The sequence below is a fragment of the Myotis myotis genome, unplaced genomic scaffold (genome assembly GCF_014108235.1).
Source record: "Myotis myotis isolate mMyoMyo1 unplaced genomic scaffold, mMyoMyo1.p scaffold_m19_p_12, whole genome shotgun sequence".
In the NCBI taxonomy this organism is placed as follows: domain Eukaryota; kingdom Metazoa; phylum Chordata; class Mammalia; order Chiroptera; family Vespertilionidae; genus Myotis; species Myotis myotis.
The window spans coordinates 49,330,028-49,390,975 of record NW_023416316.1 but is presented as its reverse complement, the minus strand read 5'-3'; the positions used below and the strand labels follow the sequence as shown (position 1 = coordinate 49,390,975).

Here is a 60,948-nt window from a genome sequence, read left to right as displayed (position 1 = left end):
GCGTGTCATAGGTTCGCCATCACTGTCCTAGACTGACTGGGCACATCACTTTGTAAGTTATATAAATGTCTAACCACTATGCTGTACACCTGAAACTATCTATATATATAAAAGGTTAATATGCTAAGTGTCCGACCATCTGACCGGTCATTATGACACACACTGACCACCAGGAGGCAGACGTTCAACACAGGAGCTGCCGTGACCTGCACTGGCCATTTACAGAGAAATGGCACCATGGACCTGGTGCCCACAAAGCAACACTCAGCTTCCCCCAAGTGGGACACAGGACCTGCCATCACCCCAGAGTGACAGCCCACCAAATCGCAGCCGACGCTGCCAAGACCCCATGGTGCAAAATGCAGCCCACAGCCCAACCCAGCCGAGAAACAGTGGCTGTGGGCTCCAGGTAATGATGTCACGTAGCAATGCCCAGCTTCCTCTCCCTAGAGCAGGGGTGGGCAAACTTTTTGACTCGAGGGCCACAATGGGTTCTTAAACTGGACCGGAGGGCCGGAACAAAAGCATGGATGGAGTGTTTGTGTGAACTAATATAAATTCAAAGTAAACATCATTACATAAAAGGGGTACGGTCTTTTTTTTTTTTTTAGTTTTATTCATTTCAAACGGGCTGAATCCGGCCCATGGGCCGTAGTTTGCCCACGGCTGCCCTAGAGACTACTAGACTCCTTGCAGTTTCTTCAGCCCAGGAATACGACTTGCTTTATAGCCAAGTACAAACATTTCACACTTTAACCAAATGTCCATGTCTCATCTCATTTGATCCTCACAGAAGTCCTGGAGTAGGTAGATAGGAGACTTGGTGGAATCCTATTTTCTTTTCATTAACCAGAAAACAGAGACTTAGAACGCTTAGAAACTTGACCTGACTGAATAGAAGAAATGGTGGACCTTGAAAATGACTTCAGGTTTTCTCACTGCGCAGAATATAGTCAAACACTACATCTACACGATGGAATACTATGCTGCTGTAAAAAAGAAGGAACTCTTACCATTTGCAATGGCATGGATGGAACTGGAGAGCATTATGCTAAGTGAAATAAGCCAGTCAATGAAGGAAAAATACCACATGATCTCACTCATTCGTGGATAATAAAGACCATTATAAACTTTTGAACAACAATAGATACAGAGGCAGAGCTCCCTCAAACAGATTGTCAAACTGCAGCGGGAAGGCCGGGGAGGGTTGGGGGGCAGGAGGGAGGGAGGTAAGAGATCAACCGAAGGACTTGTATGCATGCATATAAGCATAACCAATGGACATAAGACACTGGGGGGTAGCGGAGGCCAGGGGATTGTCATGGGCGGGGGAAAAAAAAAGACACATATGTAATACCCTTTGTAATACTTTAAGCAATAAAACAATTTAAAAGAACACACTGCTGCAGTTAAATATTTTACTCTTTGTTCTCCCTGCATGGTCTACAATAATAATCTGCTTTGTGTTGATATTTACTGCTGTGTTCCTGATAAATTACCTGAAAGAGAAGTTGAGGTGCTTCGCTGGGCTGGAAAAAGTTTAGCTAAATCAGAAAGTAGGTCTAATTAAGCAGTTTATTCTATATATGTATATAAAAGGCTAAGTTGACTTGCATGCATGCTACATATAAAGCTCTTGCTGGTGCCAATCGCACCTGTATGTTTCTATCTGTCATTGTCAATTGTGAATTTGGTTGACATTTCTATTATGGAGAAAGGACGAATAGCGATATTAAAATATTTCTTCTAATTAATTTCCTTTCAATATGCACGAATTCGTGCACCAAGCCTGTAGTTATAAAATAATACTGAATGTCAACTGTAATTGAAATATCTGAGAAATGCAAATCAGAACAATGAGGTACAATCTCACACCTGTCAGAATGGCTATCATCAACAAATCAATAAATGACAAGTGCTGGCAAGGATGCAGAGAAAAAGGAACCCTAGTGCACTGCTAGTGGGAATGCAGACTTTTGTAGTCACTGTGGAGAACAGTATGGTGTTTCCTCAAAATTAAAAACGGAACTTCCATTTGACCCGGTAATCCCACTTCTAGGAATATATCCTGAGAAAACAGAAACACCAATCAGAAAGGATATATGCACCTCTATGTTCCTAGCAGCATGATTTACAATAGCTAAGATTTAGAAACAGCAGATGAGTGGATTAGAAGATTGTGGTACATTTACACAATGGAGTACTACGCTGCTGTAAAAAAGAAGGAATTTGCAACAGCATGAATGGAACTGGAGAGCATTATGCTAAGCGAAATAAGCCCGTCAGAAAAAGATAAATATCATATGATCTCACTCATTTGTGGAATATAATGAACAACATAAACTGATGAACAAAAATAGAACCAGAGTCATAGAAGCATCAAGCAGACTATCCAACCTATGAGGGAAGGTGGGGGATGAGGGGTAAGAGATCAATCAAAGGACTTCTATACATGCATATGAGCATAACCAATGGACACAGATGAGCGTGGGGGGTGAGGGCATGTGCTGGGGGGTCGGGACAGCCAGGGAGAGGTCAAGCGGGGGGAAAGGAGACTTATGTAATACTTTAAACAATAAAGAATTTAAATTAAAAAAAGAAATATTTAAAAAACACCTAAATTTTAGAACCACTGGTGTAGTTGAACTTAACTGATGTGTGTACATTAAAGCAGATCTCAGCTTTAATGTAGTGGAAAGAACATCTGACTGAAGCCATAAGACCCAGGTTCTAATCTCAGTTCTGCTTCTGCTACCCGTTCCTAATGTGCTCTTGAACAAGTCAACCTTCAGAACATTACCCTCTGTAAGCCAGAAGACCAGACTAGGTAATTTCTAAACGCCTTTTCAGCACTAAGATTCCCTCTTTGTATAAAGGATATGTACCCTGATGCCAAAGGACAGAGATAGTAGTGGGGAATTGAGAAACAACTGAAAATGCCCCCTCTGCGGTGACCGTGTGAAGCTACCACAGATCAGACATTGCTCTTGCAGGTTCACTCCCTGGCATCTTGAAGCTGCAAATATTGGATGCTTCACAGGAATTGACCAACCCCTCACCCCAATTAATACACCTGTCCAACCAACCAATTCTACAGGAGGGAAGGGGTCCTTCCTGACCCTCTCATGATCCAGTTACTCCCTGAAACATGAAATGTGGCTATCCTCTCCTAGCTTTTATAACTGCCCAGGCATTCAAAAGAAATAGGCAAAGTCCAGGAAAGATTGGGATTGGTAGTAATGGCGGTAATGGTGGTACTGTGTGTGTGTGTGTGTGTGTGTGTGTGTGTGTGTGTGTGTGTGTATTGTCCCTTTCTGTTCCCCAAGAACCCAAATAGGAAAATCCCTTCTTCAGTTTTATCCTGCATAATACTGGTTTAGTGACAGGAATTAAACATGTTGTTATGTGGGCTGTGTCTAAAATAACAACAAACCTAGGCAAAGAAAAAGATGCCATCAGTGAATGGATAAAGCAGACTAATTAAAAATGCACATGCTGTCCTTTATCTGGAGGTATCAGAATACACGCATGCGCATACACACACACACACACACACACACACACACACACACACACACACTGGGGCAAAAGGAGGTTTATAGTTGTTCATGTGGAAAGTAATAAAATAATAAATAATATACAAGAACTCTGCTTCACATACAACTATAAACCTACTTTTGCCCCACCGTGTGTGTGTGTGTGTGTGTGTGTGTGTGTGTGTGTGTGTGTCTACTATGATATCCATCTATATATGAAGCTGAGTGGACACAATAAAGCCCCAAAGGTGACTCCATCACTGTAATTGCCAAATACAGAAATACCCATGAAGCCTGGACCAGAACCCAGGACGGGTGAAAGCCCTCGATTCTGGTCTTGTAATCACCAAAAGGTTTCAATAACTAGAAGAAATCAGGCCTCATTTCCTTCAGGGGAATTGCCATTTCCAGGTACCTCTGATGCATGGTAGTAAGATTCAGTTTCATATGCATTTATCAGCCTTTGTTCTGTGCCAGGCACTCTGCTAGGTGTGCTAGGAATATTTCAGGGTCCCTGTTCCAAGAAGTTGAGAGTCTAGTGGGAGAGACAGACACTTTAACAAATGATTGTGACATAAGGAAGAATTACCTACCAAATACTTAGGAACAAGGAAAAGAGATATTTTAGATCATGTTAAATAGGCAGACAAATCAAGCCTGATATCTTACTCAGAGCAAAATCCAATCACCAGTGGGGCAGACTAAGGACCTGTGTGCCTCCCACTAGGAGGATGAATAAAACAAACACGTGCCAATCGGTAGGGCTACCAACACTAACACACAGGCTTGTCATCTAACAGAAACTCTACGGGGAATTCTCCAAGTTCCTAGACTTGGGGTGGCTGTAAGCAGCATGCTGTGCAGCCAAGCTAGTGTGACAGAGACCTGCAAAATGCCTGTCAGAAGCCTTGACAAGTGAGAAACAGGAAACTGGGGGAGGAGGGACGCTTGTTCTCCATCCTCAACCGCCCGTGAACACCTGCTACTAACAGAGCAAGCTGAGAGACACACTGGGCACGTGTTGGCTGCACCAGCGAATCAGCCCCTCCTCATGACTCAGTGAAAACATGGTCCTTTCTCTGTGCCTTCTGCTGCACAAACCCATTTCCTTTGCTTTATAGTGATTAGACTGGACAGGAAGAGGTAAACTCGAGTAGAATTGACCATTTTGGCAAATGGTAAATTTTTTTAGATGAGAAAATTCACACTAACCCCATCTCTAGGGAGTTTTTCAATTGACAAGAAATACTTTTATTCATTTATATATTTGACTCTAGAGCAACCCAGGAAAATGGGCAGGGCATCCCCCACAGTTCCCAGTTTACAGAGGGAGAAACGGAGGTGGTTTCAGGTGGGTGAGAGACTGTGCAGTCACCAGTAAGAAGCAGATTTGATCCTGTGAGCTCAGGTCTTTGGCACCTTTGCAGAATGCTCCTTTCACACTGCTTCTCAAAGAATTCAAGATTTGTCTGTTCTAATCCAGTCTCTGGCTAGGAAGCATTTTAGGCTGAGCCTTTCCTAAAGCAACAGAATTTTAATTTGCCTCCCTCTGAGGGAAGTGCATGGACTGTTTTTTGGGAGCCTGAGGTTCAGAGGGACTAGGACAATGCAGGCAAAAGGTGTGCTGTTAGCATCAGCCAGCAGGAAGCTGTCTGTCTCTAGCTACCTTCTCTGAGCCTCAGCTTCGTAGTCTAAAATGTGAATAGTCATAGCCACCAGGTTTTGTGGGGACACAGCATGTATTTAATGACTGTGATGTACTAAACAGCCATGAATGATCATCACTATGACAGCCCTGAATTGTACAATCATTGCATCACTACTGCAAGCTGATGGAGGACTCGGGGTCCGCATGTGCAGAAGGGACTCCTGTACCAGTGTCTGTGGAATTGGGTGTTTTGGGGCACATCGTGCTTCACAGGCAGCTGCCAGGAAGGCAAAATAGTTACAAAATTAAAAATCTGCACATTGCTCAAGGTATGTTTTTGTCTGTGGTTTGGCATAGTTCAGTGATGGCGAACCTATGACACGCGTGTCAGAGGTGACACGCGAACTCATCTTTTGGTTGATTTTTCTTTGTTAAATGGCTTTTAAATATATAAAATAAATATCAAAAATACACATCTTTGTTTTACTATGGTTGCAAATATCAAAAAATTTCTATATGTGACATAGCACCAGAGTTAAGTTAGGGTTTTTCAAAATGCTGACATGCCGAGCTCAAAAGGTTCGCCATCACTGGCATAGTTTATCCCAATTTTTTTTCACTGTAAAATATTTCACTTAGAAATATAACTTTAAACAGCAAATGAAAAATTTTAAAAAGAGTAACTCTATCTAGAAAGAAGTTTTCTTCTGAGAGGACTCCAGAGTTGGCTTTCCAAAAGTGCCAGCTGCTGGTTTCTTTTATTATGACTCGGTTTAAATATATCCATGGCTGAGGGGGAGGAGCAACTGACAGCAGCTCTGGCTTCCTGCGATGCCTGATGCTTATTTCACTAAGTCAGTGGTGGCACTGATATGCTTTTCCTTGACAAGAGCTCTAACTGAACCCCCCAGCGTTGATCTGTTCTCCACCAGTTACAGATGGTCTCGCTTCCTCATCTGGAAAGCAGGGCTGATCTTACCTGTCTTGTCCATCTCACAGCTTTGTCATATAGATCAAATAAGTGGATATGTAAGTCTTTAAAACTGTACATAATACTGTATCAGTGTTACCCATGTCTCCCACCCAGTACTTTCTTAAAAATATTCAGTGCAGCCCTGACCAGTTTGGCTCAGTGGATAGAGCGTCGACCTGCGGACCGAAGGGTCCCGGGTTCGATTCCGGTCAAGGGCATGTGCCTTGGTTGCGGGCATATCCCCAGTGGGGGCCGTGCAGGAGGCAGCTGATTGATGTTCCTCTCTCATCGATGTTTCTGACTCTCTATCCCTCTCCCTTCCTCGCTATAAAAAATCAATAAAATATATTTAAAAAAAAATATTCAGTGCAACTCAGGAAATGGAATCACCCATTTTGGAGGTGCTGCTAGGCATTCTGAATCTAAGCTCTTCTGATATCCCATTTCTGTGCAATATTAGACATTCTTCTTTGCAACCAGTGTAGCTCTTCAAAACAAACACCATGATACTGATCCTTGAATAAATATTGTGATTTCCTGGACCTTGCTTTCGAATAAATAATCTTGTTAAATGACACTTTCAGCTTGAATCCTTTGAATTAGAGGATAAACCATCAGGTCTGCTCCTTTCTGCCCATAGTTCACAGACTGTTCTTATTCCTTTTCCCTTTCCTCTGACCTGTGACTTGAAATATGGCAGCTTTCCCCACAAGGATTCCATTCAAAGCCCCAGGAGCATAGCCACCACTTCTCTTAACAAATGGAGTCAAATGGAACATCTCACCTGGGCTCTGCAGGCCACTGTGTCGCCCAGGTGCACTTTGCTGACATTTTACTTACTCGATAAAGCCTTATGTGATCTTAAGATCAGTCAATGTTGTTATCATTTCTCAAACTCATATCTTATATAAACTATTATATATATTTTAGGATATCTATTTTTAAAATGAAAATAATGCCAAGTCTGTTTGTTTTAATAAATCATCTAGATACAGCCACTGAACAAAGAAGGAGGTAGAAGTTTAGGCTTCAAGTCTGAGGTCAGCCACGATGATTAGATAAGTCAATAATAATGATTCTCAAATTTACATCTCTAAACACCAAATATTCCTGACCTTGTATATTCAATTGCCTTTGGACATCTCTGGAAATCACCAATAAGCATCTTGAATTTAACCTGTCCAAAATAAAAATCAAGAAACTTGATTTCTCCTTTCATTTCCCAAATCCGCTTTATCTCTTTGTCCCCATTTTAAGAAGTAGCATCTGCATTTCCCCAGGAGGTCAGATCAAAAGCCTTAGAAGCATCTTTGACTTTTTTCTTATACTCCACATGTATAACTCAAACAAGAAGGCTATGAAGTTATGTTATCAGGCAGCCTCCTCATCAGTTCTTGTCAAACTCATAAGATTTCAAACAAGTGACAGACATATAGCAAGCAAGTTTATTAAGGAAACAAAGCAAGCAAATTTATTTAAAATACACTTGGCATAAAGCCTAACTGGACACTCAGTTGGTCTGAGCATGTGCCTAGTGGGGCTCAAAGGGTTTCATGTCCTTCTATCTACAGGTTTCAAGGCTTCTCTGCTGGATATTTTGGGTAGCAGATTAGGTTTCAAAGTCCCCCTTTACTTTATTGTGGCTTTTCTTGGGATATTTGTACACATATCTTTGTCTTGTTTGGCAAGTCCTAAGATGGTTGACTAGTGGTTGAGATGAAACTCCCTTTTTTTCTTCCCACTTCTCTCGTCCTGCCTTAACAGTTTCCGGGTGATTTGAGCTATGTAATTCTCTGGTTAGAGAGGACAGGTATTAACCATTTTCTCTCAAGTGTCATAAGTTGGGAAAAATAAGTTCTTGCCGTTCACAAGTTGGCTGCAAGCTGCCCAAACTGTTTGGCCTTATTGAATTTTCGTGCACTGGGCCTCTAGTAGATAAATAATATATTATCTGAGCTTCATCTTTTGAATTCATAGATTGAGATAATGAAATAGCTTCATGCAGACATTGATCTGTGTGTTTAAAGTGGAGAAACAGACAAACCTCTCTCATAATGTTTATGGTGGCAAGCCCTTTTTGGCTTCCATTCAACATGAAGAAGATTGGAGTCAATTTAGAATAACCCCAGAACTATTCTTTACTAATAGATGAGGGATTGTACTGCTCATGTTTTTTAAACACCCTAACTTTTAGTGAAGTACTCACAGATAATACAGAGAATATATAAATTGTTCTTTACTTTGAGACACAACTTCTAGCGCCCATAATCATCTATAGGGGTGAGAGTTTTGGAGTGGCTTCTCACCTCGAAGAATTGCCTCCCACTTTCGCCCTTGGAGTTACTAGGAAATTACACCACTCTTTCTAAGGCCAAGGTCGATTTGACCTCTCTGCATTTCCCTCCCTGGGGCCTTCCTCTTCTTCTCAAGTCTCTGGCACAAGTTAACAATTATTTGTCATTTATGGAGGTGGAGGAGTACTTAGGATGCTGCAATTGGAGGATGGGTAAAACCATGGAATAGTTTTACGCTGCCAAAATAAATTATTTTTTGAATAGCTAGACTTTCTGTTTCTTTACTCATTTGATCTTCACTACCAAATTCCCTTTATTCTGTTTTTTATGTCTAATCTCCATGAAGAAAAAAAGAATAAGAAAGATAAATAAGTTTATGTCATCATAATTAGCAAACTACGATGGAGGAGGGTTTAGGGGAGTCTTGCTCATGAGATGGATTTTAGGGGAAACCAAAAAAAAAAAATGGTATTAAGCAACAGTGACAAAAAAAAAAAGTTGGAGAAGCTAAAGAGAAAAAGCTTTAGAACCCAGCCTTCCCTTCTTTATACTAGTAACTATAGTAGTACATGGATAGATCCAATACTTTAGCTCAGAATCCCACCTAAGAATGTCCCAGGGGTCCGATTCTAGTTTGGCAAGTTATAGTGAGAAAGATGAAGAGCAAATGAAAGAGTTAGATGTGCTTTTTATTGGCAGCTCTGTTGCCAAAATTACAACCAAGTTTAAACCTCAGGTTCATGAGGCATACTGTTGCAAAATAAAAAGAAAAATCCATCAATACATCTGAGTACCTGAGACGAGGATGTGGAAACCACTGTGCTCAGCATTCCAAGTGTAGTCCTGAAATATAATGTTAGGCAGAGTGGGAAGCCATAAGTGTGAAGTTAAAAGGCTGACTGGATTTTTCAATGGAAGGTTCATTACAAACTCTGATGTGAGATGTGCTCCTTGGCATTTACCCAGACAAGCAGAGGCTATGACATTAACATGTGGTTCTTTATGTGAATTTGAATCTGAGTCTTGCTGCTTCCCCAGAAAGAAATTTGAGGTGTAGGGGGTGGGGAGGTGGGGCAGGGAGGAACTAAAATATTTAAATTTCTTCTGCCCCAAAATAGTTTTAGATTTACATGAAGGATATCATCAAAAATAAAAGTGTAAGGCTTTTTAAAATTTCATTCATATATTTGTATTGATTAATAATGTCATATCAGATACTTTTAAATAAGTCTGCACATGCATCTTTAAAAAAAACTTAAATTACTGGAAAAAGGTGAACCATTCCCTAATATCACTGATGGTTATTAAATTTGAAGAGAAAGGGAAAATGGCCTTTCTGCTTTTTACAACAAAGCAATTCAAAGGTCTTTTCCAACTGAGAAAAGCAACTTTGAAACGTGTATCTGTGTCCAAGGTTGGGACTGCTTTTTGACAACACATGACATAAATCCTGGTTAGAAAATAATTGTCTGGGACGGTACTGAGTTACTAGGTCATTTAAATCGATGCTGTGTGCTATTGCACACTTAAAATTATATACGCTTCTCTTATCCTAGCTACAATCTGTTTCCTTTCGCTAATGCAGTGAAGAACAATTTAATCCAGAATACCAACGTCCTTCTGATTTCATTTTTGCTCCCACATCTGCTGCTGTGGGTGCCAGTCCTAGAAAATAAAACCAAATAAAGAAACACATGGAAGCTTTGGGGAAACAGGTTTTAGAGTAAACATCAACAAAATTTTTAGTTCTGTTTCTGACACTTTGTTCTAATTAACTTTAATGGTTGGTTGCAGTTGTTTTTTTTTGAGAGGTTTGGAGGAGTTCTTTTCTTCCTTCTTCCTGCCCCCCTTCCTTTTTGAGGACATATCTTCCCTTCAGGATTGAGGCAGAGGGTGCACCATTTACAGTTTCACACAGAGCTTATGGTCTATGGTTCATGCTACTTGCACCATTGAAGTCAGTGGCTGTTTGTGAAAAGTAAAGGAGTTCTGATGTTGAGAAGTGAAATGGTTGACAAACCCTAGAAGATACTAATAACCAATGTTTTGTTTAAATCACAGTTGTTGATTTTTCACATAAAAGTTCATAGCTTACTAATCGTTTTGTGAAAAAGATATGCACAATCCCCACAGATAAAGTCACTGAAGAATCTTGCCTTTCCTTTGGCAGCACCAACACTGATTTGGCGGTTCCCTGCTGCTCTTCATCCCATTCGCATATTCATTTTGCTGTTCGGTTGAGATCTTTTTCTTCTCAAATACGCCATGTCTTGCAAGTCTATGTTTGGGTTCATTTTTCTTTGTGGGATCCAAGGAATCATAAATCATGCCAAAGCCAGCTGTCTTGCCACTGCCGGAATGGGTTCTGAATCCAAACACAAGATAATATCTGGTGTCTTCTGACATTCTGACTAGGTTTTCCTGAATTTCTGTCCTAGGGGCTGTTGCCTTCCCAGGGTGAAGGACATCAATGAGATTTGTTCCCATTGAAGTAGTCAGTTTGTTGGTCATGAACTTCCTAGTCTGGGTAGTTACTGTTTGTTCATGACAGTGACCAATCTTCAAGCAGCCAGGGAGAAAAAAACTTCAGTTGTTTTTTTAAAAAACTGTTATGTTACTTATACCCACCTGAGAAGCTGTTGAACATTTTTAGTTGTATGCATGTATGTATGTATGTATGTATTTGTTACCAAAAAAAGCAGAAGGTAGTTAGAAATGAATTGAGCCTGGGCCATTGTTGCTCTGGGATGAGAACATCGGCCCATGCACTAAAGGGTTGCGGGTTTGATTCCCAGTCAAGGACATGTACCTGGTTTGCAGGTTTGATCTCCGACCCTGGTTGGGGCACATGCAGTAGGCAACTAATTAATGTGTCTCTTTCATAGCGATTTCCCCCCCCCTCCCCCTCCCCCTCCCCCTCCTTCTTCTTCTTCTTCTTCCTCTCTCTCCTTCCCTCCCTCCCCCCTCCCTCCCTCCTACTCTCTGTAAAATGCAATGGAAAAAATATCCTCACGTGAGGATTAACAAAAATAAAAAATAAATGAATTGAGAAAGCAGACACTGTGGACTGTGGGTAACTAATAAAAAAATCAAATAATTCCTTATCATTGTAAGCCAAGATCTGAGATGTACTTCTGGCTACTATGGGGTTTCAGAGTCAGAATCTAGGGGTTGCAAGGATATCAGGATATGAACCACTCCATCGGTCTTCCAGAGCTTTTTATCATGAAGGACTAGGAGGCTTTCAGTAGAGACTCTTCTGGTCTATCCCAAACCCACCTCTTCTCTTCTAACATCTCAACTTTATTCATGTGTCTAGCACTCAGGAAGGAAATACTGAATATTCCAAGCAAAACAAACAAAAAACTTCAAACAAAATTAACTTTTTGTTAATCCTCACCCAAGGATATTTTTCCATTGATTTTTAGGGAGAATGGAAGAGAGAGGGAAAGACAGAGAGAAGCATCAATGTGGGATAGAAACACATCGATTGGTTGTCTCCTGCATGGCTTGGGCCAGGGAGGACCCTGCAACCAAGGGACGTGTCCTAGACCAGAATCAAACCCGGGATCCTTTAGTCCACAGGTCAACGCTCTATCCACTGAGCCAAACCAGGTAGGGCTAACTCATTCTTCTTGACAGTGATTAGTTTAAGAGTAGACATGTGACCCAGTAGTTCCCACCCATGAGATTGTGGTCAATTTGCTGAGAATTTTCTGAGAGATTTTCTCAGTATTAAACAGAAATAAAGGAAGGAATCAATCACCCCAATTCTTCTTTTGGGTGTTGGGTCTGTTCTTGACTTCTGTAGCCATCCTGTCCTACAACCAGAGAGTGAATCAGTGTGAGGACAAGCCACCAAGCTGTAGATGGCAGAGCAAGAAGGATGAAAGCCTTGTGCCCTGGATGACACTGTTAACCCAATGAAGAATCTTTATAAGTAAAAATTATTAATGTGAGTGTCATCAGCTCCTTCCCCTACCCACTAAACCCAAGCATGAATGATTCCTGATCAATTTCTGGGTGAGGAAGATGTGTCCAAAAGAGAATCACATCACTTCATTCTCTGTCAAGACACTGAAGGTAAAAGGTAGATCTATTTATAGTCTCAGATGCAGAGTACAAACAGGGATAGCTAAAGAATGCATTCCTCCTGGCAGGCTAGTCTGTTGGAACTGGAAGTAAGAAAGCAGGACCAAATTGAGCTCCTGGGTTCAGGAAACTGGGAGCAGAAAACCACAGCATCTGGATAGCAGCTTTCATCATAGTGCAATAAGAAGAAGCTGGGACTAGTGATAGGGTCAGAGCCATATTACTGCAAACTTGAGAAGCATGAAAGAAGATAAGGCCATCTAGGGGCCACATATGAATTATCTTCTTGGGACTCCCTGGATGACTCAGGAGGAATTTGAGGATGGGGTTGCTGGGTGTGCAGCCAGAAGGCTATTCTTTAGTCAATAGATTATTATGACAAGGAAAACCAAGGGTTCTCCGTAATCAAGCTAACAGTCACTTTGATTTGGGTAAGAATAGAAAACTGATGTGTGGAGAAAAATTCTTTAACAGCTACCATGCCAAAATGGCTTTGCTTAATGGTATATTGGCAAGTTGTTGTTGCTGTTTTGAGTCATTAATGTTGCCTACTCATGACACAAAGAATTAATATATTCTACAGTCAGACTGGTTACCCATGTGAGATTTTATACAACTTAAGTTTTTGAAGTATTGTTTCTAAAACATGGGTGTGCCTAAGACTCACTTAAGGTCCTTGTTTAAATTGCTGAATTCTAAACTCTGCAGATTCTCATTATGAAGGCCTGGGTTGGGGCCCAGAAATCTGCATTTAATAAGTTCTCCATGTAACTCTAATATAGGTGATCCTTGAACCACAATCTAAGAAGCTCTGCTGTAAGAATTCTGCGTTAAAGAACAAATGTTATATATTAAAAAAAAAAAAGACATGTAGCTTTCCCCTCCAAGAAGACTTTTCATTTGAAATATTGTTCCAGTGTTAGAAATGAAGTTGATACTAAATAGTCCTATTGGAATCTACAAATAGTCCATGAGTTGTGATTCAGCCACCCAGGATCTATTGTATTGCTGTCATTTTTCCTCCTAGAGGTTCCTTAAATTTACAAAAGTAGTTTTTGTTGTTGGGGGTGGGAAGATGAGAAAGATGGAAGACAACACTCACTTCATATTTCCTCCCTCACTGCAAGTGGAAGCATAAGAGGAGGTTAAAAGTCCACCATCCTTGAGATCAAGAAGTATTGATTTGTGATTTTTCTAAGAGCAGAGATTGCTATTCATCTTTCATTCCCAGCACCCACCAGTGACATTGCTCTACCCATTACCTTGCCTGTAATAGGAGCTGGCTAATGTTAGTGGATTGGGGCATAGTTTCTGAGCTTATACTAATCCTAAAACAACAACAAATATATCCTAAATTCTTAGCTTCAAGAAGGAAGAGAAATATTTTGTATTTGTTTGCCCACCATTGTGTATAGTTGAGCACTAAACAAATGTATGAGAATAACCCATTGAATGCATGAATATATATATATACACATACTTTATAATCAGTGTTTGCATGCATCAGTTTTTAAAACTAGTTTTTTAGTAACAGAATATTCCATTTAAAGAAAAATTTATGCAGGACCCCTTCAGCAAAGACAGACAAAATCAAACTTGAAAGACTTTTAGTTGAAGATTCCTCCTCTTTGCATCTCCAGCATCCTTTAGCAATAAATAGTTCCTGAACTAATTTCTCTTAACCTAGTTCAAAAATATTGGTGTATACAATCTTCACAATGTTTTTGTGCAGCTTTCTATACTTCAAGATTTTATATTTTATGGGCTATTTAAAAACTAACTTTTGTGTGATCTATCTTCTAACAATAAGCAGAAAATAATTTTTTTCTTACAGGTGAGATATTGCTTAATCTTCAAGCCTTAGGATGTAGAAACCCTGCACTTTCTTCTTTCATAAAATCTAAAATGTTATTTTACATATGATGAGGAAATATAGTTATTCTAAATAGTTCTTTTTAATTCATTTTATAGATTGCTTCTAACATAAATTCTCCTTATTTACTGTGGTAGCTATAATTTTTCCTATTTCTACACACTTTCCCACCATGTTTCTTCTGGTTCCCTTGCTGAGTTAGTGGAAATAAAAATCACAGTGCTTCCTGACTCTGACCTCACCCACTACCTCACTACCATTATCGTCATCATTTTCATCTCAGGGAAATCACAACAACCAGGTGGGCAGATCAGAGTACGTATCTCCTTAACTACAATGATTGACTCAGGAATGAGCATGTGATTTGAGATTGACAGATGGGTACTGGGAAAGACAGCTCTTATTTCCATTCTACTACTATGCTATGAATGTGGAAGTTTGGGGATGTTGGTGATCATGTTGCTCACTAAATGGGAGAAAGCAAAGCAAGATAGGGAATGACATGAAGATATCATTTGAACCCCTGGGTCTGGCTATGTCACACAGCTTCACCTCTGACTTAATAACTGTGGGAGCTTCAACATTCCCTTTTCTCTTAAAATATACTTAGTTAATTTCTGTCACTTAATTAAAAGAGCATCAATTGTATTCAGAAGAATAGGAGAAATTTAAGAACTTATAGAGCCCTGAAGAACATTTACCATATTGAATCAAATTTGCTCTTAATTTTTCATTTTTTTACTTTCAAAAGAACCATTGGATGTGAGATCATACTGTAGAATACTGAAACTTGCAGTTAATAAGACTTTTATGAAATAGCCATATAGTTACCTATGAAGCTATAAGAATTCTAATATTTTATTTTGACAAACCTCACTGAATATTTTATGTTATATGTAATGTTCTAGGTAAGAAAGTAGAAAGAAGTGGGTGTTTCTATTTATTTAACATTTTTTTCTATGCTTTTTGCATTTTCAAAAATTTTAACATAAATTTTACATTAACTTTTAAATTACTTTCAACAAAGTAATGCTAATAATAGTTAACATTTAATCAGGACTTAAAATATGCTCATCACATGCCAGGCTATGTACTTCTTCACATCAGCTTGGTTAATCCTTACAATAACCAAATAGGGTTGGTGTGGTAGCCAGCCATCAAGATAGACTCTAGTGAAACTTGCCTGCTGGTGTTCACACTCCTATGTATTCCCCACCCACACTGAATAAGGCTGACCTATGTAACCAATAGGTACTGTGAAAAAGATGATATATGACTTCTGAGGCTAAGTCATAAAATATGTTGCAGATTTTCCCTTGCTCTCTCTTGGATGACTCACTCTGGTGAATGCTAGTTGCCAGGTTGTGCAGGACACACAGCCTTACAGAGAAGTCTACATGGAGGAGAGCTGAGAGCTCCTGCTAACCACCAGCATCAACTCATCATCCACACAAAAAGCACATTGGGAATCTCAGTCTAGCCTTTAGAAGATTGAAGCTGCTCCCAACATCTGGAGGGCAACCTCATGAGGGAACCTGAGCCAGAACCATCTAGCTAAGCTGCACCTGACCCACAGAAACTATGAGATAATATATGTTTGTGGGTGTGTTTTTTTTTTAACCCACTATGTTCTTGAGGAGATGCATCAAGCTGTCATTCTCATAGTCTCCTCCTTTCCCTATTCCAGCCACATCATATATCCACATCTCATCTGTCCTTGGCACGCACAATGCCTGCCACAGAAAAAACACCTCTCTGCACCAAAATGTGCATGTGTGTGCCACTGTGCATGTTCTGTGACCTGACACTCTCCATCCAGCTGCATTTTCAGTAGCTGTGGTCAATTCTGCCATAACAACTCATCCTTTTCTTTACTATGCAGCAAGAGAGAACAAATACAGTCGGTTCTATTGCTATTCCCATTTTATAAGTGAAAAGAGTAAGACTTAAGGAGGCTATGAGCGCAAGATCACAAAGAAAATAAGTGAAAGCACTTGGATTGAAATGAATGCCTATTAGATTTTGGTATTATGCTTCCTACTATGCACACATATTCTTTAAAGGGAAAATAAAAGTCATTCTCAAATGGCTCTTCACACAGCAACCACTTCATGTGCTGTCTCTTTCCCACTAAACCTGGACAAGTAAAAGTAAAACAATACAAACACTATCAATTTTATAGTATAAAAAAGTTGAATATTGGGAATTTCATATGTTGCAATCTTAACAAAAAATATGCCCACAGCAATGCCTCCTTTTTCTGTGATATATGGATGCTATGACATCTTTTACAAGGTTTGGAGGTAGAAGCAAAGTGTCTCACATATATAAATATCCAGCACACTTTAATTAATTAATTAACAAACATTTCATATATTAAATTTACAAATTATGAAATTTTCAAAGAGAGGGTAGAAAGAAGAAAGGCTTATAATAGATGAGTGAGAAAAAACATGTAGTATATTTCTAACAAAGGCAGCTATGTTCAAGCATATCTGTTGCTTGTCTACTCTCCCTTGTCCTCTGCTCCCTTCTCTGTCATTGCACTTCCCAAACCTTTGCCTTTACAAGATTGAACCGGGCATTAAGCTGTCATTCTCATAGTCTCCACCTTTCCCTATTCCAGCCACATCATATATCCACATCTCATCTGTCCTTGGCACGCACAATGCCTGCCACAGAAAAAACACCACTCTGCACCAAAATGTGCATGTGTGCATGTGTGTGCCACTGTGCATGTTCTGTGACCTGACACTCTCCATCCAGCTGCATTTTCAGTAGCTGTGGTCAATTCTGCCATAACAACTCATCCTTTTCTTTACTAACCCCAGCACAAACCCCCTAAGATTAGTTCTGCATTTTTCTTATCTCCAGAATGTTAAAAGCAGAACCCTGTGGCTAACCATGTGAGTTACTCGAAACATGAAGCTGAAATCAAAATGAACCAGCAGGACATAAAAAAAAAAAAAAAAAAAAAAAAAAAAAAAAAAAAAAGACAGAAAAAGGCATGGGACACCACTGTTCATGTGTGAAAACTCCAGGGAGGCTCAAAGCACCCAATAGCTCTGCCTAGAGAGCAAGGTTAGATGGTGCCTTCAGAAAGCCAGCATTTCATAGGAAAGAATGGTTGAAAGAATGTTTTGTGAGCTCCTCTAACTACGATAGTTCTAAAAATAAAAGTAGATAAGAAAAGGGCAAATAAACTGAACTGAGTACTCAAGAAGTGTGTATTTTGGTATAAGCTTTGCGAACAGCTATCTGTATAAGCCTGGCAATTTTTTCTATTTACCTGAGTCTTATTTTTTCTTCTATAAAAGATGGTGGTATGACTATAAGAATCCTCAAGTCATGTAGATTTAAATTTTTTTTTGGTATTAATTGGGAAGGGAACCACAATTTAATGAAAATTGAATAAAAATGGTCTCAGCAGGGAAAAGTTAAAGTAATTAGATCATAGAAATGATTAAAAGTGAGCAAATAATGCCCTTTATTGTAATAGATGGATTTTTAAAAAGATGAATATCAGTTGGACTTGATCATCACTTAAGCAACATGGGAGCAAATGTGCTTTATTTATTGAAGTTAGTTTTACCAAAGACTCCCTTGATTGCACTGGATGCAAAGCTGCAATAGGCAACGGGAAAAAACTGCGCATCTCCTCTTAGAACAATTTTCAAAGAGTAGACATTATTATCTCTTCAAATGGTCTATTCCAAGTAGAAAAAAATGTGCAGGTGGCTTTTCATTGATCCTTTGATTTCACAGAGAATTAGAGGTAAGAGATTAAAATTCCTAGCTTGTTCCTTATTTCCTTTGTTCCCTATTTCCTTCACTTTCCAGTATCCATCTGCTCTCTGTCTCCCTCACTGATGCTCACAGTGCTTGAAGGCAGAAGACAGATGATAAAAAATAAAAAAGCAAAACAATATGGTAAGTGCCAGAGGCAGTGGTTTAACAACTGGCTCTGGGGGAAGGCAGGTGCCCTGATTTGTATGCTTGCCAATTTTCATGGTGTAAATACCCCCAATTTGACTGATTTCAAGCCACCAATATAACATCAACTGGCTGCAACATTTCTGAACACAAAGAAACCAGCTCTCAGTAGGTAGTACAAGCCAGCTCTAGCATGCTACTGAATAGACACACAGACTGTCCTAAAAATATATACATACACATTTTACAGCTGATAGATCAATTGATGTTTCTTTCTTTTCAGGTCTAACCCATTGGAATTGATAATTATTCAAACTGTGTATACATTTTGGGAGACACCCTGTATATAAGCAAAGTGATTTCGAAGCTCACTACAAACTCTGCAAGGAGGAGGTAAGTTGTGAGGGCTGGGATAACAAGCAGCAGAGGGAGTTGTGAGAGTATGGAGAATTAGAGACGCAGGTAGCTTGCTAGAGAGTACTGGGTTTGTGGTGAGAAATAAGAATAGAAAACTAGAATAGGACTGTGAAGGACCAGGTAGGTCATAATAAGGAGTTAGGGTTGCATCTGGAGAACAGAAGGGAATCTGGGACACATCAAGGTGGTGATTCAGTGCAGAATAATGAAAGGAAGTGATTTATTTTAGGAAAATAACTAAGGTGCGATGTGAATTATGGTCATATTCTGAGTCCAACTTGAGCTATTTTAAGCAAAAATTGAAAAATTATTATAACAATTACAACTTCATAACAATGCATATGGATAATGAAATTCAAAAGCCACTTGGGTTTTCAAGGACTATACCAAGCACTGAAAAGCTGTCAGGAATCCAACACATGTTCTCTTTCTGTCTCAAGTTTGCTTTGCTTTGTACCTCTGTTCACTTCTCTTTTTCAGCAGAGTTGTTTTCTCTACAACTTCATTTATATAAGAAAACAACTGTCCCCAAATGACCTAATAAAAAAAAATTTTTGTTGTTTACCTGCCTCTGATAAGGTAACTACTTCCTATCCAATCATCATGCCACAGAGGGGGCATGGAAAAAGAAGGCTGAATATGAGCCTACAGCTTTATGAAGACAAAAGGGTGGATGTATAGGGGCAGTTCTCACAAAAAGAGGTTGCTCCAAGTTTGGTTGAAGTGATCAAAATATTTACTAGAGATTGGAAGTAAGAGAGAATAATAAGGAAGATTCATGTTTGATTTCAAGTCTGTAACACATTTTCTATGTGACCATTAGCAAGTTAGGTTGCTTCTTGAAGACAAATTTTCTCAGGAATAATAGAAAGATGACAGTAGTACTAATCTTACTGGATTACTGTGAGGAGTAACTGAGCTAACCTATATGAAAGAACTTAGCACAGTACCTCATATGTACTAAGTCCTAATTAAATATTCATTATTATAATAAAATGCATTATTAGTTTTCAAGTTAATAATGAATATAGAACATAACTAATTTAGAAAATACTAAAAATAAAGAACAACTTGTAAATAAGTGAAAACACCTACATCATCAGTTTCCAGAATGTTAACACTGTTAACATTTAAGTAGTCTTCAAATGAAAGAGACATTTTTTTACATTTCTGAATAGGATGGAAAAGCCTTTGCAACCATTAGAATGTAGGTGGTAAAGAGGTGGGAAAACTCAACATAAATGTTACAGGCTTAATAATCTCATATATCCCAACAGATAAGCTATATTTGTCCTATTTTTCTCCTTGATACAGTTCTGACAAGATCTAATTTTTTCAGATCAACGGAGATAAGCAGCAGCAAATTGGCAAAGGAAACTCCGGAGGAGACATTCTTTCAACTATTCAGTCAATAATTACATGGTCACACCTAAATGATTTAAGAAGTGAAAACCAACAACCTTAGTGGGAGGGAATACCTCCAAAATATTAGAAAAATAACATAAAAACTCAAAATGGGAGATTTTAGAGTCCTTTAGTGTAGAGGTGAGGGTCTAATAGACACCGTCATAGGGTAGAGTTGACTGAGATCGTCTTTTCGGTGATGGCTAACAAATGATCCCAAATCATCAAGGACATTTTTATGATGCTCCTTGATTGACAGCGATGGGCAATCCTAGAATTTCAATAGTCAATATAATTAAATCATGACACATGAGGAGAAGAATTTCTTCACATGTAATGGGAAATCATTTTACTGCACTGCCAACTCTAATAGATGGGCAGAAGCTGTGGAGAGTACTGTGTTAAGAATGACTCTGAGGCTTCCTCTTTACCCCTAGCAAAGAGGCTGATGCATTCTCAATAATGTATACCTTGTCATTCAGAGCTGGTAGTGGCTGCCTTTGTGTGTTTATCTATCCTGGCCATAGGGCAGGTAGAGATATTAACACACATACAGAAAAAAAAAAAAAACTGTCAAGAGAAGTGGGAATTATTGGCATAGAACCTAGTTTGGAACAGGCCAAGTTTATCAGTGTTGGATAACATTTTCAAAAAAACAGCCTAAATCCGAGAGACAAGACTAATTTCTTCAGAGAGATGCTCTGTCATTTGGGTGATTTGAGAGGTTTAGAGTGTAAGCTAAAATAGTCCCCACAACCTGCTCACAACTATTCTTGTATACAACAAGAAATTTCTCAATTTTGAGACATCTCAGATACCTTAATAATGGAAGAGGAATAGCACAAATATTCTGATCATTAAATGTAATATCTTATATGAATAATTAAGAAATATAGATTTGCAATTCTGCCTCTTGTGAACTTGATTAATGTCAATCAGTCATGCAACTACCCGCTGACCCAAATCTTTAGCCTATGTCCACTCCAAAGAAAGACTCATCATAATATACAAGACCTTCAATAAATAATGGCTCAACTTAGACCTGATTTTATATATGTAAAGTTTTATGTCTTCTCCTATCATAAATAAGACCACCTCCACACACATACATACACAACAGAGTATGGACCAACATCTATAGTTATTATAACTATGGCTGTAGAAAGTAAAATAATTATCATTATAGTTAACATAGCTTACTATGTGAAGACTCTAAATTAAAAGTTAAAGGATCTCATATATCCCTCAGAGTAACCCTTGGAAATGAGAATTATTGTTATCTCCACTTTCCAGGTGAGACATCCAACGTTTCAAGAGGTTGTCTTGCCCAAGGTCACACAACTAAGTAAAGGAGCCATGATTTAAACCACAACAGTCCAATTCTAACGCCCTCTTGTGGCTGGCCCAACAGAGAAATAGCAGGTCTGATTCATGCAATCCTCATATAGAACCTGACTTTAGACTTTTATTCAGGAAGCAGTCAGGATTAAGTTGGGCATCAATGTGCAAAGAAAGTTTCATTTCTTACTTGCAAGAATAAAGATCAGGCTCTATCGTGGTGACCACACTCATATGCTACCCCAGTGCAGCTTGGTCTCTATACTGATAACTTCAAATATCTTTGACCATGACTCATAGTAAGAAATATATTTTACATTGCATCTAAAGGCACTCACACATAAGCATGTATACACACAAACACCTAACAAACAAAACTTCACAGAAGAGTACTTATTCATATTACAATTTTTCTATTCCACTCCATCCCATTCTATTTCATTACTGTTTGAGACTGACCAGATTGACTTCTTGACTGCAATTCTGAATAATGCTGCTCTATACAATTCCTCCAATGGTATATCTCCCACCCCACCACCCCCTGTTTTCATTTCAACTTACTGCAATATGATCTTGTATTCTGTGAGAGACACATGTATTTTAATAACATTTTGTCACTTATGAAAAAGGTGCCGAAACCGGTTTGGCTCAGTGGATAGAGCGTCGGTCTGTGGACTGAGAGGTCCCAGGTTCGATTCCGGTCAAGGGCATGTACCTGGGTTGCGGGCACATCCCCAGTAGGAGATGTGCAGGAGGCAGCTGATCGATGTTTCTCTCTCATCGATGTTTCTAACTCTCTATCTCTCTCCCTTCCTCTCTGTAAAAAATCAATAAAATATATTTAAAAAAAAGAAAAAGAAAAGAAAAAGGTATATTAATTATTTGGTCACATCTGTTGGTTATTCACACACACACACACACACACACACACACACACACACACAAGTATATGTGTAATTGAGTTTCCAGTTGTGTCTATAGCCTCTGGAAATACTTGGGTAGACTTTTTCCAAGTTGGAAAAGTAAACTTGGGATTGTCTAGCCTAAGATACAGGCTATGTGATGCATATAAAATTCAATGTGAAGGGCTCTGGGGGACATGTTAAATAGTTATCTTCCAAAGTAAAAATGCTCCTTGGTACAGACAGAGCTTCCATGTTGACATGTCATTGACCATGGGTGTGGATATGAACCCCAAGATGAAATTGAAAATCTAAGGGACAAATAACGCAATAACAGGGGTTGGTTTCTATCTGAAGCTGCTTCTCACATTGCCCTTTAAATAGGGCAAATGACAACAGGGACTTATTGACTGTGCTGAACAATAAGGACAGTGCCTAATATCAACTAGGTTATTTTGGAGGCATTGGGATTTTTTTTCTTTTTTGTTCCTGAAGGAGAAGTTAATAGTGAAAATGAGAGATATCAGAGTTTATCCTTAAGGAGGAACCCTGAAGCCTTGATTGACAGATATGGCTACCAGACTTTAAGAAAGGAATGGCTGCCTGGCCACTGTGGCTCAGTGTTTGAGCATCAACCCATGAAGCAAGGGGTCATCAGTGAGATTCCTGGTCAGGGTATATACCCAGGCTGTGGTTTGATCCCCAGTAGGGGCTGTAGAAGAAGCAGCCAATAAATATTTTCTCTCATCATTGATGTTTCTATCTCTCTATCCCTCACCATTCCTCTCTCTCTAAAATCAATAAAATAAAATATGTTTTAAAAGGAATGCCTACTGGTTAATTTTTATGTTGTTTATGTTTCTGAAATATATAAATCCCTTTCTTTTCCCTAAATATTATTTTATATCTATAAAATCATAATGAATTTTTGTGGGGTTTTTTTTTAATTTGTTGTTTGTATTTTGAACATCAAGTAAAGGGACTGAGTTTTACATCTGGGTTAATAAAGTGAGTCCTAAGGTCAGAAAATGTGGGATGAGATGAAGATGTGTAACTGACTGTCAGCAGAAGCAGGCCTTGGAGCTGTAGCTGGCCATGAAAGGGAAAGCCCGTGGGGAATGCACACAAACATTTCCTGATGGCACTGGATCTTTACAGGATGCAGAGTGTGGTGCTGAATGGATCTTATTTAGATCTTAAAGAGCAATGGCCCAACTGAATCAAGTATTCATTTTAAAAAATAAATAAACCAACATACGGTTTTTATACTTATGCTTAAATCCAAACTATACATATATTACTTCCTCTCAAAAAAATGGCATTTGTATCAAACAAAAAGACAATGGTTTGGTCACAGACTGGAAACAGTGTTGAGAATCTAGGCTATTATTCATGACACTAATAAGTGGACCTTCTACAAACTGCCTAAATGCAAGTGATTGAATCTTAATCCAGGACCCTATAGAATTCATATCTTTATATTTACTTTAGGAATTTCTAATTGTATGGTTCTCTTCAATTAAAAAAGAAAAAAATCAAAAAATTGGATAAATTCCTACTTTAACAAATTTCTATAGACCACAATCCTTTTTTTTTATTGTGCTAAAAACCTGACTGAAGCAGCATGTACAAGAACGGTTCACATTTTTTAGTTCACTCTCATTTCTGCTTCACACACACTCCTTCATGCCTTAGCCATACTGGAAATGTGTGCCATAATATGAAGGAAAAGGTCTTCTGATTTTCCAATAGTTATGTTTTAGCAATACTCCTTCCTATAGGCACATACTGCCTATGAGAGCTTTCCCGATAACTAAGATGAACAGGAAAGGGCAGGAGAGCAGAAAAGAATTATTGTCAGTTGCCTCCTCATTATGGAGGTTTTGCCTTCATATATTATTTCATTAAATTAATTTAATCCTCATATTATTATCTCCATTTTATTTTTAAAAAAAAGCTTTAAGAACTTAAGTCACTTGACCAAGGTCACATAAGTGATAAGTGAGATCCACTTCTAGCCACAGCAGAGGTTTCCAAAATGTGCCCAGCTGTGTTAAGTATGTCCCAAAGAAACTAAAAATTGCTTAATCACATAAGCTTGATAAATATTGGATTGAACAACATTAAGAAGGTTTCTTTACTATAGGACTTCTCTGAGTTATTAATATGCTGAGGATGCTTACCAAGAAAGTAATATAGCAAAAAAACTTGTATTACTTTTTTAAAAAGTGTAACTCCTGGGATTAGTGTTTGGTGAATTACTGCCTTTGGGAAATAAAAACTACACCAAACTATGTTATCTTCAAAAAGAAAGGATTTGATCAATCTAGAACCAGTGCAAAGACATATCAGAATCTGCCAAAATATGGTTCAGGCCAGGTGGCTGGTAACACATCAAAAATACCCTGGCATTCTGAGTACAAGTCAGGAGTCTATTGATTTTGTCTGGTTGCTTGACAGCCTGAGCCCATGGGTGATGTAGGGCTACAAATCCCATCAAATTTACAGGAACTTTTCGACAGACTGTCTGCCTCCTATGCTGCAGTGATATGGTTGAACCCTTCTAGGGTTTATACAATGATTATATCCTTGGATTACATGCCACTGAAAGTTCCAACTTTCTGACTGAAGAAAGGACCATATTGAGAAAAATAAAAAGCAAAAGACCTCTGCTCTGATGTATGTTTATATTTTTACTTGATATTTATTTTTGCTAAAAATGTAGTGTTACTATATTATGATAGTAATAATTTCCATTGAAAAAGCAATAATATTTTTTGTTGAAAATTCTGGTAAAAATTCCAAACACTCTGAAATCATCCTATATAATAAAAGGCTAATATGCAAATCGACTGAACAGCCAAACGACCGATTGCTATGATGCACACTGACCACCAGGGAGCAGACACTCAATGCAGGAGCTGCTCCCTGGTGGTCAGTGCACTCCCACAGGGGGAGCGCTGCTCAGCCAGAAGCCGGCTCACAGCTGGCAAGCGCAGTGGCAGTGGCAGGAGCCTCTCCCGCCTCCGCGGCAGCACTAAGGATGTCTGACTGAGGGGTCCCGGACTGCGAGAGGGTGGTTCTCAGGTGAAGCACCCCGGAATCTAGCTCCCTCCTCTCTGGTTCTGAGTATATCACCCGGGAACCGCAGCTACCAAGTCACCGCAGTTCGGCAGCTCCTGAGTTGAGTGTCTGCCCCCTGGTGGTCAGCTGGTCACTTAGGCTTTTATATAGACAAATAATTTCCATCAAAAAAGCAATAATAATTTTTGTTGAAAATTCTGGTAAAAATTCCAAACACTGTGAAAGCATATGTAATAAAAAATAACTCTCTTTCAATCTGTCGAACTTGACTTTTCCAAAGTTGGCTACTGAGACCAGTGTCTTGGAAATTCTTTCAGATGTTTTATATACATATGCAAGCATATATACATGAGTGTGTTTATGGGGGGTTTTTTTGCAGAGAAAAACATACATTGATTATTATTATACACAATGTTCTGTTCCCAGTGTTTTGAAGATTTCCCAAATGAAGATCTTTTTTATGTAACTTAACTTGGGATAGAATGGACTAATGTAATCCATATTAAGTAAACTAGCAAGTTTGACTAGCTGCCTGGTCTTTATAAGAAATACAACTACATTAACTGATACACCATACAACCCACTCATTATATAAGATTATGACATTCTATGATATGAATTTTAATCCTCAAGGAAATGCAAAGCAAGCAGAAGAATGTGGCATGAACAGAAGGTGGAGAGACAAGCAGGAGCTGGTGGGCCATGTACAGAACATGGCTTTTATTGTAAGGTTAATATGAAGCCATTTAAAGTTTGACTGGTGACTGGTGACTCCTGTGCTGTCCAATACAGTAGCCAAGAGCCACACATGGCTATTGAGCATCTAAAATGTAGCTAGGCTGAACTGAAATGTGCTACAAGTATAATACACATATTGGATTATGAAAACTTAGGACTTGGAATGAAAAAATGATTATAAAATATCTCAATAATGTTTTAATTGGTTACATACTGAATGATAATATTCTGGAAATATGGAAATAAATAAAATATAATATTAAAGTTAACTTCACCTGTTTATTTTTTATTTTTAATGTAGCTACTAAAATTTTTTAAATAATATATGGGGCTTGCATTATATTTCCATTGGACAGCATAAGAGAGACAAGAAGATCTAAGTAAGTGCACAATGGAAGTGTCACTTGCCTATGGCATTGTTCTTAGCTCTGAAACTTTACTTGAATTCTTTTCTAGAATGGATATTAAGCCTAGGATGAGCTAACATTTTAAAGTGCTTGGTTCCAGGGAGAACCAAGATGGCGGCATAGGTTAACGCCGGAGTTTGCTGCCTTGAACAACTACTTCAAAAGTGAAACTAAAAGACGGAAGGGACATCACCCAGAACCACAGGAACGCTGGCTGAGTGGAAGTCCTACAACTAGGAGGAAAGAGAAACGCATACGGACACTCAGAGGAGGCGCAGTGCTGAAGTCAAATTCTGAGGTGTGGAGTGCGCGGAGCGGACTGGCGGCGGAGGGCGCGGTTGGCGTTTTCAATCGGGAGGGAGTCGCAGACTCTGAGCTCCAGATACGGGCGAGTCTCTAGGGACCCTGACTCAAACAGGAGAAGCGGGACTGTCTGGCTTCGGTCAGAGCGAGTGCAGCTTTCTCTCCGAGCTTTGCAGCGGGTGCTGGGACTCAGAGAGGCAGAGCCCCTGGGGACAGGACTGAGAGCCGCCATAACTGCTCTCTCCGGCCCACCCTGTTGATCCTGTGCGACCCGCCCCGCCCAAAGGCATTTGCCGGATAGCCTCAAGCAAAGGCTAGATTAGCACCTCCCTAGAGGACAGAAGTTCTCTCACTGCTGACACAGCTGATTCTCATAGCCACTTGGCCTGGAGGTCAAACCCTCCCTGGAATTAGCTACAACAAGGTTTAACTATAAGACTGTGAACAAAAACCACGAGGGGGTGCACCAAGGAAGCATAACAAAATGCAGAGACAAAGAAACAGGACAAAATTGTCAATGGAAGATATAGAGTTCAGAACCACACTTTTAAGGTCTCTCAAGAACTGTTTAGAAGCCGCCGATAAACTTAATGAGATCTACAAGAAAACTAATGAGACCCTCGATCTTATATTGGGGAACCAACTAGAAATTAAGCATACACGGACTGAAATAACGAATATTATACAGACTCCCGACAGCAGACCAGAGGAGCGCAAGAATCAAGTCAATGATTTGAAATGCGAGGAAGCAAAAAACACCCAACCGGAAAAGCAAAATGAAAAAAGAATCCAAAAATGCGAGCATAGTATAAGGAGCCTCTGGGACAGCTTCAAGCGTACCAACATCAGAATTATAGGGGTGCCAGAAGATGAGAGAGAGCAAGATATTGAAAACCTATTTGAAGAAATAATGACAGAAAACTTCCCCCACCTGGTGAAAGAAATGGACTTACAGGTCCAAGAAGCGCGGAGAACCCCAAACAAAAGGAATCCAAAGAGGACCACACCAAGACACATCATAATTAAAATGCCAAGAGCAAAAGATAAAGAGAGACTCTTAAAAACAGCAAGAGAAAGAAACTCAGTTACCTACAAGGGAATACCCATACCACTGTCAGCTGATTTCTCAACAGAAACTTTGCAGCCAGAAGGGAGTGGCAAGAAACAGTCAAAGTGATGAATACCAAGAACCTACAACCAAGATTACTTTATCCAGCAAAGCTATCATTCAGAACGGAAGGTCAGATAAAGAGCTTCACAGATAAGGAAAAGCTAAAGGAGTTCATCACCACCAAACCAGGATTATATGAAATGCTGAAAGGTATCCTTTAAGAAGAGGAAGAGGAAGAAAAAGGTAAAGATACAAATTATGAACAACAAACATGCATCTATCAACAAGTGAATCTAAGAATTAAGTGAATAAATAATCTGATGAACAGAATGAACTGGTGATTATAATAGAATCAGGGACATAGAAAGGGAATGGACTGACTATTCTTGGGGGGGAAAGGGGTGTGGGAGATGCGGGAAGAGACTGGACAAAAATCGTGCACCTATGGATTAGGACAGTGGGTGGGGAGTGAGGGCGGAGGGTGGGGCGGGAACTGGGAGGAGGGGAGTTATGGGGGGGAAAAAGAGGAACAAATGTAATAATCTGAACAATAAAGATTTAATTAAAAAAAAATAAAATAAAATAAATGGTGTTGGAAAATTGGACAGATATATGCAAAAAAATGAAACTAGACCACCAATTTACACCATACACAAACATAAACTCAAAATGGAAAAAAAAGAGTTAAATGTAAGCTGGGAAACCATAAAAATCTTAGAAGAATCCATAGGCAGCAAAATATCAGACATACCTCATAGCAATATCTTTACTGACACATCTCCTACCCGTGGTCGGCAAACTGTGGCTTGTGAGCCACATGCGGCTTTTTGGCCCCTTGAGTGTGGCTCTCCTAAGCCTTAGAAGTACCCTTATTAAGTTAATAACAATGTATCTATCTATATAGTTTAAGTTTAAAAAATTTGGCTCTCAAAAGAAATTTCAATCGTTGTACTGTTGATATTTGGCTCTGTTGACTAATGAGTTTGCCGACTACTGTTAAGGCCAATGGAAACTAAGGAGAAAATAAACACATGGGACTACATCAAAATAAAAAGCTTCTGCAACCGCAAAAGAAACACATCAACAAAACATGAGAGCCCACTGCATGGGAGAACATATTTGCTAATGTTACATCCAATAAGGGTTTAATCTCCAAAATTTACAGGGAACTCATACAACTTAACAAAAGAAAAATAAACAATCCAATCAAAAAATGGGCAAAGGACCTAAAGAGACACTTTCCGAAAGCAGACATACAGAAGGCCAAGAGACACATGAAAACATGGTCAAAGTCACTAATCATCCAAGAAATGCAAACCAAAACGAAAATGAAGTACCACCTCTCACCTGCCAGAATGGCTATCAACAGCAAATGACAAGTGCTGGCGAAGATGTGAAGAAAAAACAAACCCTCGTACACTGCCGGTGGGAATGCAGACTGGTGCAACCACTGTGGAAAACAGTATGGAGTTTCCTCAAAAAATTAAAAATGGAACTCCTATTTAACCCAGTAATCCCACTTTTAGGAATATAGCCTAAGAAACCAGAAACACCAATTAGAAAGGATATATGCACCCATATGTTCATAGCAGCACAATTTACAATAGCTAAGATTTGGGAACAGCCTAAGTGCCCATCAGCAGATGGGTGTGGTACATCTACACAATGGAATACTACACTACTGTAAAAAAGAAAGAACTCTTACCATTTGCAACAGTATGGATGGACCTGGAGAGCATTATGCTAAACAAAATAAGCCAGTCGGAGAAAGATAAATATCACATGATCTTACTCATATGTGGAATATAATGAACAACATAAGTGGATGAACAAAAATAGATCCAGAGACATAGAAGCATCGAACAGACCATCAAATCTCAGAGGGAAGACAGGGGAGGGTGGGGGTGGGGGTGGGGGTGGGGTAAGAGATCAACCAAACCAAAGGACTTGTATGCATGCACAGGAGCATGACCATTGGACACAGACAGTAGGGAGTGAGGGCATGTGCTGGGGGGTGGGAGTGGCTGGGGAGAGGTCAATGGGGGAAAAGGAGACATATGTAATACTTTCAACAATAAAGAATTTTTTTTAAAAAAGAGTTTAAATTATTTAAATGGACCTAGATTTGATTGTATATTGTACTTTTTCAAAGATTAAATTAATTCCATAGTTAATTGTATGTAAAGGTAAATACTTATAAGCTTAATTTCAAGAAATACATCTCTTCAGGCTACTTCATATAGTAAGATTTCATTTTTAATATGCAAAACATTTGCAATACCAATCAAGCAAAAGTAAAATGAACTTGAGTCCATTTAAAGGGAATGAAATATAATTACTAAAAAAATATAGTTAGATATTGTTTGAGATGTTTCAATGCCAGTAAAAGAATACACAAATGCACACATCCCTCAAGCAGCCAATATTTTAATACACAATATTAACTAATATGTAAAAGTGCTTTCACGATCTGTTACCAACTAAAATAAAAAAAATTCATCATATAAATTTCAAAAATGTGTTCTTTGACTTCTAACCTCTGCTCTTCTAAAAAAAATAAAAATAAAAAAAAATAAAGTGCTTGGTTCCAAAGATAACATGATTCTTAGAAATAAACTGTCTTTGTCTGCATCTGAGGGTTACCACTCATCTGAAAAACAGTGCAGTATAGCAGAAAAGGATTATAGTATGTGTTATTGGTTCTAAATTCAAGTGTTGACCATGGACATGTCATTTAACCTCGATTTTTTTTTTTTTTACTTGTTAACCAATAATTATATTATGTGCTTACTTTCATTCCAGGGCAATTGTTAGCATCAAATGAGAAAGCAGATACGCACCGTTTAGTAGTTGATTAAATAGGTATATTAAAACAGAAAACTAAGAATATTATTGGAAGTTTAAATTTAGAAGCTCCTTAAGAAACCATCTAGCTTAATATACATGTGTCCTTCCCTCACATACCTCTCTCCCATTTTACAGATGAAAAAACTGAGTCTGGGCTTCATTCCGAGAGGTTAAAACCAACAGTAAGTAGGTAGTTAGGGTTAGAATCTGATTTACTCATTTTTTTTCAGTGAGTACCTAAGTGAGCTTCCACCCATTTATTCGCTTATCCCATAAATACTAAGTATCTATTATGGGCCAGGACAATGAAAGATTCTAATCATAACAATAGCTAGCATTCATTGATTTCCTACTAAGCATTGAATACATTATATAATTTATTTTATTTAATTCAGCAACCATTGAGAAAGGTGTTATGAGAACCTATTTATAAAGTGAGAAACTTAGACTTTACTAGGTTATGTAATCTGCTCAAGGTCACACAGTTAGTAAGTGATAGATCACGGATTTGACCCATGTTCTCTTTTACTCAAAAGCCCATGCTACCAACCTTTGTGCTTTCTGCCCCAAAGGGTGAAAAGCTGGCAGGGAAGGCAGCCAAGTAGACAATAAACCAAATTGTGGTATAGTTCATTCTATAACAAAGATATGCACGACGTTTTTAAGGAACCCAGAGAAAGCTTAGCTTTTTCCAGTCTTTCCCAATCCGGTAAATGGCACCACCACATACGCATGCAATTAAACCACTCCATGTATATTACTCTTGATTGCCCCACTCCTTGTCACTCTCACAACACCCAAGTCAATCCTGGCTCCAGTGTGTAACCCTCATTGTTACACTTCTTTTCCCCACACGGTCACCAGGTCACCACTTTCCCACCACCATATGCCACACTTAGCATATTTTTTAAATATGTTTTTATTGATTTCAGAGAGAGGAAGGCAGAGGGAGGGAGGGAGGGAGGGAGGGAGGGGGAGAGAGAGGGGGAGAGAGAGAGAGAGAGAGAGAGAGAGAGAGAGAGAGAGAGAGAGAGAGAGAGAGAAACATCAATGATAGAGAATCATTGATCAGCTGCCTTCTGCACACCCTCTACTGGGGATCAAGCCCGTAACCCAGGCATGTGCCCTGACCAGGAATTGAACTGTCATGTCCTAGTTCATGGGTCAACGCTCAAGAACTGAACCACACCAGCTGGGACACACTTACAATATTAAAATGCCTTCTAACTGGCTGTGAATTTTCTTGTGCCCTTCCTACACAAGGCTTTCTCCACCAAGCAACCAGAGTGATCTTTTGACATTGTAAATCTGATTATGCCATTCCCATGAGTCAAACCTTTGAATGGCTCCATATTAACCGTACAATAAAAGTCACATTCTGTGCATGGCCTATTAGCTCCTGCTTTTCCTTCCAACTTCCCATTCACATCACCTCCCCTTGCTCCCTTTGCTTTAGCCACATTCACTTCCTTTTAGTTCCCAGAACAAGCCACATCTTTTCCCTCCTAGAGATTTTGCACAGGCTTCTAAGAGCAGTGTTCTCCTCTAGGCATCTGTGTGGTTGGCTCCTCCTCACAATTTAGGCTCAGCTTAAATGTTTGTTGGCACCTCTAAACAGGTTTCTATTGTGTTCTATCTTCATAGGACTTTTATCTAATTGACAATACGTATTTATTTCTTTAGAGACATGTTGATTGGATTCACTAGTCTGTAAGCTCCATGAAGGGCAAGGATCAAGTAATCTAGCTGCCCTTTGCATAACCTGTGCCTAGCACATAGTCAATGGTCAACAAATGTTTGTAGACTAAATTAATTATAGTAAATTCTTATTAGAAGGACGGTGAACACATACCAAAAAAGTGAATCAGTCATTCCCACTTCTCTTTGTTTGTTTGAGTAGCTACTTTTCTTTTGCTTTCATGCTCCTGCTGGAAAATTATAGGCAGCTCATCATGCAGTTTCCCAGAACTGTAAAAGTCAATGTGCAATGCTTGTAATGTTCACAGTTTGGGTGATTTTCCTTCTATATAGTCCTGCGGCCATGCATTATGGATGGTTCTCTTAAGTAAAAACTGCTGGAGAAATGAATCAGTAAGAGCTAGAAGCTTGTTGCATACATCCAGACACAGCTGCTTTCCTGGCTCTATTCAATTGTTACTCCCTGGTCACCTAATTCAACTGATCATTTTCCAGAGAGAATAGCATGGTAGCTGGTATTTAATAAGACACACAGTTCTCTCCCAGAAACAAAAAGGGTATGAATGTTTGAGTTCAATTTTTACATCACTATAGTTATTCCTAATCTGGAAGTATATGCTACTGCACTATCAAAACTCCAGCACAGTAAAAAAAATCTAAACCTGTTGATTAGTACTATCTAAACAGTATGTATTTTTTTTAGTCTATTACATTTCATCAGGGTAAACAGGCAGGGATTGGAGGGAACAGAGTAAAAGCTAACATTTGTCAAGTATCTGTTGATGATAGGAAACTTGATGAGTAATTCACACATTGCTCATTTTATCTTCAGAAAGAAACCCTTTCAGCTAAATATGATCATTACCATTTCATCCCACCTTATGTTGACAGAGCAGAGAACTTAATTAAACTTACCCAAAGTTACACCATCAGTCAGAGGCAGAGCTAGGATTTGAAATCATGCCTATCTTTCTCTGAAGCCCACGCTCAAGAGAGAGAGAAGAAAGTGAAATTCATGTTTTTTTGGAGGTTTTTGATCAACCAACTCAGTCCAAGTTTTGACCAAGGAGAAACTGAAATTATGGCCCTAAATAGTATTTCTCGACCATCTGAGTAGCAGCTGTGAAACATCCATGCCTCTACATCTGGAAGTAGAAATAAATCATATAAATTTTAATATGGAAGTTTGTTTGAAAGAAATATGACGTATTTACTCAGGACTTCCTTTCCCTTTGGGTTTTTAGAAAGCACTGAATTGGCAGGGAGCAGTGTGACAGATGACTAGCTCAGAAAGAAGAGACACAAATGGGGACATGAGCACAGAGCAGGAGTGCAGCAGGTTAGTGTGTGATGCTCACACCTGGGACAAGCTCCACACAGTATTCAAAAAGCTGGCCTATCGGTCCAATGTCTACTACTAACATATCTCAGCTTCAGTGACACCCAAACAGATGCCCTTAGGGCAGACCTTCAACAAAGTGCATGGTTCTTATGGCTGAGCAGACACAGGTATTTGATAGCATGAAAGGGGTGGGAGTGAAAACGATGCTATGCACTAACTCCTGTAGACAATGGGTATTCAAACCAGAGATGGATGCTCAAGACAGACAGCATTAGGTTCCAATCCCTACTCATGCCCTGTGGGTGGGATCCTGCCCTGGTTACATAATTTCATTGAGCCCCAATTTCCTCACCTATCAAATGGAAATGATGGGCATTTCCCATCCTTGTGTTGAAGGGAAAGTATCTGGACAGGGGATGCAGTGAATCACAGTTTATTTCCTTCCCCGATTTTCTTCATAGTGTTTCTCAGCACTGTACTGTTTAATTGAGTCACTCTTTTTGTTATATCTTGACTATCAACATCTCTCCAAAGAATCTCTGAAAACCACTTTCAGAAAGGACAGTGGGGGGGGGGGAGGTCGGGGGTAACGTGGGGATAAGGCCACATATGTAATAACTTAATCAATAAAAAAAGATGATTTTGAAAAAAGAAAGAAAGAAAGGAAGAAATAACAGTACAATAACAGAGAGCATGTCAGTCTCCGCAGTTCCAAGGGTTGATCTGAGAGGTAGAGCAGATTCTACTCCCAGGAGCTCCTAGTAGCATCAATGACACACACTTACTTTGACTTTCCCTCCTTCCTTCTCTCACTTTCCTTACTCCCTCCATCCTGATTTCTGAAATCACCTCTGGTTCTGAATTTTGGGCAAACCCAAACTAAGACAATTTGCAACATCCTAACTGATACACAGTATAACCCAAACCTGCCTGATCCCAGGGATTTGATAATTATTGTACATTTATTATAATATAGCAAAATGATTTTAATACATCAGTTTGTTGATCTAAAAATTGGGGGTTATAATTGGTACCTTACATGGGTTTCTAAAGATTTAGGAAACATTGCATACTACTGTACATAGCATAATGTCTGCCACGTAAAAAGCAATTTAAAATGTTAGCAATTACTGATTACTATCATCACTTTTACTATGGAATTACGAGTAATGTAACATATGGGCTTCTATTAACCTTGTTGACTAAACTATTCTTTGGCTTTTCAGTTATTCCTCAAAGCATACTGCCCCATTTCCTCCCTAAACCGCATACCACACACAGTCTGTTATAGACAAGATACATTAAAACACCATGTGTATGCTAGATCATATTACCTGGTTTAATTTCACTTTCTTTCATTCTTTTACCAAACTTTTATTTGCATTTATTTGTTCAGAAAAAGGAAGTACAGGTCTGAGCAATCTTTTTGAGTATTGAACCTCAAAAGATTTAGCAGAAAATTAAGTGTTGAGAAAGGACTTAAAGGAAAATCAAATACTGAGTGGGTAAAAGATCAAGAGGAGAGGATTCATCTCAGCTTAATGGATGGCAGTGAGAGAAGGAACAAAAGTGAGACCTGGGTAAAGAAGATTAAGAAACAATCAAAATTGGGTAAAGGGAAGGAAATTAAATCAGAAATACAGGAAATCAGAGAAGATTTGTAGCGGTAACTCAGAATGTCAAAGAGCCTGAAACTGAGTCCATGAAACTGTTTCTCAGAGAAAAGTAAGATGCAGCCATGCTAGTATACAATACTAGAGCTGAAGGGTTTCTAAATTAGCCCCACCACTCCATTTTAAAAGGGAAGATACTGAGGTTCAGGGTAGATAAGCACATTGCTTTTTCAAGACTAGCTCGCCGTAAGCTGCCAACCTGGGCTGGAACCTAGGATTTCTTATGCTTAGCTTAATGATTGTTTCTACTCTATTATTTCAGATAAAAGACCTTAATGAAAAGCAGTGATTTGATCTAACTGACAAATGAGGCATATTATTAGCAAATTAGATCATATGAGCATTTAGAACGATAATCATTAATAAATCTTGTTATAAAAAGGTTTATTTGAAATTGTTTATAATCACAAAAATTAGAAACAATCTTATTAGCCAATCATGGTAATATGGTTAAATAATAATGTTGCAGCTATAACAATAGTTCTTTAAAAATAAGGTTCCTAAAGGATTTTGATGACCTCAAAAACTTTATATAATGTTGAGGGGAAAAATGCAAGATATAAAATGATAGCAACACTATGATCCCAATTATATAGAAAATGTAAATGGAGAAAATTTGAAAAGTAACATACCAGAGTATGCTAATTATGGCCTCCAGTCTCTGTTTTGGTCATGGATTAATCTTATTTTCTTATAGTTTTATATTGTACACATTTTCCATAATAAATATCTACTACTTTACTAATTAGAATAAAACACTTAGCTTTTTTTTTTAAAGCATCACTGGTAATTATAATGTCTGATATTACGATATTACAATTTCAGATTATATTCTGTTTTCTACTTTAAGAATAAGTATGGGATTTTAATGTTCTTTTTATACCTTCCAAATACTGCAGACTTACTACCTTTATAACATGACTCCTCACTGTGCAGTAAATTTGAACAGCCTAATTCCTGCAGCAACTGATGTAGAGTGTATGTTATCAGCCTGCATCATTTGTTCCCACATTCACTTATTCAACCAGTATCTACTGAGTACTAACCACACTCATGAGGTGCCTTTACCCAAGAAGAGAAGGCAAGTAATGGATAAAAGAAAAAATTAATTTCAAAAAATTATGGTGTGCTAAAATAGAAATGGAATAAACAGGGTGGTGTGATAGAATGCAGTGTGCAGGGTGGATTTGCTCATTCATATAGTGTGTTTAGGCAAAGCCTCTGTAGCAGTTGCGCTGGTCCACCGTCAGGATCTGAGATCTCATTTCCCCAGGGGCTGGGATGTTGGCTGCCATGGGCTCACAGCTGAGGCACTCTAGGAATTGTCTTCAGCTGAAGGGAGCTGCCTTGCCCACATTACTCCCCCTTCCCAGGGGCAGCCTACATCCAATGCCTGATTGAAGTGGGGTGCAGGACAAATCTGAAGGGTCATCCTGGCTCCAGACCTTTTCATGAGACTGGATGAGGCATCTCTGTGACTGGACTGCAGCTCAGATCTTCTCTGTCCAATCCACCTTCCCTCACCCCTTCACAGACATTATTCCCAAGGGCCTTCCCAAATCAACTTTCGGCATACACACCAGCATGTCAGACTCTGCTACCCAAGGAGCATGGCCTAAAACAGCCTCTCCTCTGAGGCAGTATATGATCTAAAATCTGAAAGATGACATGGAACCTGCCATGCACAGGGCAAGGGAGAAAACAAAGACAAAATCCTTAAAGCAGGGGGAGAACTTTTGAATTTCAAGGAAAGCAAGAAAGCCAATATAGCTGTTTGCCCAAACTCATATACCCAGAGAAGAGTAGAATCAGGATTCAAACTTGGGTTTGTCTGACACTGAAGCCTATGTTCTTTCTGCCAAATTATGAGCTTACCCAGTTAAGGTGGGTCTTTGTTGTATGAAATATAAGTATTCTATTTTAATCATAAAGCATTAACTCTGCCAGAATAATCACCGAGTTTTAAATTCTTTGAATTGGCTCCTCAAATACCTCTGTGACTTTCTTCTTAAAGTATCATTACTATAAGTATCTTAGTAGTTTAATTATACCCCATTAAATGTTCTTTCATATTACCTGTTTGTATTCGTAGGAAACATTTGACAATCATAAGCATACTATTAATTTTACTTGCGCACTTTTTGAATTCATTTATATTTAGTTAATAACTATTTTAGGTCCTTGCTTTAGTCATGCTATTAACTTAAAAATTAACTAGAGTTTTATTTTGTCATCCTGGAAAAAACATTTCATAAATGTTTTCATGGTGCACTTGCAATAACTAAGCAAATTTGCTTTCAGGACTCATCAAAGGTCTGTTTTCTGGATTCAGCAATATATGATAAAACCCACTGTACTCTGAACTCTTAGAGGTCCTCTTTCTGCCTTCAAAGGCCTGGTGTACTCCATCTGAATTTACTAATTCATTCATTCACCCATTCGTCATTTTATCTGTTGCGCAGTACTAATTTGGCACATTCTGTAGGCCAGGCACTGTGCAACTGAGGGACTGTACTATGGAAATCCCTCTTCTTGGAGAATTAAAGCTGAATTGTGGTGGTGATAGGGGTTGAGCACCAAAGCACATGAGTGAATACAGAGTTGAAAGTGAGTGCATGAAAAGAACAGTGCTTAGTTCTGGGAGCACTTATAAGAAAGGAGCCTAATCTAGACCAGAAACAAAGGGGATAGAGGCAATGGGGGTGAATGGGTTGGAGTGAGTTGGGGTCAAAGAAAGCTTTCTTATAAAAGTATAATGTGAGCTGAGACCTTGGATGATGGAGGCCAAAAAGGGAAAACTCAATTTAGCAGGAGAGACCAGGGTATAATCAAGTATCTGAAAAAATCCTGAGCTTTGAAAAATGAGCAAAGACAAAATAAAGCTAGAGAACCAGCAGGGGTCCAGGGATGGGGGGTTTATAATTCATGTTAAGGGCTTTTGTTTTAATTTTTGTAATAGCAGTGGAAGGCCATCAAATTCCTCAAGTGGCAAGTCTCACATGAAATTCTGGATTGACTAAGGCAAGTAGACCCTTTCCTTGCCCACAAGAGCTCACTGTCCAGTGGAAGATAATGGGTGATTAAACAATAATCATGGCACAGACTTGTAATAACTAATGGAAATAAGTAAAGGGTGCAATTGGAATGCTGTGGAGGGTACCTAATTCATACCAGGAGATCAGGGCAGTCTTCGTAGGGGAAGTACTCCTGAACCGAGTCCCAGGGGTACATATCTAACATTGTCCAGATTACAATTCTAATTCATGTGGGCGAGGAGGTACCACACACCAATAAGCAATTCTTGGGATATCCTACAATGCAACTCAATTCTGACATTATTTACCAGGAGATAGCATCAGATCCCACAGGTTAAGCGCTAAGTCCCACAGAAATGCCCACCCTTTCCACTTTACATGCCAGTTCCAAGCCCAGGTTGTGTTTCTGATCAACTGGCTATAAATCAGAAGTTTCCACAACCTCTTCTTGGGCTCACTTAATTTGTTAGAGTGGCTCACAGATGTCAGAAAAACATTTTACTTACTAAATTACCAATCTATATATATAAAAAGTCAGTGTCCATGACAACCAGGATGACCAAATGACCGGTCACCATGAGGTGCATTGAGCACTTCTAGGTCCCTTCCCCTGGCCTGCAGGCTCTAATGGATCAGTGATGGTGAATGGGGAAATCGGGGTGGGTGATGGGAGGACCAGGCTGGCTGTTGGTTGGGATCAGCAGCTCATCCCCGGACGCTCAGGGGCTCAGGCCTGTGGGAAAGCATGTGCCGGCAACTTCACCTCCATGCTCCTGTGCCAGGCCTGCCGTTGATGGAACGTGCTGCCTGCTCAGGGCCACTCATGCCGGGGCGGGTAGATCACAGGCACACCCTGCAGCTTCTGTTAATGCATCAAGCCCCAGCACCAGCGGCAGAAGTAGCAGCACCCCAAACAGGCAGCGCATTCCATCAGCAGCTGGTCCAGCGCATGCACATGGAGGTGAAGTCACGCGCACACACTTTCCCACAGGCCTGAGCCCCTGAGCAGCCGGGGATGAGCTGGTGATCCCAATGGCCTGACAGCCTGGCGGCCGAGGCAGCATTTGGCATGGGGACTGATGAACGGGTAGAAGACAGCCCTGATCACAGGAGGCTAGGTCTAGGGACCCTACCCTCACAATTTTGTGCCCTGGGCCTCTAGTATATTATAAAAGGATACAACTCAAACAGTCAGATGGAAGAGATGCATAGGGCAAGGTATGGGGAAAGGGTGCGGAACTTTCTCTCTTTAGGCTTGTGACTCCCCCGAATCTCCATGTGTTTACCAACCTGGAAATTCTCAGAGCTGTTTTTTGGGTTTTTATGGAGCTTCATTACATAGGCATGATTGATCAAATCACTGACCATTGGTTATAAACTCTATTTTCAGCCCCTCTCTACTCTTGGCTGTCAGGGACTGACTGAAAATTCCAATCCTCTAATCCCATGGTTGGCTCTATAGGCCATCAGCCCCATATTTAGGTGTTTTCCCAAAGTCACCTCATTAACATAACAAAAGACACCTTTATCACTTGCAATCCTTAGGAAAGCTTTAAGGTTTGAGGAGCTTTGTACCAGAAATGGAGAGGAAGAACAAATATATATATTTCTTGTATGTCACAATATCACAACAACCCACTTACATGATTGTCCATCCCACTAGGGATACCCAAATACATATCTCTGGGTCAAGGTATGGGCTCTGGCTTTGGGATCATGGTTTTGATATTGTTTGCATAATTGGTCTCTATGGAATCAATATACCAAAAGTATTGACATTCCTTTGCAAGGCTTAATGCCATCAGGAGACCGCTCCTAAAAGGCAAGCCTTTGTTGACTCTCCACTACACCTAGGGCAGGAACTGGGCTAAGCACTGGAAAAGTGACAAGTACAACCCATGAATACACATCTTTGGTTTTACAGATGTTTTTTTAGAATGGTAAGAGATTCTGACTGAGCTGAAACTGAGACTCATAAACATGTCCCAAGTGGAAGTGTGTATTTGGGAAAAAAGAGAAATAATTTGCTTGTTTCAAAGAGCATAGAGGAGAGATAGTGCCAATAGAAGAGACATATGGCATCCATCTTTCCTAAGGGACTAGCATTGTTTATTTGATAGATTGCCGATTTGTGTCAACTGGACTAGAAGAAGGAGGAACTAGGGCCAGAAGATGAAGGTTCTTGGAAAAGGGAATCTCCTCCCACTAACACCCCACTGCAGGTTTCATTGTAGCCATGTTCTGATCCCAGGGAAACAGCTGGAGAGAGCGCAGCTCCCAGCACTGGCAGAAGGGCCATGATTCCATGAAATGCCTGGCTGGCAGTCTGATGAAGTCTAACACAGATATGCATAAACTTGCCCCTGCACGTTTGTTAACTGCACGTTGCTCTCTCAGAAGTAACCAGGATAGATTTCTGGGGGCTGTCAGCAAAGGTCCTATTTTGGTTGGGATATAAGTAACCCCAAATTTGGCATTACTGTTGGTGTGGCAGCATTTGTACTCAGAAAGTAATGACATTTAATTTATTTTAGATTGGGAGAGAAGAAACAAGACAACTAAAGCATTATCAGCTAACTTGCTAGATAACTTGGACAAGTAATTCTTTGGGCTTCAGCATTCTTAAATACTCAATGGGATAGAAGATGAAAATATACTAATGAACCTTAACCCAGTAGGCAAAAGGCTCAGAGTAAAGAATGGGGTGCAACTTTACTAAAAGATCTGAGAACCACTGAATTGGCCAAAATCTGAAGGCTGCCTAACTCCTCAACTTCCAGCAAAACAGAAAACCTCCTTATTATCTGTGCCCCAGTTGCCTGGCTTGTGGGATTCTCTCTGCTCCACCCCCTTCCAGTCCTGATGATACTTGTCTATAGCAGTTGAAAGCTGCACCTCTAGCAACAGTTCTGAAAAGAAATCTTAAAACCGATTTCACCGGGCCAGGATTCTATTCTAAACACTACAGCAAAGTTTGTGATATTTCCACAACTTTAAAAGTATGAATTTGCAAGGTATAAGGAAACTGTTTCAGGCACCAAATAGGAAAACACAATCGATCTGGGTGACTGAAGAGGAGAGGGTCACAGAAGTGAGTCTAGCAAACCGAGGAAATGGTGCTGCTATTTAGGGATGGATGTTGAAAGGGGGAAGCTGGTTAAGAAGAAAATGATCTCACTTTTATACCTATCAAGGCTGAGATGCCAGCAAGACCAGGATTTGGGACTTCCCACAACTGGGACATTGGAGGAAGCCAAAAGATTACAGGGAAAGCAAAAGAGCAGAATATTATTTATTAAGCACTTACTATATGCCATTCCTGAAGGAGGCATGCTGCATCAGTATTTTCAGTTAATGCAACCATGAGATACATATTCTCATTGTGATCTTGTAGATATGAAATCAAACTGGAGAGAAAGAAATTCAGTCACCGATCCAAAGCCACACAATTCAAAGGCCTAGATTTGAACATAAATCAAAATATGTGCCTTTTGCACTACACTCTATCTCCCTCCTTAGGGAAACAAACAAAACAAAACAAGGGACCCCAGATCTTGATGAGTTCTTCACCTGTGAGGTTTATTTGTGTTTTAAACATCTAGTGTTATAGTTCCCATTCTTTATAAAGCTATTATTTATATTTTATTTTGATTCAGAGCTGAGTGTCAGCATTACAATCTTGAGACGCACAAAAATTCTCTGCTAGCCAGGATCTTGGTTTTCCATGTCAGAACCAGTGAGATTTTGGAATTAAAGCCTGAACATCCAGTTTAAGGCTGGCTTGCTCCTGTGCATTCCTTAGAATGTCTTTATGGAACCAATCAGCTGGGTAACCAAAGGCAGAGGACCAAGAGAGACTGGAGCAACACCAAAGGCTGGAGCAATTGATCCCTGTGGCACTGCTATTGGCAAGACCACCCCAGCATGGGAACAGCATTGACTTTGGTCTCCTCTTGTCTGAGGGTTTGAGGATAATGGAATTGCTTTGGGGTTTGTGCTTCCCATTAAGAAGCTTTGGCTTGCTGCAGAGCTGCCCAGGACACGGTAGCTAGGCAGAGCTCTCATGGGGCCTGATTTGTTCTTCTGGGGCTTGTGGGCAGCTGCATCCATTTCTGGCATTGGTTTGAGGTTCTCCAAAAATAGGATCCAACCTAAGTGCAGATTCACCCACTTTCAGATGTACTTTTCTCACAGATAGGATGGCTTTCAACTGAGATGTGAAGCACGTGATACTGCACCTTTTTGGGGAGTGGGAATTAAAAACCACCTCATTTAAATGGAGCATAATGGTGGGTTTGTATCAAGCTGCCCTCACAGTTTGGGCTGATGGAACAGCAGCGACTGAGGCTCCGAGGGAAGCGCTTTGGGAGCAGTTAGGTGACACTTGATAAGGTAAGGTGCTGTACAAAAAGGGGCCATTTTCTGGAGGTGGTCCCAAGAAGGAGCTCTGTGGACTGGATCATGGAACAGACGAGGATGCCCCCTCTCTATTCAAGTAGCTGTTTGACTCAAATGCTGAGGTTAACATGAGCCCCAGGAGAGCCATTCCCCAGACCCTGGCAAGCTGCCAGTACTCTCTGGACTCAGCCCTCCAGGATTTTTTCTCTTTTATTTGCATTTTATGAGTTTGCGTCTCTTTTAACAACCTCTTCTCTTTGTCTGGTTAACCTCTATTTATTTTCTCAAAATCATCACTGAGACTCACCACACGATTCACCTCCTTTGGAAATATTATTGGACCACTCTGGCCCAGACTGCTTCAGTAGAACTGTTTGGTGTTCTTTTAGCACTACCTCTATATCTCTAATACTGACTTCCACTTATACATTGTTTTATCAGTGTCTTCTCCCATGTTTGTCTTTCCCCTTGTGGCAGACTGGCTCACTGTTGCCCAAACAGATTTCCCCTTTTCCTCTTGGGCACTCAGTGAGACTCTTACTGCCCAGGTTCTTGTGGAGTTAGGTATGACCACAGGGTGACATGGGCAGGAGCGGGCACAATCCTCCACATGATCTTTCTTCTCCTGTCTGCTGGCCGATGCGATGCAGAGAGAGTGGAGAGCTCCAAGTTCTGGGGATGTTGGAGCCTCGGTTCCTGAAAGTCTGTTTGAAAGAGTGGCTTTCACTGCTGACCCTTTCTCTTAACTTTAGGCTCTTGAAGAAACCACATCTTTATGTGTTCACCAGCAAGCAGAGTGCCTGGCATGTACAACATGTGACCGTTTGTGTCTAGTCTTCTTCATTTAGCATGTTTTCCAGATTCATCCAAGTTGTAGCATATGTAAGTACTTCATTTTATCATGGCTGAATAATACTGCATTGTCTGTATATACCACAATTTGTTTAGCCATTCATCCTTTGATAGACACTTGGGCTGTTTTAATCTTTTGACTATAATGAACAATGCTGCAATAAGCATTGTATATAAGTTTCTGTGAGGGCATATGTTTTCATTATTCTTGGGTATATACCTAGGAGTGTACTTGCTAGATGGTGTGATAATTTTATGTTGAACTTTTTGAGGAACCTCTAAGTGGTTTTCCACAATAGCTGCATCATTTTGTAGTCCTCCCAGCAATGTACAGGGATTTTTATTTCTCCACATTTTCACCAACTCTTGTTATTTTCTGAATTTGTTTTACTTTTAAATAATTATATATTTTAACTTTATTTTATTTTTGTTTTTTAACATTTCAACAAATGGTGCTGAGATAACTGGATAAGAACATAAAAAATGAATTTGCCCCTAACTGGCTTGGCTTGTGGATAGAGCGTCGGCCTGTGGACTCAAGGGTCCCAGGTTCGATTCCAGTCAAGGGCATGTACCTTGGTTGCAAGCACATCCCCAGTAGGGAGTGTGCAGGAGGCAGCTGATCGATGTTTCTCTCTCATCAATATTTCTAACTCTCTATCCCTCTCCCTCCCTCTCTGTAAAAATTTAATAAAATATATTTTAAAAAAATAAAAAATGAATTTGGACTCTATTTTGCTCAATTTAAAAAATTTAACTCAACATGGATCAATGACCTAAATATAAGAACTAAAACTATGAAACTATTAGAAGAAAACAGGAGTAAATCTCAGGACCCTGAGTATGGCAATAAATTCTTGTATTTGACACCAACAAATATGAGCAACAACAATGAAAAATAAAGTATCCCTCATAAAATTTTAAAAAAATTTGTGTGTCAAATAAAAGGACATTATAAAAAATGTGAAAAGTCAACCTACAGAATAGTAGAAAATATTAGCAAATTATATATCTGATAAGGGTTTAATATCCAAATACAAAAGAACTACAACTCTATAAACAACAAAAGACAAGCAACCCACATAAGAAAAAAATGGCCAAAGGTCTCAAACAGATATTTTTTCAAAGATACACAAATAGCCAACAAGCATATGAGAAACCCTCCAGCATCATTAGTAATTAAGGGAATAAAAATCAAAACCACAATGAGATACCACATCATACCCAATGAACATTTGAGAGTCTAGATTCCCAACTATAGTTTAAGGCACATAGATGATAATGTCTGCTGTTCTCTGCCTTAATAATTATAAAACCCTGTTCTCACTATATTTCCTGTATCTCAGGCATCCAGAACTCAGATTTACATCAACTCTTTTTTCCTCCCTTTCCCAAACCTGATTCAGGGTTAGTTACCAAGTTCTGGGAATCAGTGGTTCCAAATGAGTTGATATGTTAGACTTTCTTGACAATCAATGCAAAATAATGTACTATTGCTAATAATAAAATATTTATAAATAATTTATTTTTCAACTAGTATATAAAATGGAGGGGAGTTAAAAATCAACTCTATAAAGTCATTACTCTTACTCAATTGAATTCTGCAATTTTGTTTTTTATCTTTCATGCTAAAGGAACAGATGGAAGTGAGGTCAACAAGCTTGGATTTGTGTATATCACTAAATATGTCCACAGGATTGAGTAGTGCAGCTGAAGGTTATTTATGATGTGTGATAGCTGAACAGAAAGGGTAGAGAACTGCTGCTATAGAATGAATCTCCATGATGTCTCTTGTATTTATATCCTTTCCTTTCCATTCTCCTCATCCCCATGTTTGGTTTAGACATTAACTACAGTTGACTCTTGAACAATACGGTTTGAAACAGCCTGGGTCCACTTATATGCATGTTTTAATAAATATATACAGTACTATAAATGTATTTTCTCCTCGTGATTTTCTCAACATTTTTCTCTAGATTATTTATTGTAAGAATATAGTAACATACATGTAACATACATCTAACATATATTGTAAGAATATAGTAACATACATGTATAATATATGTAACATAAAAATATGTTGATGGACGTTTATGTTATCAGTAAGGCTTCTGGTCAACAATCAGCTATAAGTAAGTAAAGTTTTAGAGGAGTCAAAGGTTACATGCAAGTTTGACTGTGTGGGGGGATCAGCACCTCTAACCCTCATGTTCTTCGAGTCAACTGTATTTAGCTTCCTAGCTGATCTCCCTGCCTCTTGTCTCTATCCTCTGCCTCATCTGGCAATTTATTGCTAGCCTTGCTATAGATTGGCCTTCCTAGAGCACAACCCTGATGATCCTTGTTCACCTGCTAATGTCCTTCCAAGGTATTCGCAGCACCTATGAGGTATCCTCACCAGCTTTATCTCGAATGACTCCCCTTCCTCGGATCTGTACACCAGCTAATCAGGACAACATTGCTTTTCTCAAACTTTCCAGGCCCCATTATATCTCCAGGTCATTTTTTCTGAAATAACCTTCCCCTGATTTTAAAGACTATTTTATAAATGAGAAAACTTAGACTTGCTCAAGTTAAATGATACACTCTTGGTTATAAGACTACTAGTGACAAAATCAGAATAAAGGCCAGGCACAATCAGATAGACTTACCTTTTGACTTGACTTAAAGAAGTTATGGGGGAAAATGAAGTTATGGAAAAACCCAAGGTTAAAGGAAGAAAGGAAGCCAGAGCCAATGAAATACACCAGTCCCCCTCTTGGTTATTAGATCAATGTCAAGGTACCCCAATGCTTTTGTTCAAGTAACCTTTATTTTACTTAATAATGGTCCCAAAGTGCAAGAGTACTTTAAATTTTATCATAGATATGTATGTATAGGAAAAAAAACATAGTATACATAGGGTTTGGCACTATCCACTGTTTCCAGCATCCGCTGGGTGGTCTTTGAACATATCCCCCACAAATAGGGGGAGACTTCAGTATACTGATAACATCATTCCCCTTTAATTTCCCCATCCATAAACTAAAACCAGCAATATATCAGACCAAACTATTTCAAAGATTCTTTGATGATTAAGGAATAAATTGTAAGGTAGTTAGTGAATGTAATGTCCTGGAAGATGCTAATCAATAAAACATTCTGGACATCTGTGAAATTGCATTTGTTTTTAGTAAACTTGAAACTGTAGAGTATACTTTACAATTTGCATCTTTGTGAAAGGGAGTAGTAACATGCAATCACTACACAAAGAAGTACACGATTTTTCCATGTATAATGACAGAAACTTGCTAAATACAGATTTTTCCCACTAGTCCTGTACCTTATTTTCAAGGGCATTTGGGGACTTGAATATTCTCTTATCACTGCTGTCTACAAAGAAGGGGTGCTTCTTTGTGAACTGGTACTACCTCTCTGCTGGACACATTCCTCAACACTGAAAATGACAACTCCTGTCCCCACAGGAATCATATCACAGGTCTCCATGTCCCTAAAATCTTGAGCTGTGCTTTTTTAATTTGGGGGACAGACTCACTGTCAAAAGTGTAATGGGAATACTCATAATCACAGAATAAACCAGGGTCAGAGTTACTCAAAGATAGAGGCAAAAAGGTTTTAATATTAAAAGAAGTATGAATATATTATGGAATAAAAAAACAACTGCACAAGCATTTTACATTAAAATGTGAGCTTTCAGAAGGAAAAGCAGAAGAGCCCTTTTGTGGCAGGCCACTGGGCTCTGCTTTCTGACCGCCTGGGAAAATCCACTGTTGGGACCTTTTGGGAGCTGACTCTCTTGAGACCAGAGGAAAAGTATCAGGTAGGATTGCCATACCGCTCACATTTGTTCACCTCCATTTTGGAATTCTATGACCTTCCTGCCTCAGTTGTCTCCTCTGGAAAATGCGGGTCATGAAAATATATTCCCCAACAAACTGACAGGGATGATTTTAAAATAGCGCAATAGCAAACACAAAAAATGCTTTTAAAATGTGAAATACTGGACAAGGAGTAGTTGCTATTTTTAATTATTATAGCAGAGCTCCATGACGTAGCACTTAAGGATTTAAATTATAATGTATCACTTTACATATATTAGAACTTCTTAAATTGTTTCAGTTGACCATATTTTGTGTTCAAAACAGACCCCAAGCTCCATGGCTTCTATTTTCATGTTATTTTAAAAATAAAATGCTGCATATTAGTCAGGATTATCTGGAGAAACATATATTTACATATATATATATACAGAGAGAGAGAGAGAGAGAGAGAGACTTATTATGAGGAATTGACTCACGTGATTATGGAGGCTGAGAAGTCCCACAATCTGCTGTCTGCAAGCTGGAGGCCCAGGAGAGCCAGTGGTGTAGATCGAGTCCAAATCCAAAGCCTGAGAACTGGAAGCCAATGGTCTTAAGTCCTGGCCCAAGTCTGAAGGTTGAGAACAAGGAGCACTGATGTCCCCGCTCACACAGAGGGCAAATTCATCCTTCCTCTACCTTTTTGCTCCATTCAGGTCCACATTGGCCAGTTTTTGGTTACCTGGAGGGCAAAGAGGGACGCAAGAGGCAAACCTCTCCAGATCCGTAGGTGACAGTTTTAACAAGCAAGGGATCTTACAAAACTTGTCTTAGCAGCCGCAAGATAATTAGACTTCTGCACCTTCCCAGCAAATTTTAAAAGTTTATATGGTCATGAGATGGTCTCAGTAACACCTTATTCTCTCAGGTCCATGTCCTCAGGCAGCTTCTAGCGCAGGAACCTTATTGCCACCTGCTGAGTGCAGGTCAGCCAGAGGTCATGACCTCTCCACAAGCAGCTCCAATTCAGGGTAATTAACTTTACTGGGGCTTCTGATTCAAATGCAAATCTCTTCCAGAAACACCCTCACAATGTTTACCAGCTATATAGGCATCCTTCAGTCCCGCCAAGTTGTCTCATAAAAGTAACCATCACAGACTGTATGAGCTACTAAAAAATATGCCTGACCCTTAAACAATGCTAGGGTTAAGAATGCCGACCACTGGCACAGTTGAAAATCTGCTTATAACTTAAATCGGCCCTCCATAGAGGTGGATTCCCAACTATGGATTGAAAATACAGTTGACCCTTAAACAATACGGGTTTGAACTGCATGGAGCCAATTAAACCCAGATTTTTAAATTTAAAAAATCTGTGTTTAATTAGACCCGCTCAGTTCAAACCTGTGTTTAATTGGACCACTCAGTTCAAACAAATGATTTTAACCATCATGCTTCCTATCTGCATGTGGTTAGAGGTGATACAGTGAGCGCCCTATATTTTTCTATCATCAGGTTTGTTGTAAATGTCCATCGTTTTTTTGTCTGCCTGGGATTTCCCCCCTTTTCTCTAGTAATTCATGCAAATTTTCTCTTTGAAACCAAGACTTCTTATCCTTCATGTGGTTTGACTGGAGTTGACCACAACCTAGCTCACGGTGGGCCTTGGCCTGGACTAAATGAATATATGTATTTCATTAGCTACAATGACTGGTTCAGGAATGGACAGGTGACCATCATAGAAGAACAATGAAAAGAATGCGATCAAATCAGAATACGTGCTCTGGAACCTCTGCTTTTAGCCACCATCAATGCACTGTGAGCTAATTTGAAGTTTGGGGGTTTTGTTTGTTTGTTTTTTGTCTCTAAAAACCAAAAAAATATGACTAAAGCTATGTTTATAGTATTTTTTGACATAACTTCTTGGATATATGTCTTCTCTACAAGGCTGAAGATTGAGTCTTGGGGAAGTCACATTTGTCTTGATATTTTTCCTTCATTTTATTTTTTCCCCTTCATTTTATTTATCCCCCCTATACCTTCTGCCACCTTCTAACCTTCCCCTAGCCCCGCCCCAAATCACCACACTGATGTCCGTTTCCATGAGTTCTTTCTCTTTTTTTCCTCAATCCTTCAACAACTAAAACCTCCCCACAATGTCTTTTGATTTTTAAATCCTTAGCACAATGCTGGCCATGTAGTAGGAGGTCATTAAATTGTTGGTTGACGCATTAAAAACACACAATAGAATGCTTGTACTCAAGGAATTCTTGGCTTATAATTCATTCACCATCTGGAATGCAATTGGATTATTGCAGTTGTTTTCCAGGGATAGTTGAGCCTGATGAGTGAAAGGTTTGAGGGGGCACTTGTTTCAAAAAAGTTGTAATCCATCCTCTTCTCTGCCACTGACCAAAGTTGCAACTTCTTTTGACCATACACAATCCTTATCAAGTTTTAAAAGTCTCAGTATTTCTTAGTAGCTTGATACTTTCAAATAAATTTCTATCATAAGGAAGAAGACTAAAACAATTACAGCTATGTCCTCATACAGAATATGCCCTCCCCACTTTTTTGAGACTGTCACCTTTCTTCTGTTCTTTAGGTTACAATCTGGATTTTCAGAAGTCTGCTAAAGTTCTATTTGGCCTGCAGTGTTTGTGGGTCCTTCTCATAGACTTCCTACCTTACTCTCAAGCAAGCCCTACTCACCTTGACTCATGCATTAGGCTTTTTGTCTCTGTGTAGCAATTATGTTTATTCACCAGAGAGTATGACCAATATGCGCCATGAATTTTAAACTGTATCTTTTCTCTTGTCCAACAAACCTTAAGATTTGTTGACTTTGGAAGTACTCATTTATTCATTTAGATTCCCATCTGTGCATCTAAATTCAGACACATTTAGTTGGTTACAGGGAAAAGTATAGCAAGAGAAAATTTAGTGTGTAATGAATTGAAGGTGCATTATTTAGATTTCAAGGAAATGCTTTGAAGACTAACCTATCCAAGAATTTGATACCTTGGTTATTAATTACAAATTGAAATCCCAAAAATAGGATTAGTGTTATTAGAATAAGCATATAAATGATTGAGGTGATCCATTATAAGAATTATTCTTGAATTTTATCATAAAATGAGCTTTTATTTCCATAACCTTAGTTTTATTGTTCGGAGGCTGCAGAGTAGGCGTTCAATAGGTACTCTCTTAAAATGGCTTGATTACCATATTGATCATTATAACTATTTAGGTTTAGCCTGAAAGCTATGCATTCCTTTCTTTATTAGCTCTAATCAGCATTCATTCTGAATGTTATTACACTGCCTTGTAAACAATATTGTTTTGCAACCTTAAAGTCAGTAATTCCGTAGAAATTCAATTGGGTTTACAGTAAATCCATGATTACCATATAATCTGTGGAGTCTAAATAATGATGTACTTAGCTGTAGAATTGCATGTAAAACACAGAGCAATGATTACATGGCTATTTGGAGCCTAGGAAAGAAAGAGACGCCAAATGTTTTGATGGTTGAAGAGCTGAAAAATCTTTTGTTTTTAATGTTTCCTTTAAATTATGATCTTCAAACATCTTAATACCCTAACTGCTTTAAAAATGGCCTTAAGATCTACTGCTAAATCTTATGCCTTATATTATGGGTTGGGAGTTTGTTTTAATAAATTAAGACTTGATAAAAATAGTAAAGCCATCTGATTTAAAGTGACAATAGAAAAAATTAAGCGGACTGCCTTTAGGAAATAATTTGTCTCTGTTTTAAGGAGCTCTTTCGTGAGTGTGTGGTTTGAGTTTTAAGCAATATTTCTGGATAAAAGCACAAGTAGTCAAACGGTATTTCATTCAGTAGCTCTTGCCTTCTGGTTTATCTCAAGGTTTCAACCAAGGCTAGCCCTACTCCTAATTATGTCATTTAAATCAATGCATGTTGCCCTCCTAATACAGCCCAAGCACAGAGCCACAGTAATTGTTGAGCCTTACAGTCAGAGTGGCCCACAGACGGTAATACAATTGGTCAAAGCCACCATTGCTCCATACCAGAGTCAAGCTGAAAATCCATCGGTCTCTGTACAACATTAAGCTCTGCAGAGAAACCAAAGATGATTAGATGCAAAACCTACCCTCAAGGAGCTCAAAATCTAGTAGAGATTATGAGACAATAAGAGACATCACAATAACTAGAACAAGGACGCTATCACAGAGGTAGCATTGTATCCTGGGAGGAACGTGGGCCTGGCATTTCAACCACCCAGAGCTTAAGCCAGTTCCACCATTTCTTAGCTGTGAATCTCCAGCAAGACACTTTAAACCTCATTTTCCCCTCCATAAAATTAGCAAGTAGAATTATGGTGAGGATGAAATATGATGGTGTCAGACAAACTCTCAGCACAGTGCCTGTACATGGGAAGAATTCCATGTATGTTAATTATTATGAATAGAGGGAAAATATTATGGGATTGTAGAGTATGAAAAGCAATCACTAAGTTAGTGCAACTGGGAAAGAATGTGAAAAGATGGCATTCGTGAAGCATGAGGAAGGATAACCATGCACCTCAGAGGGAAAAGATAGAGAGGGGGTACAATCTTCAACAGGATTAGTGTGTGTACAGATGGGAAAACAATGAGGAAGAAAACTGAAGCTCATAGGCAGATGGTTCACGCTGAACCATCTTTTGTGCTGAATTCAGATTTAAAGAATAATAATTGTGAGCATTTTCTGTGAGCCCACCAGGACCAGGATAATAGAGAAGTGGGAGGCCACAACAATGAGGAGGTAAGTTAGAGCCTACTAACAGGGGATCTGGAGTCCCAGGCTGTGAGTGTTATATGTTGGGGGATGACTGGAAAACTCTGAACAGTGAAGGTATGGCATAATTGGATCTGGACTTTTGAAAAATGATTCTGGTAGCAGTGGGAAAGATGCAATGCAAATGGGGAAAACACTTTGTAGCTAGACCAGAGAAAAGCCCACCATAAGAATTCAACAGATGGAGACAAAGGTCTGAGCTGGGTGGTGGCCATGGCAACAAAACAAAGGATGTAATGAAGAGAAACAAAAAATGTAGTGTATTAGCCTTCCAGAGCTGCCATAACAAAGTATCACAGACAGGGTAGCTTAACAAATTTATTCTCTCGTAGTTCTGAGGGGAGAAGTAAAAAATCAAGGTGTCACTAGGGCCATAATCCCTCTGAAGTTTCTAGGAACACGTCCTTCTTTGCCTCTCTCTCAGTTTCTGACGGTTGTCAGCAATCCTTGGCATCCCTTAGCTTGTAGCTTGCATCACTAACAGTCACTGCCTCCATCTCCCATGGCTTTCCTCCCTGTGTGTCTGTGTTTCTGTACGAAAATCTCCGTCTTCTTTCTCTTGTAAAAATTATCAGTCATTGGATTTAGGGCTTACCCTCCTCTAGTATGATCTCATCTTACTTAATTACATCAGCAAATGTTCTATTTCCAAATAAGGCCACATTCACAAGTACTAGATTTAGGACTTGAGCAATTTAACCACCTCAAACTTAAAAAATGCTAAGATGTGGGGAGCCAGACAGGAGTCCCTTCCATGATATTTTCTAGTCAGAGAAATAAAAGAGGAATCAGCTTTTTTGGTCCTTGATTAGAACAGCTATGTTCATTGAGTAGGAATGACAGGCGTAGCCTTCCACAAGCTGTCCTTCACTAAGGTCAAGCTGATGTGGACACTTCCATTCTGTCAGCCTCCCTGGCTCTCAACAGAGGAGGGAGGCTCTGCTCAAGCAGAGGTTTAACAAGTAAGGAAAGAAAAGGCTGTGGAACTAGTAAAACTAAATACCAGGCTTGCTCCTTTACATACCTACATGAGCCTCAATGTCCTAATCTGTAAAATGGGTGTGATGAGTTGATATAACAGTTAAATGTTCTTCTCTGGTCCTTTTGCATACTTAAAAGTTTAATAAATATTACCTGGTGCCATGATAATGATCATTATTATTTCTTTGTTTAATGCTAGCCATCTTTTGACAATTGTTGCTTTCATTAGACTGCCTGACTTGACCTTACTCTACTGCACTGACAACTGTGGGGAGCTCTGGCACATTGTCACTGGCATGGTGATTATTTTTAATGATTATCTTAAGGCCACAGTCCAAAGGTAAATAAAGAACACATAAGTCCCTTAACCCTTGGGTCATTTTATGACTCCAACACAGCCTCTGTATTCCCCTTTTCCTTTACTCCAGGAAATTTTTATAACTAAAATATCTACAAACCACTGGGCATATTTTAAAAATTCATAGATCAAACCCCATTATGACAAACTCCAGGGGACATTTGAAACGCATTTGTTGTACTAAAATTTTGTTATGCTAAATGTTGTTTGAAACCTAAGCGGTGACTGAAAAATATTTTCCTGAATAGATTTTTATAAAAGCAGTTGCTGTATTGGAGGAATTGTTCCATAAGCATCACATTAACCGACCGCATTGCTCCCTCCTCCCACCTGGTATACTTCTCAATGTGATTCATATGCATTTACTTTTAAAAGCCATCCGGAGATAGTCTCCCCGATGCTATGAAGTGCTTCAGGGAGCTCAGCAGATTGTCTGGTGCTCCTCAGAGGCAGGGGATGTTTGTCAGTCATTCTTGTACCCCCAGGTACCTGCCTGGTACTTGGAGGGTAACAAAAAAAAAATTTGTAAATGAATGAATAACTAAATGACTAAATGCTGAACTCATTAGCATCAAATCAGAGGAACCCTTATGAAACTGTGCCCCATTTCTGTTTATTTAAAAACACTCACCAAAAATATTTTACATATACTTAGTACCAAAGTAAAACTGGGGTCTCATGAGAGCCAAATGAGCTCAGTGAATCATCTGAGTACCACCTACAGGCCAATCAAGATATTGTTTCTGCTTGGCATTACAAGTGGTTAATTTTTTCCCTTTGCCTGACTTGCAAGCACTCAGGTACAAAATATGTTCCTCTCTTTGAGACTCTCTTAATAATCACTCCCCATCTGAATCTTGGAAACAGAATCCCCTACTGATGGGTACAAATGAGGGAGAAATATGTCAGCACACATGGGCACTGGCTCGTGGCAATGAAGATTTATTTGATCCAGCCAGCCAACTGAACACCAGAAGCAAGTAATCAAGAGAATGAAACTCCAGGGTGGGTTCTGCCAGTACCTCTTTTGTTCAACAGTATGCCTCTGCCCCATCCATACAGAGCTTGGAGTCCAGGGGACAGTTCATTTGTTAACTCAAATCTTCCTTGAGGATGTTAACCCTGGCAATATTGAGACTTTGCAGCCCAGTTTTTATTCCTAAATGACTTTAAACTTTTGTTTGTTGCTCAGTTGATGTCCTTGGGATTTATTTGGCTGCTGGCTCTGAGTTGCTGTTTGAAAAGAGCAGTACCATATGCAGCACATGCATATTCAGTGGTGCAGTTCTTCTTCTAGGGGGAGGTTCCAGGATTCATGATTCACAATATGAATTTGCATCCCAGTTTGCATAAATTTGCATGTAGACTCCACAAGCCTCTAATTTCAAGTATGTAAAATGAAATGAATGCAATCTACAACAATTGTTTTCCAAGGCATTAATCACGCGAAATACATACCAGCTCTCCTTAATCAATTAATTTAATCAGACCCAAGGTTAGGAGAGACAGGGAAGTGGTGAATAATGGTTGCTAAGTGCCTGGCCTATGGCTGGAAGGATAATACAGGGGTTCTTTCCAAACCCTATGTCTCCTGTGGAAGATTACTTTATGGTTTCAACAAAATTGTTGTTCTCTCCCTTCATGAGTGGCCATAAGACTAACTCTGACCAATCAAATGTAGGCAAAGAAGTGAAGCATGATCCTTTGAAGCAGAAGATTTAAGAGTCAGTACATGGTTCAGTATCTCTATCTCTGCCATGATATAAGCAATGTTGGCATAGAGCAACTGTTATATTTGCTTAAAATTTAAGCTTTAAATCCCAGGGTGAATGTCAGGGTGAAGATCAGGGTATTGTAAGCTGCTAACATTTTCAGGTCCTTTGTTGCTGCAGCATATCCTAGCCTATTCTGACTAATGATGCATTTCCTGCGTTATTATTAAGCTAAATTATACTTTGGTTTCAGAGGTTTGTGCCAATTTTGTGCTCATAAGAACATGCAAGGCATTGGGGTAAAGACAAAAACATTGAAAGATATGGTCTGTATGGTTAATAAGCATGTGAAGCTACTGGATAAATAATCCATATGCTTAAGATTGATTAAATGTCACCATAGTGAAGAAAAACACAGCATGTATTATATCCTCCCTATTTCAGCAAATGGGATTGACTATTTATTTAGATTTCTTAAGAGTGACAAATTTTGGTCTGTACTTGAGATATGTACTATCTCTTTGCAGTTCCTTGGAATTCTTCATGTTCCACATGGGAAAGGTCTCATGAAGTGCTTAGGTACCTTTCCTAAGTACCTATCCATCCACAATTAATTTAAGAGTGGAGGGATTTTGCCCTGACCAGTGTGACTCAGTGGCTAGAGCATCGGCCTGTGGACTGAAGAGTCCCAGGTTCAATTCCAGTCAAGGGCATGGACCTTGGCTGCTGGCACATCCCCAGTAGGGGCTGTGCAGGAGGCAGCTGATCGATGTTTCTCTCTCATCGATGTTTCTAACTATCTCTCTCCCTTCCTCTCTGTAAAAAATCAATAAAATATATTTTTATAAAAAAGAGTGGGGGGATTTGAAATCACAAAAGGGTGTACAATGAGATTTCGAACGATGAAATCTTAACTGAGAAACCAGGGTTTTCTGTATTTCCAAATACAAAAATGTATGTGGTAGAACCTGATATAATATAGGAACATGGATTATAGAAAGAGAGGGTACATCTTTCCTTCAAGTTAAGCAAATCTAGTGGCTTTGCTTCTGCTTCTTCACATGCTGTCCTACAAATTTCACTGGTGAGTAGCCTGACCCTGACCCTAAGAATGTAGAAAGTTAAGGGAAGAAGAAACATCCAATAGTGAAGATTGTTTTTATTCCCATAAGGAAAAGATTAGAAATGTATATAAGACAACTCCCAACAGAGATGAAGGAATCATAAATCACAAACATTTGGTTTCTTATTCTTCCTCCAGGCACACATAGCCAAGAAATGGTTGTGCATTTTGCAACCTCTCCTGCACTAAGTGCATGATTATTTATGCTCTCTAGATTACATTGTAACCATCCTTGAATTGAATCTATCTCCTTCCCAGTATAATCTCCACATAATTAGTAGTTTGAAGGTTGCTTAAGAACTTTACCAGACCTGTGAAAAATAAATTTTCCTTAAAGAAAGAAAAAATATTTATGGAAATTCTACACTGTGTGAAATAAAACCCAAGAAAAGAAAATAAACATTTAGAGTGCGAAAACATTGGGAAAACGAAATACAGAAATGGTAGTCTGTCAAAGGGTTGAAAGTTTATTTTACTTTCCCCAACTGTTCAGAAGTTTACTTACATCTCCGATGGTTTTTGGGCAAAGAGAGGTTCCAACAGAGTGAGACCTCCCTGGTAGTTCTTAGATTACAGATACCACAGAATGATTTTTTTCTTAACTAAATCAATTTCTTTTTTTAATATATTTTTATTGATTTCAGAGAGGAAGGGAGAGGAAGAGAGAGATAGAAACATCAATGATGAAAGAGAATCATTGATTGGCTGCCTCCTGCACACCACGCATCGGGGAATGAGCCCCCAACCCGGGCATGTGCCCCGCCCGGAAACAAACCCAGGACCCCTCAGTCCACAGGCCTATGCTCTATCCACTGAGCCAAACCAGCTAGGGCTTCTGGTCCACTTTTTTTTTTCTTTATTGATTGAGGTATTACATATGTGTCCTTATCCTCCCCCTTCCCCCCCCCCCACTCATGCCCTCACCCCCCTGGTGTCTGTGTCCATTGGTTAGGCTTATATGCATGCATACAAGTCCTTTGGTTGATCTATCCCCCTTACCCACATACTCCCCTACCTTCTCTCTGAGGTTTGATGGACTGATCAATGCTTCTCTGTCTCTGGATCTGTTTTTATTCATCAGTTTATGTTGTTCATTATATTCCACAAATGAGTGAGATCATATGATATTTATCTTTCTCTGACTGGCCTATTTCACTTAGCATAATGCTCTCCAGTTCCATCCATGCTGTTGCAAATGGTAGGAGTTCCTTTTTAGAGCAGCGTAGCATTCCATTGTGTAGATGTACCACAGTTTTTTAATCCACTCATCTGCTGATAGGCACTTAGGCTGTTTCCAAATCTTAGCTATTATAAATTGTGCTGCTATGAACATAGGGATGCATATATCCTTTCTAATTGGTGTTTCTAGTTTCTTCAATGTCTTGTCCAAAACCAGAAACAGTATGATTAGAAGACTGGTTTAAAAATCATTTTCTGGGCTCTTTCCTATCTCAGAAGTTTCAGAATCATTTAGAAGTAGAGTTGAACTTTTAAAACTGACTTGATTCCTAGAATAATTAACACCTGTTAATTCAGCTTTTGAATGAAAACTTATCTTTGGATTTCAGACATTTAAATTGGAGGAAAGTTGAGGTGGGACATATAGAATAGAGTCTTTCCAAATGAGTGTTTCTATAAAAAGAATTGTGATAGGATTGTGTTCTTCTGCAATCAAGAGGATCCTATCCCCACAGGGATAGTTCCTAGGAGTATTCCAACAGATCTAAAACTTTACTTCAAGAAGAAAAAGACTTTCTATAGCTTCCTCTAAACCTGTCATTTGTTTGAGCCTTGGCCACACAGTGGTGTAACTAGGTCACCATGGAGTTGTCTGATCTCTTATGGGAGGGGAGGAGAAGTTTGTGGGTTAGTGTTCAATTTGTGATTTGCAATTAACCCTGAATTTTCTCTTCTGGGGAAAATGGAGCATGCAGTATTCAATATCATTCTCTTCTAGGAGTTTGTCCAATTGTATATTTGTATTTGAGGTTTTGGATTCTGACCAGACCAGAACTTTCTTCAGATTCAGAAAGTTAAGTTAGGCAGAAATATTGTCAATCTTGAGACAGAGAAAGAATGCTAGATTACTCTAGTCTATGAATAAGATGCTCCTAGTCCAATCCATTCTTCCCCACTCCTCACTCCTCCTATATGTAGGAATTTCCTACTGTCCTTTATGTCTTTCAGACAAAGTCACTAATTATCCGAGAGATGCAAATCAAAACGACAATGCGGTACCATCTCACACCTGTCAGAATGGCTATCATCAACAAATCAACAAATGACAAGTGCTGGCAAGGATGTGGAGAAAAAGGAAACCTAGTACACTGCTGGTGGGAATGCAGACTGGTGCAGCCACTGTGGAGAACAGTGTGGAGTTTCCTCAGAAAACTAAAAATGGAACCCCCATTTGACCCTGTGATCCCACTTCTAGGAATATATCCCAAGAAACTAGAAACACGAATCAGAAAGGATATATGCATCCCTATGTTCATAGCAACATAATTCACCATAGCTAAGATTTGGAAACAGCCTAAGTACCCATCAATTTAAAAACCGTGGTACATCTATACAATGGAATACTACGCTGCAGTAAAAAAGAAGTTCTTACCATTTGCAACAGCATGGATGGAACTGGAGAGCATTATGCTAAGTGAAATAAGCCAGTCAGAAAAAGATAAATACCACATGATCTCACTCATTTGCAAAATATAATGAACAACATAAACTGATGAACAAAAACAGATCCAGAGACAGAGAAGCATTGATCAAACCATCAAACCTCAGAGGGAATGTAGGGAAGGGTGGGGGTAAGGGGGAGAGATCAACCAAAGGACTTATATGCAGGCATATAGGCCTAACCAATGGACACAGACAACAGGGGGGTGAGGGCATGAGTGGGGGGGAATAGGGGGTAACGTGGGGATAAGGACACATATGTAATAACTTAATCAATAAAAAATGAATTAAATAAAAAAAGAAGGAAAAAAACCCAGAAGAAATAAAAAGTAAGAGAAACTTAAAAAAAAAAAACTTTTCTGTAGCTTTGAAGTCAAGTTAGTGATAATTTTCCACTGGTTTGAAAGGAAGCTTAAGATATGACCTATGATCTCAATGTCACCATAATTTAGCCATCCCTAATATGACCATTCTTTGGAACGCCAACTTTTATTGCTACAATAATTCTCACATTATTTATAAAAAATAAAGTGCCATAAATACTGACCTTCAGGGCCAGCATAAGATATTTTTAATCAGGCTTTTGCCTGGTTGAGGTAAGACTTCAACTCTATAATATTTCATTGCAAATAGCTATGTTAAATTCTTTAAAAATGTCTGGGACATTTAGGGACATACGTTTTATGCAGCCAGAACAGTAACATTGTAGGGCCTAGAAACAAGCATACTGAAACCCCACTGTGACCCCGATATCATGTGGCATTGAAAACCCCTGTCAGATAGATTTTGCACTAAAGTAAAAGAGCTACATGCATCAGGGTCCTGTGTTGACAATGGAGATTATTTTCAGGGAGGCACTAATTTGCCCTCCAGGGGAACAAAACCAATGTTATTAAAAAAAATTCTTTATTGTTGAAAGTATTACATATGTCCCCATTCTCCCCCTTTGACCTCTCCCCTCTGCCTTCCCCAACAAATCTTCACCACCCTATTGTCTGTGTCTATGGGTTATGCATATACGTATATGAGTTTATTCGTTGATCTCAATCCATGCCATTTTAAAGAGGTAGTACTTTATCTTATTTTTTTTTTCCTGTGCAACAGGTGAGTTTATTTCCCCATTTACACAGGGAAAGCAAACAAATTTAGAATTTAAAGACATGGCTAGTTATGATAATGGGACAAAGTGATAATGAAATCATCATGGTTGCAGGAAACTCTTTATTCAGAAGCTTCTGGAATAAAAAGAATTGTGCCTTAGTTGGGGGGGTGTCAGCAGGAAAAAGGATTACATTACACACAGATGGCTGAACTGAAGATGTTTTAACGAAGGGACTATTTTTATTAAGAGTGGGCAGGGTACGGTGACCAACAAGGGAAGCTGTGGCACCCAGAGGTTAGCAATAATGGAAAGTCATTACTACTCTTACATATGAAGGGCAAAGGAAGGAAACAGTGTTATGAAGTCCAGTGAGAGATGGTCCTTTGGAGGAGGGGTCAATGTCTATAGTGATGACATCACTGGAACCATAGTGTAGAACAGGAAGCAAGCAAGAAAGAAATCCCCCAATGTCTCT

General features: G+C 39.2%; 1 protein-coding gene across 1 annotated transcript; it reads right to left on the bottom strand.

Moving 5' to 3' along the window:
* Positions 1 to 10,590: 10,590 nt before the first annotated feature.
* Positions 10,591 to 10,962, bottom strand: LOC118667743 (40S ribosomal protein S24-like). Its single transcript, XM_036331506.1, has one exon. It carries the CDS (start codon positions 10,960 to 10,962, stop codon positions 10,591 to 10,593), a length of 372 nt encoding a protein of 123 aa, XP_036187399.1.
* Between the last annotated feature and the right edge of the window lie 49,986 nt (positions 10,963 to 60,948).

Bases quoted from the DNA above. Each gene is read 5' to 3' on its own strand.
- LOC118667743 (XM_036331506.1), bottom strand. From the start codon at position 10,962: ATGACCAACAAACTGACTACTTCAATGGGAACAAATCTCATTGATGTC.